Source organism: Chenopodium quinoa, unplaced genomic scaffold (assembly GCF_001683475.1).
Source record: "Chenopodium quinoa cultivar QQ74 unplaced genomic scaffold, ASM168347v1, whole genome shotgun sequence".
In the NCBI taxonomy this organism is placed as follows: domain Eukaryota; kingdom Viridiplantae; phylum Streptophyta; class Magnoliopsida; order Caryophyllales; family Amaranthaceae; genus Chenopodium; species Chenopodium quinoa.
Window position 1 is genome coordinate 214,881 of NW_018743405.1, and position 72,089 is coordinate 286,969.

At 38.5% G+C, this 72,089-nt stretch overlaps 1 protein-coding gene across 1 annotated transcript; it reads right to left on the bottom strand.

Annotated features, from left to right (window-relative positions):
- Positions 1–21,485: 21,485 nt before the first annotated feature.
- Positions 21,486–29,625, bottom strand: LOC110738958 (COP9 signalosome complex subunit 8-like). Its single transcript, XM_021919403.1, has 5 exons — positions 29,419–29,625; positions 29,256–29,335; positions 28,990–29,171; positions 23,878–23,985; positions 21,486–22,058 (listed from the first exon to the last, which is right to left on the bottom strand). The coding sequence occupies exons 1-5, from the start codon at positions 29,521–29,523 to the stop codon at positions 21,919–21,921; spliced, it is 615 nt and encodes a 204-aa protein (XP_021775095.1). The 5' UTR covers positions 29,524–29,625; the 3' UTR covers positions 21,486–21,918.
- Between the last annotated feature and the right edge of the window lie 42,464 nt (positions 29,626–72,089).

Genomic DNA, 72,089 nt, shown 5'->3' on the forward strand with positions numbered 1-72,089 from the left:
GATTGTTGCATAATAGAGGCTCGCAACATGGCCGCCGCAGTCTTGGAAGCGGTGATCTTGCTCATGGCGTCCGCTACAAAGACAAGATACCAAGTTAATAAAAAGATAAACAGTAACTCATGGCAAAGAAGAGTATTCGACAGGCCGGCTACCTCTTGAACACCGACTACAAAGGCCACAGGCGGCCAGAAAGTACTCGTCATAGAGCCATTTGAAGCTCGGGACGCAGTGCAGGGGTACTTGCTCTCGTACCCCTGTAGTAGAGTCGACCCTCGACTCTACTTTAAAGAGTCCTTTATCCAGGATCTCTTTCTTTGCTTTGGGGGGAACAGGCGGCATGCTGCGGCCGCCTGCAAGAAGAGGCGGATCCCTGTTCCACCTGTTTAAGAGCTTGTTCAGCTCTGTGTCTGAACTTTCAATGATAAAGAAGGTGCTTCGCCAATCCTTCCACTTGTTTGCTTTAACTCTTGTCATGAGGTAGCCTCTGTGGCTCGTCAATTGATACCATCCGTTACCGCCTGCCTTAGGGGTCCGGCTGAGGTAGTTCATGTGGGCGAAAGCCTTGAAGTTTGGCTCCACCCCGTGCAGTTCGCACCCTGCCACATAGCCGAGTACGTTGACCCAGGAGTTTGGGGCTAACTGCCATAACCCCAACTCATACCCATCAAAGATCCGCTGAACAACCGGATGTAGTGGGAAGCGCAGCCCAGCCCTGATGGCCGCCTCGTAGCAACCAAAGCAGGCGCTATCATAACTAGTACCAGCCGGCCAGACGACTGTGTCTTCTGGATCCGGCACGAAAACTAAAAAGTCGGGGCCCATTGTGTGGTTCGCATTAAAGCTCCCCACTCTCTCTTGCATGGCCGTGATCCGGCCCCGTGGGACAGTGCAATAGTAAGGGGTATTTTGCTCTCGGTAAGAGGCGGACGGCTCCGCCCAATTGTCCCCCTTCTCAACTGCGTGAGAAAGCCTCGCCTCTTGTAGGCGGTTGTTTTTCTCTTTCGTGTCCAGAGAGGCATGACCAGAAGAACTAGACTCGGATTCGTCCTCTGACGAGTCCGTAGAGGACGACTCCTCCCCTCTCCTAGAGGAGCCCGCCTTCTCTCTTTCAAAAGGAGCAGGAGAGAATGTAGACATGTCAATTGTAAAATGGGAAGGGGTCACCTTGACCCCTCCCTCAGAATTGTCGGCTGTCAAGCCGCCTTGGTTCACTTCCACATTTGGCGCCTGGTTAGATGTTTCACTAATCGGCACCCTCTGGGAGGAGCCGTCTGAGTTCGAGATCCTAGCAGTTCTTTTTGTTCTGGCCATCATGTTCTGCATAGACACAGAGACAATCGGACTTTGTATAAAGGGCAAAGATGGGTCCGGAAAAGGGCAGGCGGCACTCCTAGTCCTAGATTCAGCCGTCCCCGGTGACCGTCTGATCACTAACCTAGGTCGTGTCGTGTGCTTCCGTGGTGCCATTTCAAAAAAGAATAAAATAAAGATAAAATTAAGAGTAAGATAACCCACGGTTACCTGAACGAGTGAAGTTGACAGAGTTCTGAAAATCCTGAGTAGCCGGCTTGTCAGAGCAGGCGGTAGGCAGAAAGAGTCCGGAATGTCTTTCTCAGGCACGGTACCGAGCACTCGATAAGAGACGCAATCTGAGACATGTTCATATTAAAGACATATTCATATCAATGACATTGGAACACTGGCCCTTTTGCACACTTTTATTGTTATTTTATTCTTTTGAATTTTTTATAAAATCACTCAAGCTTTTGTGAAATTGGAACTTCCATAAGTTGCACACCATCCCATCCCAAGGTTAGGTAGATGTGGTTTGAAAAAATGAAGGTCTATCGTTAGATGGGACTCAAAGCGGTTTATCAAGAGAAGGATTATATATTTTAAGGGCGAGAAGAATGATATGGCAACAAGAGGTGCCTCAAATCATAAATATACCTTGTGCTTAGTTCGACATGGATTTTTTTTTTTGGTGCAATGCAATGATCATATGCAAGGAAATAAATTCTCATTTTATTAAAAGCGAAAAAGAAAAAAAAAACCTACAAAGGAATATCTAAGGAAAATAAAAGGTGTCTATGCTAGACTTATTGGGGAAAGGCTGAATAAAAGAAATAGAAAAAAAAAGGTCACGAAATCTTGAAGCTCGCCTCGGTCTTTATTTTATCATCACCCAGTCTTCTTGCCATTTAGAGGTGTGGGAAGCTTTTTATTATCAATTAGATATTGAATGACCTCTTTTAGCTTCCAACAGTTCTTAGTAGTATGACCCCTACTTTAATGGTACTTGCAGTGTACGTTTGGGTCCTAACTAGGTAGTCTCTTCTCAGGTGGAGGATCTTGAATAGGTCCAATGGGAGTGATGAGTCCCTTGGCATGGATTCGATTGAAGGCAGTATCATAGCTAATCCCAATAGGAGCAAAATTCGTTTTTAGCTGCTTTCTAAGTCCTTGGTTATCCATGGCTAAGACTTCATTAAGGTCAAAGGTATCATTGTTACTAGAGTAGGTGTTTTCGGAAGAAGAAGGATGGTCGTTCCTCTTTCCTTTCCAGCCACTGTTGTCATTGCTACTAATCTTGGCCTTCTTGTTGCTCAGAAGAACATGAAGGAGATTTGAATTAATGAGTTTTTGAACGCGATCCTTGAGGGCGAAACATTCATCGACGGTGTGACCATGTGTAGACACCTAAAAATGTTTCCCCAAAACCAAACTCGATGATGAAAAACCTTTCAGCGCCATTATTGGTCGGGTTTAGTATTTAATCTTTAGAGTGCTTAAATCCATGTTCAAATCCATATTTTCATTTCATAAAACAACCCAATTCCTAGCCCATTTCCCCAAACCTTCACTTATTTTCCTCTTTTCGTGCCTTTAAACCTAAAATAATTCATTTTGTATCCTTTAAAATCATTCATTTCGTGTCCTTTTTATAAAACGTTTAATCCATTTTATTTTGGTCCATAATCTGGGTCCAATGATTTAATATTTGGATGGGGCTTTAAAAGAACTTTTCAACGATATAGTATAAGCCCAAATCTGAGTTATAACGAATAAGTTATGGCCAAAATATTAAACTGAGCCCAAACCGAACCTAAGCCCACCTTACCTACGACCCAATGATCATCTGGAGGGTCCAAATTATTTAATCTCATTCCTAAACCAATTAGAATTAATTGGAAGCTTCTATAAGTTTCTAAAAGATCTTAATTATCCGTTTTGAAAAGATAAGATTAAAGAGTTTGAAATTGAATAAAACTTTTCTTTTTGAAAATCCTATTTCTATCCGAATTGAAAAACGTTCAAAGATAGACAGATATTATTTTCGTGCCTCATAGTTTTTATCCAAATTTTATATGGTTGAATAGCCCTTAAAATTATCTTTCCAATGATATATTATAATATCAATTCCGAGCTATAACGGGAAAGATATGAATAAAATGTCAAACTCTATCCAAAATTGATACCGTCTCACTATTTCGGACACATCTTTTATTCTATAGAATATTTTAATCTGATTCCAATTGGGCTAGAAATTATACTTCAAGAGCTTTTCAAAGATAAATTATTTATCTTATTCCGATTTCTGGATCAAAATATATGATAAAAACAAAAACCGCTGTCTATCGCAAGAGTTTTATCCGATTCGAATTCTTATCTTTTCTTGATTCTTCAACCTTCTTTTTCTCAATAAATAGAGGTCATATCTCCCTTTTCCAATAATCAACAACCTTGATCAAAAAATAATTATCTTCTCCCTCTTTAGCCTAAACACTAGCCTCCCTATTCTTTCATTCCTTCCCCTAAGCATTCCAAGGAGTCCATACAACACCCGAAGTTATATACTTAAACCAAGGCGTGAAAGTTATAACTAACTGAGGGTTTGGACCAAGTAAACTCTACATTTATTTAATTTAATTATTTCAATTCGATTTATATTTTTATTGAAGTTACTAACAATTTATTCATGATGTAGCAATTTAAAGGAACGCGCAGAATGTGAGTAATTAATTAATTTAATTACTCTTATTTTATTTTATATTTCTAGTATCATGATTAGGTTATTTTATATTTGATTTGACTAACAAATTATTGTTGAATTGCTTCCAATATCTATGTTTATTCTATTATTATTTATTGATCACCATATTGCATGTTAAAGGGAATATGTAATTGAAAATCACGGCTAATAAGATAATTTGGGCAACCGACTTAGGTTCCTTTTTAATCTTGTTATTAAATCAAGTGATCACGATATTTTAGAATTATATGTTGCATTAATATTCAACCAATTTAGCTTAATAATAGTTTGGAGCAAATTGAATATTTTGTTTGTATTCCTTTGAGATCGCATGTATCACTTTTCATAATAAGAATCGAGTAGAGGCCAATACGGGCGAATGTGCCTCCATGAATCACTTCGTACCATCATCCCCGATCCTCCTTTCGTGGTTCCGAACCATATGGAGTTAGTAATATCATGGATTATGAATGGGGTGTAACCTTCACGGGTCAATCGTTGTTGCCTATCGTTGTCCCTTATCGTGGTTGCCTTTTTATGATCCGTGAACGGTTTACAAGTTCCTTAAAAACTTGTTGGTGGCTCCCTACTTTGCTTTGTCCCTAATCAATGTCCCTAATCGTAATGTCAATTCCCACTTCCTATGAGTGCCAAACATATTCACCACATGCTTTAACGTAGGCGCACTTCGAACGACGCATACACCATGCCTCTATGATATTGGCAATAGGATTTTGGGTCCCAATTGGAAGAACGTCTCTCAGGTACTGGATCTGGAATTGGACCAATAGGGTGAATGAAACCTTAGCCTTGGAGGTAGTTGAAAGCTTCACCATAAGTCATTCCTATTGGTGTGTACTCATCAATGGTTCGTTTTGCCCGCGGCTTAGGAGCATTGAGTTTTTCATTAAATTTTTGACGGGAGAAAGAGGAAAAAATAGTGATTCTCCTTTTTGTCCTTTTGGTCTTGACAATGAGAACCTTGTTGGATAACCATTATCTGGTTTTCTAGTCCCTCTACTGCACCCATAAGCATGTATTACTTAGTTCATGAACTTCCTCTCCCAAACTTGACGAGTTTTCCTCGGTATTACTTAAGAAAATTTCTTCTTCACGTACTAGCCATTATTACAATACTTTTCCTTCTATCAAAGAGTGATATATAAAAATATGTTGTCTTGGTTAAACACTCTTCTATCCTTAATCAAGCGCTGCGGAAAGGGAAGTTAGGGGTAAGTTTTTCATTTTAAACTCGAGCTTTATTCAACATGCAATAGATGGGAAAAGATCATGGAAGAAATGGGAGAATGATAAGTATGGAAAAAGTATGTAGAGAGTGAAAAAATTATATACATGGGAATATATAGAAGAATTTAGGAATAAAGTGGACCCCAACTCAAATGACAGAAAGAGCGACTCATGCATGAACCTAAGACATGGTCATGGCGTGAAAAGAGTATGTAAAAAATGTGTGTGAATATTTGTGAGTGTAAGTGATATGTTCAAGACTCATGTCATGACCATGCGACTAGACTATGTGACTAGAATCAAACAAAGACTAAGTTAAGACTTCATGTATGTGCACTAAACTGGACAGGTTGTAGTATTTTAGTCATAACTCTTTATCTCTGACTCCAAATTGAATGGAACCTACGCCAAATAAAAGATAAAAATAGGGGCTACTGATCCATAGGTTTTACGACTCGTAACTCTTCCTAAAACACCGGCTACGAACAAACCAATTTGATGCTTGTGCAATATACGGGAATAAAAATCTGGGTTGACTCAAAAGGAACTATGATTCGATTTTAGACATATATATTAGTTTAAATTATTTAATTAATAAAGAAAATTCCTTTAGTCATTAATTAATTTATTTAACTCATTCACAAGTCAAACAAACATTTAGGGGAAACACAGATAAGATATGCACAACAAACAATGCACAAGTAGTCACATAGTCACAATATGATACAATGAGTTTGCAACCTAACCATGGCTCTAGTTTTCTAAAGTTCATGATATGGGTTAGTCAAAGAGGGTCCATGGTTATGAGTCCGGATGTAGCGCACGAAAGCCTTACCTTTAGAAGGTTTGACGCGTGTGGATAGGACCCCGCGAGTAAAACTCGCTTTAATGGTTTGGTGAATTCAACAAACTCGGATGTACCCTTCTTTGTCAGGAGCGTTCGATTGGGTAGATGGAGCGTGAATTCCCAAAGGGTTATGGCCATCTATAGAACACATACGGGTTTCAAAAAAAAAGGGAAAAACTCAATCAGGAAGTAAAATCGAGCAAACAGTACTAGAAAACTAGTCAAAACAAGAAGGTAAATTTCTAGCTCGGTAGTGGAAGAATTCGGCGCGAGAAAATAGCGTCGTCGCCAGACGCTGGCATTGTCACCAGACGGAAAGGATGTCGCTAGGCGACAACGCCATCGTTTGGCGCTGACGCTGTTTTCTCAGCGCTAATTCCTACATGCCTTGGCAGCTTTCTATTCTTGAATTTTTCCAGTTTTTTTCGTAGCATTATTTTGATTTTAGTTGTGAAAGATATTTCCCTAGATTTCTACGTGTAAAAATCCTATGTTTTTGACACATTACGGATGGTCTTTCCAATGCAAACATTTTTATGCTTATGCCAATAATGTTAATAAAAAATACGCACATGAAATACTTAGAACTTTTTGAGTCTCGTCCACTCATTTTAAATCATTGCCAAAATAAAGTTTAGGAATTAAATTAGAAATCCTCCCCAGTGGAGTCGCCAAAAAACTGTATGGATTATTTCAAGTCATCCCACACTTGAGCCCCACCGTGATAACACACTTAAGCATGATGGCGTCCAAAGGGAAGGAAGCTAGAGTAAAAGAGTCGCCAACAAGTTTTAGAAACTTGTAAACCATTCAAAAGGTGAAGGTTACACCCCTTAACGATTCTAAAGATCGTTAACTCCAATAGGTCTGGAACCATGACTGGAAGTTCAAGAAAGAAGGTACAAATCCAACCTAAAAGAGATTGAACCTGCCCTAATAATATGCCTCTAGTTTATTCTTCTCATATTCATGTGCGCTTTCTGACTAACATACAATCAATATGTTAATTTTAAACCTGTTTAATCTACGTTGATTGAATATTAATGCACAAACAAAACTATAATTGGCGATCACTTGAATTATAATCATATTAGCATAAACAAGAATATTAATTATCTTGTTAAGCATGATTACAAGTACAAATTTCATATAAACATGCATAAAAGCCGTGATAAAGCAATAACAATAATAATAAATATCAAGCAACATAATAATAATCATATTATATATAAATTATTCGTTAATTCACAAATAACAAGAAATAATTCGTAAATTAACAAATTACGGAAATTTTTTTTGTAAATTAACAAATTACATTAAATAATTCGTAAATTAACAAATTACATTAAATAATTCGCTAATAACAAATTACATGAAACAATTCGCTAATTAACAAATTGCGTTAAATTATATAATTCAATACAACAATAGTCATCATCAGAATAATAATCTCAATAAAGCATAATATTGATAGCGAGATCCTAGACACGATATTAACATGATTAATAATAAACCTTAGCATGTCACTAAATAATAAAGATCAAAGCTTTAGCCCTAACATGATAATAACATGATATTAGAAAGCATAAAAGGCATCCTAAACATGATACTATAAAACAATAATAACATCCGAACATGATACTAGGAATTAATAAAACAATCTAAGCATGCTTTCTACATCAAAATAATAGATAAGTAATTAAATTACTTACTTTGATGCCTCGTACCTCTTTCTAATAACAAAATACACGCATTAATAGCTTCAAGGAAAATATTAAAACAAACAGTTAAATTAAATAATTGAATATAGATTTAGGACCAAACCTATAGAAATTATTAACCTTTCATAAAAAAGAATAGAGAGAGAAAGAATAAGCTTCTAGCTTTTAGAGAGATCAGATAGAGATGATGATTGTGAATGATTAAAAACAGGGAGATACGACCCCCATTTATAGAAAAAATAGCATGGAAACAATAGAAAAGAGTTTGAGTCCTATTCAGAATAAAAGACCTTATGTCACCAACGACAGGAGTCAGTTCCAGATGACAGGAGCAGCGCCAGGCGACAGACTTGTCGTTTGCCGCTGGGATAGCTTATATGCGGATTTTATTTTTATCATTTCTTTTGATTCAGAAATCCAAATAAGTCATATAATAAGTCGTTTGAAAGATCTTGAAGTATACTTTCCAAACCAATTAAAATCATATTAAAATTCTTTGAAGATAAAAATATATGGCCGAAATAGTGGAAGGGTGTTAGTTTTGGATAGAGTTTCGTATTCCATTCATATCTTTTTCGTTATAGCTCAGAATTAATATTATAATATATCATTAGAAAGATAATTTCAAGACACATCCAACCATATAAAATTTGGATAAAGATTATGAGACACAAAAATAATATCTGACTGTCTTTGAACATCTTTAAATTTGAATAGAATTTGGATTTTAAAAAGGAAAGTTTTATTCAATTTCTAACTCTTTGATTTTATCTTTTCAAAAAAGGTTAATTAAGATCTTTTAAAAACTCATAGAAGCTTCTAATAAATCTTAATTTTTTTAGGTATAGGATTAATCCTTTGGATCCTCCACATCATCATTGGGTCGTAGGTAAAATTTGGTTTGAGCCCAGTTTAGTATTTTGGCCATAACTTCCTCATTATTCATCGGAATTGGGCTTATAATATATCGATGGAAAGGTTTTTTCAAGCCCCGTCCAACTACACCATTATTGGACCCTTATCATGGACCAAACTAAATTGAAATGGCTATTTTTCATAAACAGGGTACGAAAAGGAATATTTTCAAAAACAGAAAGAGAGATATTTTTATTAAAAACAACCACATCACTAGACTTTTCACACTTTTGCTTTGTTTGATAATCAATGACGTGAAAGGTATTCATCACTGGGTTTGATTTTGGGGAGACACATTTGGGTGTCTACATTGGAGCAAGGGGGGAGGAGTGCAGACGCTAGTGGAGGTCGTGGCACCAAACAGGCCTAGGCGGAGGCATAGGCAGGTAAGGCAGAGTAGCCCCGACAGCCCCAAAGACACATTTCTCTATGTTGCATACCATGTCCATGATCGCTGGTCTCCAGAGGTTTCTGGCCAAGCATCTGGTGCTTACGGTCACTCAACTTCAACCATTGAAAAACTCAACTGATGGAGATTAATTAATCTAAGCCAACGGAATCATATTTATTAAGAAATGGTTTCATCTTTTTAATTTACTTAGGTTAGATTAGATTGAGTGTAATTCAGTCCCCTTTGTGGTTAGATTGTTTGTTAGTTTAATCATGGTATTATTGAACAGTGTGTTTATTTTTTGCTTCTATTTTGAACAAATGCAATGATATTTTGGACATTCTACTTGTATCATAATTCTCATTCATGCTATCTTTCTAAGTCGTTTTTGAATTAATTGGTACTTTCTACGACAAAAATTGTGCCATTTGCGGCTTTGTGGTACAGTATTGATATGCAAAGGTACCACTGAAAACCCCTTATTCTGGAAATCATTTTTAAACAACATATGGAGGAAAAATACAAATCCAGATTCTGCATATCAGGATAAATACCCAAAAATAATAAATATAAATCAGGGGTACAATCTTGGTACAACATTATGGTGAAAAATACACAGTGCAATCATAATTTAAGCTACATTATAGTAGGGGATGGGAACTTGGAGTACCCATACTGTTGTAAGTTGGAGTTACTCCTAGCAAACTTGCAAACACTACTCCAGAGTTTCTACTACGAGTAGCGAGTTACCCTAAGGAATCGTCAACATCTCTCATTTGAATTCCTCCAACAGATCGAATGTACTCATTACTTGACATTGACACAGTTGTTTGGGAATCCGCAGCAGCTACCGCCTTCTTTGCTCTTGCCCTTGCTGCATTTTTTCCTGTGTGTCAGCCCTTCTTTGCCCTTTTTCTCTGTGCAATAGGGATACCGTACATTTCTAGTTTGATGTGACTTCTTTTTGGGCAAAGGTGGGTCTTTAATCCTCCTAGGGGCTGAACCCTCACAATTGCCTTGGAAAGCACTACTTGGTGTGCAACTGGCTGGCAATCCTAAACCTAGAACAGCATGTGTGTTTGTGTCATCAGCTTTGTTGTTTTGTCTAATTGAGGAGGGTATGCGAACAGTACCAGGTTCGGTCTTAGTGTCAGCAGCGTCAGCACTATCCTTCGCCGCTTATTCACGCTTTTTGGCTACCATTGCTAAAACCTCATCAACTCTCACATCCATCAATTGCAATAGCTTTGTCACAGCCTCAACACCTTCCTTACAAGTGGAAGACTTAGAGCAAATGGGTTCATAAGTACCCATCAGCTTATGATATTGTCTCACTTCATGTGTCTTCCATGGATCATGGTAAGCCACTTTTATTCGTGTGTGCTTCCATTGCACGTCCTTTTGCCAATGACGCAAAACGTACTTCTCAGGAACAATGGAGACCCCACTAAGGTCATACACAAGGATCATGTGCCTACAAATTATCCCATGACACTCAAAGTGTTTACAATCACATACACCTTCATATGTGATCCTATCAAAACACACTCTATATCATCTCCGTGATTTCGTCACGTTCTCTTTCCTTGCATATTAAGGCCTCACCCAAACATGATCCTCAATAAAAAAAACTCAATCACATTACCCCGTATTTCAATTTGATCTAAGCAACGCAAATACAAAATCTTAGTGCACTCCCGTTGCACTTCTTTTAATTTGGCATCTGTATAGCTCTTTTTGAACAATTCCTCCGCTGCGAAATCAGTCACTACTGACCTGACATAATGAAGTGTGTTTGAGTCAGCTATTCTTTCATCTTCCGCTCTAATTGATTGTAATTATTATTGTTATTATTATGTTTCTTGATATTATTATTGTTATTGCTTGATCACGCATTTTATGCATGTTTGAGGGAATTTGTACTTGTAATCACGCTTAATAAGATAATTAATAATCTTGTTTAAGGTTAATTTGATTATAATTCAAGTGATCGCCAATAATAGTTTTGTTTGTGCATTAATATTCAACCAACATATATTAAACAGGTTTAGGGTTAACCTATTGATTGCATGTTAGTCAGAAAGCGCAAATAAATACCAGAAGAATAAAGTAGAGGCCTATTATTAGGGCGAGTTCTTTCTCTTTTAGATTGGATTCGTACCCTCATCCCCGAAAACCAGTCATGGTTCCAAACCTATTGGAGTTAACGATCTCATGGATTGTTAAGGGGTGTAACCTTTACCCTGTAAACGGTTTACAAGTTCCTAAAACTTGTTGGCGACTCTTTTACTCTAGCTTTCTTCCCTTGGACGCCACCATGCTTAAGTGTATAATCACAGTGGGGTTCAAGTTTGGGATAATGCTTGAAATATTCCCTACACTCATCTTGTGCCAAACCTTCCTTTAAAATATCCACTTCACGCTTCCTTGAAAGTTTCCCATAGCACTCACATGTCCACTTTGCATTCTTTTTCTGCTTACAACACCTTCCTTCTCCTAATTCCTTCTTCACCTTCCCCCACCCAGCTACTGCCCTTACAATACCAAACCCCTTCTGTCTACCATATCTCCAAAAATAGGAATCTAATTCTTCCCAACTACCAAATACCATACCCATCGCAGGGGGTGGTATTTCCTCCTCCTCCTCCTCCTCCTCCTCCTCCTCCTCCTCCTCCTCCCCAAAAAACAATCTCCACCATCCACTTATTCCTCTTAGGAGTCATAAAATCTGATCCACTTGCACCTACATCTCCTACAAACCCTTTTGCTTCTTCTAATTCATCATTTTCTAATCCCTGCCTATCTCCCTCGCTTTCAACCTCATCTACAAACTCAAATTCTCCATCACCATTTTCATCACTACTAATCAATTCACGCTCAACTCCTTCTCCGCCAACACATTCTTCTTTATATTCTTCAGAATCAAGTCCAACACTAATACCCTACATATATGATTATACCACAATATACATAAATACACAACCTTAACATATACAGTGACAAATCATATATATTGATCAAATATTAGTGCACATACCACCATCAACAAAAAAAAAATCATTTCTAGTGTCTTTGAATTTTTAACATATTAATCAGACTATAAAACAATAACATACCATCTAAATTCATAATTTCAAGCCCCATTTCATACACAGTGATACAGTAGCTCCTCTAGCCAGCATTAACCAATTTACCGATAACATTCAAATTACCAAAATTATAAATATTGATCTTATTAACACCAATTACTTAAATTACTACAGCTACATTTAATGCCCAAAGAGCAGAATTATACATCCATTACTCTTAACAATAAATCCACCAGCTTAAGTATAGTAGTAAGAAAATTCGACAAACATTTAACAAAAATACCTTCAATTAGTAAATAATTAACAGCATTAACAATTCTACTAAACTGTTTTGGGTGTTTTTGTCCCTTAGAAGAGTTACAGCTCGAGGTTTGATCTAACTGTGCATGTTCCTGCAAAACAACGGAGGCTCCGGGTGGTTGGAGCTCCACCTCTGACGATCAAGTTAGTACTTGAATGTGAACAGGAGAAAGTGCGGAAAAAGAGATGAGAACTTCTCGGATTCCGAGATTAGGTGATTTTCTGATGTAAGATAATGTAGGGTATGCTGTAATAATTGTAGATGTCCCAAAAATGGGGAGAAATCTCCCTATTTATAGGGTCATTGGAAAATGTGCCCCTAATTAGGTCACTCAAACCTAATTATTCTGGGCTGCGCCGGATTATGGCTTTTTCGGGATTTGGGCCATTGAAGGCTTCCTTTTCTCCCAAGTTCTAGGAAAGACACGTGTCGAATAGAGATTGGCCAATTCGGACCAACTAGGGATGACACGTGCCGAGTGCTGATTGGGCCACGTGGCATGGGTAAAATTACCCAAAACATTTTCCCCTCACAGATGCGACGTGGCGTGCCACGTGGCATCCGTGACACATGTCACTCCACGATAGGTGGTAAATAAGGTTTTTTTTACTATGAAAATTTTAACTTTTCACATTCCGGGAAAATTATAAAATTACCCTCAAATTTACCCCTCTATAAATAATAACTTTACCCCCCTAGTTTTGGACGTTTCCAAAATATTCTAGAGAGATAAAGTCGAAAAGATAGAGAGAGAGAGTCTGCCTTCCGTCTCTATGTGTGAACACAAATTTAGCATTTTCCCCCCTACACCAGCCGGTTCTCAACCACTTGTGCCCTAAGCAAGCAAGATCAACTTCAGCAACAACCTTCAGTCGGAGATCGTCGTTTGCCCCATTTCAGAGACAAACGTAACGTACTGCCTCTACCCCTTTCAACTCATTTCATTTGATTCAATTTATTCAATAAATGCACTCACCACCAACACACACGGCACGGCCTAGGTCAGTAGTCAACCGGTCACCTGGGACGGCTGAGTCTAGGATCGAGAGTGCCGGCTCTCGGTGCATGAAGAAATTTTATACTCCTCAACCGACCATCTATGTTTCTGTGCAAGACACGATGGCTAGAACCAAACAGACAGCCACCAGACAACATCAGAGAGACAGTACTTTGGAAGTGTCATCCAATGAGGTAACCCCGGTTGAGGGGTCTGAGGGCAATGAAAGCTCTAGGGAGTATTCCCCATCTGGGATCCCTAGAACCCCCAGCGATACAATCTTATATGCGGTTAGAGACGGTGAGGGGACCGCCTCCCAAATGGAAATTGATCAAGTTAACTCTACACATAGAGATGGGGAAGAGTCCACCTCGGGATCATCCGGTGACGAGGGAGCCGCGAGGACTCCGCCTCAAGGTCTAGCTCTGAGGAAGATAGTGACACCCCCCTCTCCCTGCTTGAGAATAGTGAGGTTGAGGAGAGAAAGAAGTGGGAAGATAAAGACGATCCCTTTAAAATTCATGTCTCCGCTAAAGACAAGGAGATAATGCTAAGCGGTATTGAGGGCTTTATGAAGAAACGACCCCTGGGAAAGAATTATACCATCCGGGTGCCGCCTAAGCTAGGCACAATATCCTGGAAGGATGACTAGGCAAACGCCGATGCTTACTTTGGATGCTACGAGGCGGCATTCCTGGCAGGCCTCCGCTTCCCGCTTCACCATGCCGTGAGGGCCATACGTAGGGCTTATGGCCTAAGAGTCTGGAAGCTCTCCCCAAACTCATGGGCCAACATTCTTAGGTATGTTGCCGCCTGTGAGATGCAAAATTTTAACCCAAGCTGCCCTACTTTTACTCGTATGCATTATAAGAGTCGCAACCCAGGCGGCTGGAAGGCGTGGTACACTCTAACCACCCTTCCTAAATATCAGATGACCTTGGACAAGGTGTCCAAGTATGACGGTTAGAAGACATGTTTTTACTTGTTGTATGCCCCAACCCATCAGGAGAACCGTAAGCTACGCCGATATAATAAAAAACCAGACCTTCTAGGTCGCAAATGCCCCCTTCCCAAGATACCGGGAAATGACTATGATGTAATCATGGAAACCCCGAGCTCCATGCGGAGACTTTCTCAACCAAGGACATAATCAAAGTCCCTAACAATTGGATTCCCATGTGCGCATGGTTCAAGGATGAAGTGTTCTTGTCCACCTGCGGGCTTAGCACCCTAATTCCAAAACGTAAGTCTGGTCTACATCCGATTTAACGCCGCTTGTACTTCTGCTTATCCAATCATGATTTTCTTTTTAATGCATTTATTATTTTTACAGAAGACGTTTTTAATATGGTGGCTGATGAAAAGACCCCCAAACGGTCCTCTGCGCAAATTAGGAGAGACTTGGCGGAGGCTACGACTGCCAAGCTGAGGGCAGAGGTAAATACTTTTTCCTTAGCCTAACTTTTTATCATGCGGGACCGGTTGCTCATCTAGTACTTTTATATTGCAGGGTGGAGAACTTCCCAGGTCCTTCACCAAAAATCTCTTCAAACGGGGCCTGGAGGAGACCGCCTCTACTCCCATCAAACCTGCCAAGTCTGTAAAAGCGACTTCAGGTAAGACGGCCCTTGAGGGGTCTTGTGGGAAGCACCGCCTCCGCATCGGGGGAAGAACACTACCGTGGGAGGTTTCGGAGTGGGTTTTAACTTGGTCCTATCTGGCCTTTATGCGCCTGTGGGTGGAGCAAACCCACAAGCTTCTGAAGGTAAATTCAATCTCTTCGAAGGTAAATTCAATTCTGATAAAATTTAGCCATACAGAGGGGCAAAATCGTATTTTCCTTAAAAACACTCTTTTATTCTGATTAAAACTCTAAAAAGTCAATTTATCAATGCTAATTGAATTAGGAATGAAAAGAACCTTCTAGAAGAATCTAGAAGGCTAAAATCAATTTTAATTGCATTAGGAATGATAAATCCATATCAGGCCCTCCTCTAGATCATTGGGTCGCATATAAGTATCAAACCGGGCCCAGTTTAGTAATTTGGTCATAACTTCCTCATTATTCATCGGAATTGGGCTTATAATATCGTTGGAAAGCGTTTTTCAAGCCCTATCCAACTACACCATTATTGGACCCTTTATATGGACTTAACCAAACTTGATTGGCTGTTTTCTTAAAATAGATTTTCAAAAACAGAGAGAAAAGAAAAGAAATTAAAACTATCCGCAACACTAGCTAGACTTTCCACACTTTCACTTCATTCAATTATGATTCAACGCGAAAGGTACTCATCACCGGGTTTGGTTTTGGGGAGACACAAATGGGTGTCTACAACAGGGCTACATATTCAGCCTCATTATTTGAGGCTTGGAACCGTAGTGCATACTCATATTTGTCCCCTTCCGAAGATTCACAAATTATGCCGGCACCACAGCCGTTCATAGTAGAGCTCCCGTCTACATGTACCTTCCAACCTGATCAAGGTTATCCGGAGCAACCAGCCTTGTCATTTCGACAATGAAGTCGGAAAACGCCTGACCCTTCGTCGCCTTTCTTGGTTCGTAGGTGATTTCAAGACTTTGCATTTCAATAGCCCATTTGAGCATTCTGCCTGATGAGTCTAGGGTTGTCATTTGCCGCTTGAGGGGCTGATCTGCGTAGATCACCACCGGATGTGCCAAAAAGTATTGCTTCAACTTCTTTACAACCACGTAAAGAGGGAGACCAAATTTTTCAACCATGGGGTACCGGAGTTTGGCATTCCTGAGCACATGGCTAATGAAATAGATCAGGAGCTGATTGTCGTCTCTCTCAGCAAGGAGAACAGCACTGAGGGCATGATCTAAGACGGCTAGGTACATGAAGAGCATCTCCTTTGGCAAAGGGCTGACAAGCCTTGGCAAGGAGTGCAAATGTTCTTTCAATTTCTGAAAGGCCACCTCAGCATCATCTCCCCATTCAAATCTACTCTTCTTCCTGATTGCTTGGAAGAAGTGAAGGCATTTGTCACCTAACCGGTTGAGGAATCTCCCAAGCATAGTCAGGTAACCGGTTAGCCTCTGAGCTTCCTTGACAGTGCGAGGTGACCTCATGTCAATCATCGCCTGTATCTTCTAAAGGTTAGCCTCTATCCCCCTTTGATCAATCAGGAATCCGAGAAACTTCCTAGACTAAACACCAAAGACACACTTTTTGGGATTTAACATGACATTATGCCGCCTGAGTGTGGTGAAGGTTTCTCAGAGATCAGCAAGGTGATCTGTCTGTAGCTTGGATTTGACTATCATGTCATCAATATACGCCTCTACATTCCTCCCAATCTGATTAACAAATACTGTATTAATTATTCGTTGGAAAGTAGCCGACACATTCTTCAAGCCACACGGCATCACAGTATAGCAGAATAACCCCTGATCAGTGACGAAGGCCATCTTCTCTTGATCTTTTTTTCATAGGGGTATCTGATGGAAGCCGGAGTAGGCATCCATAAAACTCATCAAGGCATGACCGGCTGTAGAGTCGACCAGACTGTCGATTTTTAGGAGCGGATAATTGTCCTTTGGCATGCCTTGTTGAGATTTGTGTAATCAACACACATACGCCAGGTACCATTCGGCTTCTTTACAAGCAAAACATTCACAACCTAGTCGAGGAAGTTACATGGCCGAATGAACCTAGATTCTAGCAGCTTTTTTTCTTCGGCAGCTGCCGCCTAACTTCTCTCCTCGTCGTGGTTTGTTTTCTTTTTCCGGACGGGCTTCTTTTTTGGATCCACGACTAGTTTGTGGACTGCGAGATTCGGCATGATGCCTGACATCTCCTCCACTTCAAAGGCAAAGATGTCTTTGAATTCTTTCAGCAGATGGTGCAAGTCTGCACCAAGCCTTTCAAAGGAAGTCGTCCCCACCTTAATCGTCCGCTCTGGACGGCTGTCATCCAAAGGGATATCAATGTGCTCACCATCCGGCTGGGGATGGAGATCATCTGACCGCTCCCCAGTCAGTGATTGTTATTTCTTTTCCTTCTTGACCTCCACCAGATTTTCAATTTTTCTTTTCTTTGCGGCTACTGGAGAGGGTGAATCGGGGTCTTTGACATCGTCAAGGTCTATTGGCTCCTTCAGCTGACCGGCTGCAGAAGAAATCGGCTTGACGTCTGAGAGATAGCACTCTCTTGCCGTCTTTTGATCCCCGTTGAGGGAGCCAACACTTCCATCATCCCTTCCATACTTGAGAAGCATGAGAGTTAGGATGATGACGGCCTTGCACTCGTTCAGAGTGGGTCGGCCAAGAATGATGTTGTAGGTTATTAGCTCTTTAACCACCAAGAACCGGACGACCATGTGTCGCCCTTGTCCCTTCTCCCCCAGCCGGATGGAAATGTCAATTTGTCCGACTGGGTGCACGACTCCTCCCCCAAAGCCAACTAATGGGTGGGAGACTCCGCGCAGACCGTCCCGCTAGTGATTAAGTCGGGACAGATACTTATAGCTGATGAGATCAGAAGAGCTACCCGTGTCTATGAGGATACGGCCAACTAGCTGGTTGGCGACCTTGCACTGAATGACGACTGGGTCGTCATGTGGTCGGCGAACTTTTCCCCGATCCTTCTCAGTGATGAGGATGTCTGGGAATGTTCCACTCGAAGACGCCTGTCTATCATTAACTGAGTGAATCATCCTCTTTAGATGATCTTTGGTGCCCCGGATGGTCGGGCCACCGCTTGCGAATCCGCCTGCTATGGTGTAGACCAGATCATTATCAGTATCCAAACTACTAGTAAGTTGGACAGTTTTTAACGACTGCCCCGGATTCATCTTAGAAGTTGCGTTGGACTTCAAGACATAGGACTTCAGCAAGCCCTTGTCGGCCAGACGGTCCAACGTACGCTTGAGGCTGTAGCAGTCGTTGGTGTCATTGCCCACCTCCTGATGGAAGTGGCATAATTTGTTCTTGTTCCGCGACTAAACGGAACTCTTCATAGGATTCGGCTTCTCAATGATCAGCCGGTTCTTTACCACTGTAAAGATAGTGTAGCAATCTTTATTGAATTCATACGCGAGACATACGACTTGAATTCTTTCTTCTTCTTCTTGGACGGCTGATCAGGTTCTTCAACCGCCCAAACTTCTTTTCTCTTTTTTCTCTTTTCAGCTTTCTGAGCCGGCTGAGCGGACCAACTCTCCTTTTACTTATCGGACTTCTTTGAGTCCGACTGATTGTTGGACAAGCAAAGGTCGGTAGCTTGAATAAATCTCTCCGCCTCTATGAACGCCTCTTGAAGGGTGAAAACCCTCTTACGAACAAGGTCGAACTTAAAGGTCGACCCGTCCTTCAGACCCTTGAAGAAGTCTGTATAGGCTACCTCATCAGACAGCCCCTGGATTTGAATTCTCACCAGGTTGAACCGCCTGACATAGGAGCGGAGCTTTTCTCTATCTCCCTGCCGGATGGTGCTCAAGTCGAGACTTGTCTTTTTGGCAGGGATGTTCATCGAGAAGTTGGAGGCAAATAGGAAGGCAAACTTCCTGAAGCTATTGATACACCCGACTGGCAGGTTGCCAAACCATTGTTGGGCAATGCCCTTCAATGTAGCCGGGAAGCACCAGCACCACATAACATCCTCCAGCCCCTGCATGTGCATGAGGTTGGAGTAGGCCATGAGGTGGTCCTCCAGGTCGGTAGTACCATCATAAAACCCACCAACACATTCTTAACCTTGGCCAGCTGTGCGGCTTCAGTTATCTCCTTGAAGAACGCAGAAGTTTGTTCACCAAGTTTGAGCAGTCGGAGTTGCCAGTCCAAAGGTTGGACGTTATATGCTGCCTGATCCCCTAAGAGGGTTGGCTGATGAAATGAGGGGAATACAAACCGTAGACCATATGGGGTACATACGGTGCATTCCCGATCATCTAAGGGCCAAAGTGGACGGTATTATCGCCTGTATGGCTCTCATGCAAGGATTGAGTATTCCCTACTGATGTATTCTTGAAGCTGTCTGGAAAGCTCGAAGTAGAGGCTGACTCAGACAGCTACTGACTTCTCCTGCTGGTGATGATTTCCCGAGCATCAGGAGTAGATTTTTTGTTTCCCGCTGGCTTTTAACGCCGGCGGGGGTTTCTTGTATTCTTCTGAGGCAGAAGAATCTTGGATCAGTCAACGGTCCCGACTGCCTTGTCCTTTGGATGTGGAGTGGGCTGCCTGTCCCTGACTGGCTTTCTCCTCTCTGGAGGAGTATTTCTGGCCGACTGACCCTTGCTTGGGCATGCCCTGCTCTTGGTGATCAGATCCTTGATTTCACCCTTGAAACTAGTCATGAATTTCATGAGTTCTTCCCGGGTGACTAGGGCGGATCCGCCTGCCGTGTGGGTTTCCCCTTCCAGCTGACCAGGGGTTTGCTTGTACCCACTTGGCTTGCACTCCGTTCCAGAGTGTCTCTGGGAAGGATGCACTTAGTAATCAGAGAGCCATCCTTGGCTATGTAGGTTTCGACCTGAGGATCATCATCCTCATGGTCAGTAAAGACCTCCGGCTGATTAACCGGGTGGTCAAGAGGTGGTACAAACTCTTGAACCATCCTTGAGGTACTCTCCCTACAGACGGTGCCAAAGGTTTTGGGTGTTTTTGTCCCTCGGGAGAGTTACAGCTCGAGGTCTGATTCGACTACGCCTGTACTTGCAAAACAACGGAGACTCCGGGTGGTTGGAGCTCCGCCTCCGACGATCAATTTAGTAGTTGAATATGAATGGGAGAAAGTGCGGAAAAAGAGATGAGATCTTCTCGGATTCTGAGAGGTGATTCTCTTATGTAAGAGAATGTAGGGTATGCTATAATAATTGTAGATGCCCCAAAAATGAGGGAAATCTCTCTATTTATAGGGTCATTGGAAAATGTGCCCCTGATTAGGTCACTCTGACCTAATTATTTTGGGTTGCGCCGGGATTACAGCTTTCTCGGGATTTGGGCCATTGAAGGCCGCCTTTTTCTCCTAAATTCTAGGAAGGACACGTGTCGAATAGAGATTACGGCTTTCTCGGGATTTGGACCATTGAAGGCCGCCTTTTTCTCCTAAGTTCTAGGAAGGACACGTGTCGAATAGAGATTGGCCAAATTTTGACCAACCAGGGTATGACACGTGTTGAATGCTGATTGGGTCACGTGGCATGGGTAAAATTACCCAAAACATGAACACTAATTACAAATACTTACAGTTTCACTATCAAACCGTAGCTCCCTTGTGAAGCCGTGACCACCTTCCTCAACATCACGCATGGCTTCAGCTAAATCCACCCACAATATATCCTCTAACCGATTTCGCATCTTATCAATTGGAGTATCAAATTAATAATTCGTCAAATCCACTCCTAATTTATCAACGCCTATCAAATTCAATTTTGATTTCATTTTCATCCCAGTACAGTACCTTCAATCCACCTTCACTCCCTCTATTTCTCTTTCAGAGTTTTTCGAGAATAACTAAAACAAAATAAAAAGAGGAAATGAGAATTAACTTTCTTTATTTCCCGCTCCTCATTTCGTTTTCCGTTATTAGCAAAGTCAGCTACTTGCTCCGTTATACATGTTGGCATACATGTTGGCATCTTTGGCCCACTTCCTTACACCAACTTCAACTTATTAATAGAATTGTCATCCTATATGTTTCTAATCTTATAGGAACTATGCCACAGGGGTTAATCGTAAAAGTTCAAGAACCATCAAAAGATGAGATTTAGAAAAAGTTACAAAAGTTTTAATAATTCCTTTGAAAATTTCCAGTAACTTCTAATCTTTTAGAATAATCAGGTACATAAAACTCTTTATGTGTAACTAATTAATCTCTCTGAAAATCACTATTGAATATCTTTGATGAATTTATTTACTAAGATCAAGTTCAAAGGTATTTGGCCCAAGCAACCAGTAAAAACCTCAAGGTCCCAAACTTCTTGTAATCTTCTTTTTTTTTATTTAATCAAAGCTTGTTAACATAAATGATGGCTTTATTTGGAGCAACTCCAATCATGACAGGGCTTGTACATAAATAATGGAGTAACTCTTGATAGGCCATCAAACATAGAATGATTTCTACAAGGTGATCAAAGCACCTTACAGTAATCAAAAAGGCATTATAATAATGTAACATAACCTATCCTTCTTCAATTTCATTCGATGATTGGCAAGAATTTTCAGATTTACACTAATCAAATGACCGGAAAAATTAGAAGAGGAGCAAGATTCAACACCCTGTTGAAATGAGTTTGATCCTTCAGAATGTGCCTACAGTACAACCCATGCTATGTTTCCTGTCGTAACAAGTTTCACGTTTTTCTGGTAGGTAGGATAGGGGAAGGGAGAAGAGGGGGGGAGCTCCACCAGCTAATGTTCAAGGTGGAAAACATATTCTGTCAGGCGCTGCAATTTACTGGGATCTAATTTCTGTTCTGTGGTTACAGATTGCTTCTTCACAGTGAACATTCTGGCAGCAGAGTCCAAGCACCAACCCTCCACCAAAACATCTATATTTAAACAAACAAAAGAACCATGTCAGAGATAAACAAATGTAAACTACCTTTCCAACAAATGTAAATATGCCAATGTGAACAATTTGACCAATGATATCAATAAGATATAAAAAGTTGATATTTGAAAACTATATTAAGACAATTTTAATAAATACCTGAATGACTGTTTAATCTTAGCTAAAGCACGTAATGGGTCACAGTGGTGTATGTGGATAATGTAAAAGACATGATTCATTTCACAAAGCTGATTTAGCTTATAGACAGAAATTGACATAAAAAATCACCTGTGCTTTACTAATAAAGGAAATCAAGCAAATCAAGGCTGCTTGTGTCATCTATTCATGGACTAGGGAGCAGAATACTAGGAGAAGACATTGGTAGCTTCAGCTACGGGTTTCCTTCCTAATTCAGTAAGTTGGCAAAAAAAGAAAGCTTCAACTTAGAAAAAAAGGCACAGGCAGAGTTAATTACTATCTCCGTTACATATTATTTGCAACGATTAGACATTTTCCCTCTCTACTTTATGTCAAATCGTTGCAAATAACATGTAACGGAGGTAATAGATAAATTGTTTGAATAAAGTCAGCTCCATATTAAATGTATCCGTGTCTATTATACGAAGACCGCAAAATCGGGGCAAAACTCTAGTTTATAAAGAGCAGCAAAGGCAAAAGTGAAAAAGGAAAGCCTTCCATAGTTCCATGCGAGAAATTATCAATACATGGGCCTATCACTAAATTATTAATGAAAAACCCCAAGGGTTTGCAGCTGATCTCTTCTTTAAACAAGAATAATTTGAGTTGACATAGCAGAAATATTCATTATCTATGATTCTTGGAGACCTAGAACAGCTTTATTATTTTATTTATTTATTTTGGTACTTGAGTACTTCGTATGTACATGCTGGAAAAATAGGTTAGCATGGTGTAATTTAGCCTTCTAGTTCTTCAGGTTATCAAATAAAAAGCATCGCGGTCTGGGTAAAAAACCAAAAAATATTTATTTCATATAGTCTATACTTTGTTTAATCAATTAGACAAAATTCCTGTCATTTCTAGGCATAGAATAGATCTTAACTCGAATAAACTTTTGAGTATAATAGACTTCGGAAGACAGCAACCTAAAAGGCTTTAAATATATACATGTACCAACCAAATACATAGCTTATCGTAGCATCAAGGAACAATAGACCTTTGCAGAATTTTTAAGCTATCCTTGGACTAAGAATTTCCAAGACTACAGTTTCAAGTTTTATTGTTAATTTATAACAATCATTGGGAAATCCTTTATTTTTTTTTAAAATAATTTAAAAACTAAAAAATAAAAAAATAAAAAAAAAAAAATAAAAAAAAAAATAAAAAAAAAAAAACCTATCATTATGAAGAGTTAAAGCCTATCTAAAAAATTAAAGTGATCCAAATTATGGTTTGGAGGGACTGATATTCAATAATATATATATATATATATATATATATATTTATATATATATATATATAATAAAAACAAAAAATTAACGGCAGGGTTCTTAACACAAACAAGAAAAAGAATCAAACAGGGGATTAGCCAAATATATTTGGGAATTTTGAACTGATTATATTAAAATCTTAAGAATGAAACACAATACTCTACCAGATTACTGATTAAACAAAAAATACAGTGAGCTTTAGTTGAAGAGACCACTTCAATAAAATCATTAAAGTATATTTTATGTTATTTGTGCTATTGCTACATAATAGAGGAAAGAAAATAATGATTTTCCATGTGTCTGAAGGTCTGATAGATCAGCATGTCATATGAGATCAAATACACTTACATTTTGTCACATCATCTTCAGTCATTCCCAAAAATAGTGCTGTATCTTGAACACTAATGGTTGAGTAGCCAGCAACAAGTAGCTGAAACATCTTCTTGGTATAATTATCTGCAAAAAGAACTAATTAATTTCGAGTAATTGAAAAGGCAAAACAAGTTACATCAATTGTACATTGCAAGATCACATGCACAATCATAGCAAATGGTGCAAAAGCATTAGCTAAAGGAAGTTAGAGTGTTTGGTACAGGGGATTTAGGAAAGGTTAAGAGAATCAACAGAGCAGGTCTTCTTTATTATTGTTTGTTAGGCCATTTTATTCACTCCCTACTCTCTCCTCAACCCCAAACTCCTTTACTTTGATTCAACCTTCCATGTTTCCATTCTCTTTCCCTAAACTACCACCACCTCACAATCATACACCCAGTATACCACCACTGTCAACCTCATTACCACCACCACCCTCACTAGCACCACTCCAGCACCGCCATCATCGCCAAAACCGTCATGTTACACACTTCCTCTATTTCATCTGCAGATAATAATACTTCCTTCGTTTTTCATCTGCAGATAATTACAGTTCCTTCATTTATACCAGTACATACTCCATCCATTTTTTAAGTGTTACTAACCCTAATCAGCCATTTTTCGTAGGTATTGCACTTCCATTTTTTGGCAAACTGCTACATTGTTATTTTTTTTTTCTCTTATCTCATAGTCCCCACTTATTTTTGTTTTTTTCTCTCACAAAGCAAATGCATGCATGCATGCCTTTTATCCGCTTCATTGTTGTCTTGCATCAGCGAGAAGATTTGGAGAAAGGAAATCCAGAAAAGGAAAAAAGAGAGTCAAGAAATAAGGTACAGCAAAATAAATTAAAAAATTACACAAAAGATACCACGTGTCAGTCATTCCCAAATGAAAATTCAAGTGCCATTGGTAACCAATATGTTGGGTGCCTACTGGCTTAGAGCCCTAGAAAACTTTAAGAATGTCATAGATGTGTGCATTTAAAATTATAAATTGAACCTCAAAAACCACAAATGTAAGTTTACTCCTTAAATATTTATAACCATTATTAAAGTATTTTACAAAGATGTGTGCATTTAAAATTTTAAAAATGACCTTAAAAACCGCAAATGTAAGTTTACTCCCTATATATTTATAACCATAATTTAAGTATTGTACAAATAGTATCTGCTATTAGCATTTTCTTTATTCCATAAGATTCAACTTTCGTTTCCTTATTGTGTCACTTTGTACAAGTGTTTTTTTTTTTTTTTCACAAAGAGTTTTCTAATAAGTGGTTTTGCATAAAATGACCATGTAGAAATTTAGAACTTGATTCAAAATGCTACTCTCCATCACATAATAGTTGCAAAATTTTCCTTTTTAGATGTCCTGTGATAGTTGTCAAGTTTCCAATTCTAATAAACCAAAAGAATTTAATATACCAATAAAGTATATTGCTAATGGCCAAAATAATATAAAAGGATACTCCCATAAAATCAATCAATCACTACACAAGAAAATTAATACTTCCTCCGTTTTTTTATTATTGCACCATAGGGGTTGGGTACAAATATTTTGGTAGTGAAAAAAAGTAAGAGAGAGAAAGGTAAAAATACAAAATTGCCCATGTGACATATTTATAAATTAAAAAGTAAGTGTGAAAAGCAAGGGTATGTTGGGTATTTGTAGTGTGAACACAAACAATTTTTTTCCTAAAGAGGAAATGGTGCAATATTTGTGAAACTTCCTAAAAAGGCAAGTGGTGCAATAATAAAAGAACGGAGGAAGTACAAGACAGGGCTATAGAGGGGTAACTATTTGTAACAAACGCAGTTGGTAAACAAGTAGGAAGTAGTCACTTATAGATTGAGTGACTAATTAATCATAATCCTCTATACCGAGAGAACTTCATTCTTTTTAAAATATTTAATCAATTTTTGCCTCCAGTGACATCAATTGCTCATCTGACTCAGAAATATGTTCCCAAAGGTACATCTGACTTCTGTTTACCTTGTTTGGCAAAATACAAACTAAAGAATAGGCATTTTTACAAAGTGGCTCCTACAATTTGCCAAACAAAACTTTTTTTTTCCATTTTCTCATGGACATGCATTTGTTTTCTCCTTAAATATTGGAATGGAATTCAGTTGTTAGTTTGTTCTTGTTTATCAAGGTAAGTGTTAGTCTTAGCACTCAAACAAGGCAAATTAATTCAATAGAAAAACTAACCATGAAGTCAGCCTACACAGATACCTTTTTTTTTTCTTTACAAGATGACTCTATTGTGTCCAATTTTTCTTGTAGAAAAGTCAAAAATGCTAACAAGATAAGGCCATTATCATCACAAGCTTTGCCAACCATGAGAATGTCTCTTGATGATGATGATAATGTACTACAAGTTCCTTGTGTATAGCCTTCATTGAAAAGGATTAAAACTCAAAAAAGCATCACTTGATTGGAGAAAAAATTAAACAAAAATCATTACATCTTTGAAGAGAATGTTTAGGCTTTGTTCTCCTCACCTGAAACAAAGTGTTCAAGCTATGTTACTTCAACACCTTGCTTTACGTCAGGTGTCGCGTGTTGTATCGTCCAACACATATGACACGACACCTAAATACATAGTAGCCTTATATAAAATTTTATAAAATATGGAGTGCCAGATTCCAAATCTAAGTCTCTGCAAAAGTCTAGTCTAATTGAATTTTTAAAAGAAACAACATCATGATAGATCTTGTTAAATTCATCTTTAGTAGGTCAAGATTTTTCCGTTTTGGTTCGATCTAATCTGATTTTAACAAGAATAAGTAATACTTTGTAACAATTAAGTTAAAAGAACAAAGAATCCCATTTTTGAAAAGTATGATTAATTTGCTAACTTTATATGAAAAATTCAATAGAATAGTGTCGGATTATCACTTAATTAGATTTAGATGCACGCAACAGGTGCTTTACATTACAGAATATATTTACAACAACCCATACTATAGTTAGCACTGAAAAAAAATACAATTTAAAAAGAGCTCATATAATGTAAGGGTGTTTTTAGGCATTTTAAGTGAACACCAAATGCCTAAAGTGTTGAAAAATATTATAGATAATATCTTTTTGTTTTCAAAAGCAAAATTAACCAATACTCTAATCCTCCTAATACCACATACTAAAAAAGGAAATCTACACCCTAAAAATGGTAGTTTTGGCCAAATTTACAAAAATACGTAGCAAATTACATATCGTACCGAGATTAACTCACATTAAAGATAACTTTCAAAAGCAACAACTATAGAAAATCTAATAAATTCATCAACTAGCAGACCATAATTACGAACAATTTACAACAATGAACTTCAAGAGTAATAACAAAAAATAAGCATAATGCCATAACCAACATATATATTAAAAATAATATAGAACTCTCGTCATTATTATTTGTATAGTCTTTTTGTTTCTCAATTTACACTATTTTTTCCAGCTTTTATTCAATTAATTATCTTGCTATGCTCTTTTTTATTTTAGGGCAATTCCTTATGACAATTCATGTCAACTGACCCAAATCACTTAAAGACTAAGGTTTTTTGTTTTTGTCGTTGTTGTTTGTTATCACCAACCAACAACTACCATTCTTCACTTTTCTTACTCTCCTAAGAATATTTTGATAGTAAAATAATAAAACATTAAATCTATATATACATTAAAACTCATGGCAAGAATTGTAATCATGCCACGTGCCATTATTCTTGCCACGTGTCGTCATTCTTGCCACATGTCGTTATTCTTGCCACGTGTCGTCATGACTTTATAAATAATGTGGGGTCATGTCATATTAAAAACGATCATCAATGTTTCCTCACAAAAATTTTATGTTCATAAATTCTAAATTATTAATTGAACTTATATATATAGTTTAATATAATCTCATTCTTTCATTTACCCATCCATAATTCATATAGGTTTTATGTATTTAAATTATGTTACACAAAAATACATAGCAATTTCAAAACCACAATATGTGTTTACCTTGAAGAAATTTTTAATGATAGATAAAAATTCCTTGAAGTATAAAAGTTCGGTTACTGCATATTTCTTAATGAATTTTGTTAATGTTTAATAATAATTACCAAAAATAAATAATAAATAAATAAATAAAATAAAAATTATAAAACCATCAATAAATTTCACTTTAATTTATTATAATTTTTTTATATACAAAAAATGACCTGAGACATCGCTCGGGCCTAAAACTAATTGGGAATAAAATGTGTAGAGCTGGACAAAGAGTTTATGAAATTAAGTTAATTTGACAAGCTTAACAACCATGATCCCAAAGACGACTACAAGAGGGAAACATCTTATCCACATAGCCATTCCTACTTTCAGGCACAAAAACAACTATCACTTTGCACATAACCTGTAACAGGGGTAGTATATATTCTTTCAAAACTGATATAGGACCATTAAGTTGCTTCAAGCTATTAGAAGAATTTCTCAAAGGCATAAACTATGCTTGAGATTAGGATAATGTCAATTCAATACAAAATCAAATAACTATAATAAAAAGGAAAAACTCAGCACGCTTGACTAATAGCTATTGTTCGAACGAAACTAAAAAATTTCAAAATACAATGTATGCCAATCTACTAAGCCAGACTTTGTAACAAATCATAAAAAAAAATGACAAAGAAGCAGAACTCCATGTCTCTTATAAGAAGTAGCCTCTTCACCATTCATTCTCATTCATAAATAAAACACTTAGACCCCATAGTTTTTGTGAATTCTAAGGCTAAGACTACCTCCATAGAAAGTCCATTTACTTTCAATACTTTCCAAACATACAATACAACAATAACACCACCACCAACAACAACAACACTCTTCCTCCTTAACTCAATCTGGTGTATTCTATGAGATTAGCCGATAGGTGATAGGTGGTTTTTCAATAAATCACGATTTAAAACCAATTTAATTGATTTACGGCAGCCAATGGCAAAGTTCACATATTACTAAATCATAACATATATAAACAATAATCAATCATCATCCCAAATATACATAATTCAGCAGTACACTATTAAAAGAGGACAAGTAAACAAGTAAAAGATTAACCCGAAAACGCAGCAACAATGGGTTGAATTTGAGGGCTCCAGTCAAAAGAACGAATAGCTTCATAAACACCAGCATAATCCCTAGTCCAAAGCCTCTGACCAATTACACAAACTGCAATCACCTCCGGCTGATTCTCTTTAATCGCCAATGGCATAGATTTCCAAACAAACCTCGCGCTATTACTGTTAACATATAAAATAACCAAAATTAGGGTTTATCGAAAACAAATTCAAACCTTCGAACCCAAATTTGACGAATAAACTAACATGTCCCCAACATAAATGTGCCCTAATAGATGAACTGCGTAAGGCCAGTCGTTCTGGAAATTAACACCTTCTGCTGAAACCTACAACAAAAAAAGCGATGAATTGATGAAATTCGGAGGTTTTTGTTGGGAAATTGTGAGAAGAAAGAGAGGGAGAAGCATACCTGAAGCATCAAATTGTCGCACATATCAGCGATTTTGTCGTAGGATTTGGAAGCAATTGCGTCAGTGAGAAGAGAGAAATCCATTGTTGTTGCTTCTTCTTCCATTGATGAGCTCGTAAGTTTCTGCTAGTCTGCAGGATCGATAGCAGAATGGATTTTAAACTTTGTTGAGCTTCACGCAATTTATATATGGTGGGTTTAGTCTAAACAAAAAATTGTCCATGATCTTAACTCTTAAGTAGGGTTCAGCTAGGTCATATCAAGTTTCGTGTCAAATTCAAGTCGGATTATGTCGGTTTTTTCTGACTTATAAGTCGGGTTCAGGTTGAGTTGGGTAAAATTTGATTCACACTATGACAAGTTTTTATATGGTAATTAATGAGGAACATTGTAACACACTATGCTCAATTGCTTATCAACATTTGGATCAGGGTCGTCTCAAGTATTTAGGGCCCTGTGTTAATTTTTAATCTTAGGCCTTTTAAAATGGGTAAATACAAGTTAATGTCTGAGATACACAAAATATGTTTATCACATGTCAATTGTTTTGTATACGTTTGCTTTGACCCGAGTGGGCGTTCTAATGAAAATTATATTAAGGTATGCCATAGAAAAACGTATTCTAGATTTTGTATTTTACGTCAAGTTAAGAAAACGTTCGGTATTTCCGTTCATTTTTCAAAATCCTTCAATTGGTAGACGCAAGAAATAGGCCAATTCAGTCGCCTTTTGTTCCATTTCTCGTGGAGTCAAATTCTCATCAATACGAGTTAAAGGAATAGCTCCTTGTCCTCTGATTTCCAAATAAAGAACACGGCGAGTATAAATACCCTCTTTAAGTTCTATTCTAATAGACTGAATATCTTTTATAAGATATCGGAAAAAGATGCGATAATTTTTTTTTTTCAGGGAATCCCCGCGCGAAAAATACAGACTATTCCCTTTTTTCTATCAAATCGATCATAACCACTACCCACATTCCACGAAATTGCACACCACAAATATGAGCTAATAAAGAGGCCGGCAATCTCATAGAAAGACATCACGATCCCTTGTGGAAAAAAAAGAATTTGCTACGGAGGAAATAAAGATATCAAATTCTTACCAAGATAGCTGGAAATTCCAACCAACAAGGATCCTAATGAACCGAAAAAAAAGGATAAAGGCCCAGCAGAAATTACTTATTTTTCGAGATCCCGTTATAAGTTCTACCCATATACGTTCTAATCATCAATTCATATTAGATCTGGTTGCATTTAATTTGAATTGAAAGAATACACCAAATGAATTGTACTTTTCTTACTCTGTCTTGTTCCGATGTAACTCTCATCAACTAATCCTATTTTGATGTCATAGGTGTTTCACTTTTATTTCTTTCTATTTTTTCTTATAGTTCGATCAAAATAATAACATCTACCCCTAATATTGTATTGTCATTTTTGCCGTTTACATCACATACATAAGAGTTCGTTCATTTATGTTCAGAACAAATCATGTGTTATACCATTCCGCTAAACATATATCTGTATTATAATTCAAGTCTAAGTTTTTAAAAATGAGATTTTGACAAGACGATCTAAACAATTTTATTTTTTTGAACCTGAAGAAATAAAGAAGCCATTGCAATTGCTGGAAATACTAGGCCTACTAAAGGCACAAAAATTGAGGGAAAGTTCATAGTTGTCATAGACCGGTACCTCGATTTACGATATTGTAATTGTACCTTTTTGTTATATTTTTGTTGTTATTATTTTACTCCCTATGTCCCCAATTGATAGTCACTTTTGAATAAAAATCACGGGAATTAAGGAGAATTAAAGAAAATACATTGAAAAAGTAAATTTACATTAAGAATGCAAAAAAGTAGAGAGAGAAAGTAATTAAAGTACATGGGAAAGTTAAATTTGCACAAATATTTTTGCAAATGTTAGAGAATTTTGGTAAAAAAAAATAATATTTATGGTACTTGAAAAAAGCAAATGTGACTAACATTTTGAGTCATCAAAAATGGTAAAAGTGACTATCAATTGGGGACGGAGGGAGTATTATATTAAAATTAATTCATTAGAGTTCTATAGAATGAATATATTATAGAATAAGTACAAGAAATATAGAACTAAAAAAGCAATTCGATTTCTACATATAATATATGATAATCGTGTTTACTTTCTCATTTTTTTTTCTTTCTTTTGCTTTTACTAATTCAAGAAAATCGAAAACTAGAGGATTTATTACAAATTCAATTTCCAAAGCAGTCGTTAGAGTTCAATCTAAGAGGTATTTTAAATAAAGACTCCCCGACGAAAGATACAAACAAAAAGTTGTTTTTAATGGAATCTAAAGGAAATAAGCATGGAGGTTTTTGGTTCGCGACATCCTAATTTTGTGTCAAAAAAGCTTTTTGACAGAAATATAAAAATTGCCCTTTTATCCTCGCCCTTATTTTTATTCAAAGGAAAAAAAAGCATGCAGCTGAAATAACTCACTTAGAACGCCTTTTAAAAGATAATGTGGTACGATTGGATCGAATGAACAAAACCTTATGGAATAAAAATTCGGCTGCTTGTGACCCTTTAGGTACTTTCTTATTCAATGTTTTCTCAATTATTCATTTACCCGCCGCAAATGCTATGTAGGCGTTCGGTTCAGCAATAATGATATCCCCCAACATACCAAAGCTGGCAGTCACCCCACCAGTAGTAGGAGATGTAAGGGTTGATACATAAAATAACTTTTTATTTGATTGATAATCATATAAAACCGACGAAATTTTCACCATTTGCTTTAAGCTCAAGCTTTCTTCTTACATGCGTGCCCCCCCCCCGAAGCACATACTATTATAAGGGGGATTAATTTATTGGCAGCATACTCAATCAATCAGGTGATCTTTTTCTCTACTACGGATTCCATACTGTCTCCCATAAATTGAAAATCCAAAACACCAATTGCTACAGGAATACCGTTTAGTTGACCTATACATGTTTGAACAGCTTCAATTTAACCTGTCTTTATTTGATAAGAATTAATACGATCTTTATAAGCTTCCTCCTCTGAATGAAATTCGAGAGGATCCATACAGACCATACCTTCATCCATAGGATTCCTAGTACCAGGATCAATCAGAAGTTCGATTCTATCTGAACTACTCATTTTTAAATAATATCCACATTGTTCACAAATACCCATTTTTTTTACTAAAGTAATTTCTTGTAATTTAATGCATAACAATTTTCGCATTGAACCCACAAATGTTTATATTTTTTGAGTTACATCAAGATTAGTAGAATTTTTTATTTTAGGGAAATTACTGTAGTTCGTGATAATTCTTTTACTGAAACTTTCGCCGGTATTTCCACTTTCATTAAAAAGTAACTTAAAATGTAACTATCACTATAATTGTCACTATCACTTAGGATGGAATTGCCACTACGGATTTGAGAATGAAGATAATTGGCAATGCAAATTATTAATGTGACTATTCCAACTATCTTCAATATAATCCATGGAATGATCATTATAAGTATTGCCACTCTTAGATCTAAAGTTCAAATTACTTGAATTCCAATAATTCGAAAAGGAACTTTGTAGTTCATTCAGAAAAGACAAATCTTTTTCAATCTCAAAAATTTGATTTTCAATATCGAAGTATAAGGAATAATCGTTCCCTTTACTATCTATAAGTAAAAAAAGAGTATAAGAGATGAAATTCCGAATGTCCATGACGCGAACTAAATGATCAACATTACAATAAATAGAACTGTCATATTTCTCCAACTATGAATGTTTTTTTCCTGTATCATTTAGACTTGAATCTTCCGTTGTACAGGTATTTTCAGTAGGACCAAGACTGTCCATTGATTTACTTAATCCACACATGTATTTGTGTTCTAACTCTTTTTTAGACAAGATCAAATTCATAGTGTTTTCATAGAGTTTTCTTGCCCCCCATTCGCATGAAAAAAATCGACAAATAGTCATTATTTGATGAAAAAAATTGAACATTTCTTGTCAGAATAAGCATCTAGATACAACTGTCATATTATTAACTAAATATTAATGAAGTATTATATTGAAAGAAAGAATTTTTTTCTCAGAAGAGAAAATTCACGCGTAAGAGAATGTTAAGAACTTCGATTTTAGGATTGGAATCGGGTTGGTATATTTTTTTTTTTAAAAAAATCGAGTTCGAGCAGAGTTGTTTATGTTGATTGTATAAGAAAAAGAAAAAAAAGACTACTTGTTTTACGCTTTGATAGGGAAGGTATATGTATGAAATCGAAAAGTCTCTTTAACAATGTTTCCAATGAAATTTCTTTTCAAATTCAAACCCAGGCTTGGCTCCAAATCAAATTATACTAAACAAATCTAAGTAGGGTGTTCCTAGATCCATTTCTTCCAATCGATTGCGGTTGATTGGTTTTAACTAACAATCAAATATTACTAATTTATTAAACTATATAGTTTTAAAAAATTAGTAATACTCATTACTATATACGTAGTATTTAGTAGGGTATATGGACTCGAACCGTAGACCTTCTCGGTAAAATAGATCAAACTTTGTATTCTCAAAATGATTTGAAATGTTTCAAAAACCTAACATGCATTTTTTTTGCATTGGGCTTTTTTATTAATTGATATAAATATAATCTAGTCTACTATATTTTTCTTTATAGAAAGAAAATGGTTTCGTGTGCTTAGATTCATTATTCATTTGACCTTTGCTTCAAAAGCACTACCAAAGTTTTTCAAAGTAGAGTTATCTTGACATAGGTCTGCCTTTGGCCTAGCTGAACTTAAAAATTAAATGGAGTCTCTATCATTTTGCTTAAAGAATCAAATATGATACTTCATACACCTTAAAGGTCATAGGACGAAAAAGAGATTTTTTTTTTTTTTTTGCCTTTATACTCATTATGCCTAGCATTGAATAGGTTGGGTATTCACCCTATCAATATGTCAAATCAATAATGGGTTCTATTTGGTTACTAAATAGACACTTGAATTGGACCAAACTAGAGTTCATTGTCAGGCTATTATTCTCTTGTTTTGTTTCCTCAAAGCCTAGAGTAAGACATCGATTTTTAAAAAAGATGCATTCTTTTGATTGCATGATGGACTCCCCTGAAAAACATTGGCGCGCGTGTAAATGAGGTGCTCTACCTAGCTGAGCTATAACCCTTGTGTTTATGCTCCATATTTTAGTATGTAGATAATTTCTTGTCAAGAGAAATATTCTCTGATATACCATCATAGCTCTTTGATCCCTTTGATTTCTATTGCTTATAAGAAGTATTCGGTTTATAATCAATATATGGAATGGTTATAGTTAGTCCTCTTTGTAATGATAAAAGGCCTACTTAACTCAGCGGTTAGAGTGTTTCTTTCAACGGTGAGAGTCATTGGTTCAAATCCAATAGTAGGTAAAATTATTAGATACCAAAGTCGAGGGTATTTAATTTCTACTTACCCTTTGGATTATTAAGACTATTAAATAGATTTTCTTTTAGATTCTATACAAAGAAAATGTGTACAAACAAAACTTCTTTTGATATGATTATTTGGACGCAAGTACTGACTGGTTACGAAGAAATCGGATTGCTAGCCTCTACTCGTGTCCTAGCTCGTCTCAAAGATAAATTTGCTTCAATCATTTGTCTTTTTCCTTCCGCTTTCCTCAAGTTAGCTTTTGCTATTTCAAGAGTTTGCTGAGCTTCTTGTGAATCAATGTCACTACCCCTCTCAGCATCATTTACTAAAATTGTAATCTCATTATTTCCTATTCTAGAAAAACCGCCCATCAAAGCCATTGTTAACCATTGGTCGTTAAGACATATTCTTAAAAAACCTATATCTACCGCTGTGGCAGTAAGGGCATGGTTTGGTAATACACCAATTTGGCCACTATTAGTAGATAAAATGATTTCTTTTACTTCTGAATTCCAAACACTTCGATTAGGAGTCAGTTTACAAATATTTAAAGTAATTTCTTTAATTTTCTCTCCGTTTCTAAGTTCATAGCTTTCGCGGTAGCTTTGTTGATGTTACCTACCAAATAAAAATCCTGCTCAAGAAGACCATCTAATTCTCCGCAAAGGAACAATTGAAACCCTCTAATTGTTTCTGTAAGACCAACATATTTTCCTGGAGAGCCCGTAAATACTTCTGCTACGAAAAAAGGTTGTGATAAGGACGCTAAATTTTTCATGCTCTTGCTACAGTTAAACGATCTTCTTCGGATAATTCGTCCAATCCAAGGATATCTATAATGCCCTGAAGTTCTTTGTAATGATGTAAGGTTTCCTTAACTATTTGCGCAATTTCGTAATGTTCCTTGCCAACAATTCTAGGTTGGAGCATAGTTGACATTGAATCTAGGGGATCCATCGCTGGATAAATCTCTTTAGCAGCCAATCCCCTTGGTAAATAAATCAACAACTTTTTTAATAATAGTGAGTCCTACAATGATGATGATTGGAAAAGTTGTTGATTTATTTACCAAAATGTCATGTGATAAACAAATTTTGTTTATCCTAGAGATTAACACAGTGTCGTCTCAAGTATTTAGGTCCCTGTGTTAATTTTTAATATTAGGCCTTTTAAAATATAAGAGACATGTAATTTGATTTGAGGTAAACTTTGTAGATTTGAATCTTAAAATTAAAAGAAAAAATAAAGAAAATTATCAAGGAAAATAAAGGTTGTTGGGAATTGAACTCTGATCTACCAGGCGGACTATTCTTCTTTCTTTTCTTTTTACTTGCTTTTTTTTAATGAATGGCTCTACACTCGGCTTCGTTCGTTTCTCCACATGAGGCATAAAAACTCAAGAAACTAGCTACACTATGCCACTATCAACCATTTGGTATTCTCTTGCAGTGTACAATTTATATACACTATGTAGAAATTTAAATCTGAGGCCCCATTTTGTTGGGGGCCCTGTGCTGTGGGCCAGGATGCAGAGGTTGATAGCCGGGCCCGATTTGGATGCATCTCATCATCATGAGCAATAGGAGAAATAGTTGAAATCATATGTTGTAGGTTCATTAATGGGATCATAAGACAAATCATGGGAAGTCATGCTAATATTAGAAGAATCAAGATATTGGACATCAATATTAGAATCATGGTTACCCCTATTATAGATATCACAAACAAACCAAATAAAAAAAATCTCAAGCATTATAATTGACATTGCTCGAAATTCACCATTATACATGTTTTCGACTATGTCCCTAATTTGCTCAATCAAACCAAAATAACATATCTTACAAGCCTCCCAAAGACTACAATAGTTGTAGTCAACAAATCCCTCAATTCTATCTAAATATTCACAAAAAAAGCTCATTAATTATCATGTTGACGAAACGAGAAACTTGCCATTTTTTATAAAAGAAAAGTATATACAAAGACCTAGACTCAAGAAATCAAAAAACTCTCAAACATATACACTGTTTCCCGAAAGCGGCGCTTTGACGAAGGGAGATATTAAACTAGGTCGTTAACTAATATAATCCTCCCTAAGATTTAATAAATCTATAATTACTTAACTAACCTAAATACAAGTACAAAGGGTCAAACCACAAGGAACGGTTATGCTATCGCGTTTCCAATCTATGCCCAAGCTAGGTCGAAGTCAAAGGCAAAGAATAGAGTGAAATAATACTAATTAACAACTAAAATCAAGAATCAAACAAACTAAGTACTGTTAAGCTAACTAATAGTTGTGAGAACTAATGGTAAAAGCTATTTATTGCAATTAAAGAGTGATCTCCTAATCATCAAAAATAGGTTCTCTCTAGGTGTGATAAACTAAGAAAGTCACAAATCAAACCAATCAATAATTTCAGCTCCAAAGTCGACTGGTCATGTCAAATGAATTCGCAATAATCTAGTTTAGTCATTAATGCCTAATTAAAATAATTACATGCAAACTTTCATTATCAATTTAATCTCAACAATCAATCAACCTAAATCTTCAAACTAATCTTAATAATCAATCACGCATGTTTTACCCAAACACTAGAAATCAAACTACTCGCTACTTCATCATCAAATCAAAGTAAGTAATTGAAATCAAGAATCAATAAAAGAATATAGCAACAAAACTAAATCAACATGAAATAAAAGAAAACAATAAAGAGGAGAGAGAGTTAGAAATTATCATTGATAATTGAGAAAATCTTCAATCCAATTTGTTTGGGGTAAAAAATACCCTAAGTACGTGGACCAATCTTGTGATGACACGTGGCCCACTAAGCGGGTGACACGTATCACCATAGGAATATGCCACGTACCAAGAAGCATTAGAGCACTTGATATTGAAAAGAGAATAAGGCCTTCTTACATTAGGAGGACCAACTACCCTTGAAAGCCAAAAAATGGCGCCCCTGGGGCACGTGTCCTACTCTGATTGCGCAGCTAATCACTGCACGCATTCCTAGGTCACTTACCCTAAAGGGGACAAATTCCTACCCCTATAAATACCCTAATCATTGATGATGGGAGGGGTAGATTGTGACATAACATTCAATAGAGCACTAAATAGATCTAAATTCTCTTTACTTTCTCTCTCTAGTTTACTTCGTTTTTCGGTCACTAAATTGATTGTTGGAGGCGGATCACCGGTCACCGGAGCTTCCGTGTCTTTTGTAGGTGTCCAAGTCTCACTGTCAGCTAGTACGCGACCGGTATCCCGAGGGATTCCAAAATACCCCAAAATATTTGGCGCCGTCTGTGGGGATATTCGTCCATAATGGAAGTAGATGGTCAGACACTAGGAGCCGGCCCTGGCCGACTAGGACGACCATGTTGAAGATATTATTACTATAATCTAGTGATCCCCTCACCTGTACGTTTTAAGAAGTTGATGATCCTCTTGTTACTGCTGGTTTGATCAAGCTTGCTCTCAACAAGCTCCGAAAGGAGATTGAGGGTAAGAGGCCTTCTTCTTCTAGGTAGCCGCCCAAGAGAGAGGGAGAAGGCAACCAGAAGAAAGCTCAGAGCAAAGGAACTAATGCCGAAGATGTTGGGAATACTCTATACTGCCGTCATGAACATTCACCGAGGGTGCTAGGGGTAGATGTGTGCTGGCTCCTTGAGAAAACGCAGTCGGCTGGGGTGGCAGGGAAGACGGTATCAAATGGAGATTATTGAGCCGTCTCACCGATGGAAGGATGCTAGAGACTACATTCGACATAAGCAACGTGAATGGATAGCTTATTTGGACACAACCTCTACTCCATCTATGCCGGATGATTTCTCAAACCATACCTCTTCCAAGCATACCAGCACGGCCAGGACAAACATGAACCAAACTACTCGTAGATTAACTCCCATTCCAATTCAACCAGTTCAACCAATTCAATACCAGATTCCTAAAAATTTTAATGCTTTTCTGCCTCACAACCCTAATGTCGTTAGACAGTATGGTCAGTTCGGCTAGCCGTTTGACCAGGTACCATACCTAGGCGGCCCGATGATGAGTGACATTTATGTTACCCTTAGGGGTAGTGTATTGGTCTCTTTTCTCCTGTTTTTCTTAGGTTTTTCTACCTCTTTTCTCCTCTTATGGCCTCCTTTTCTTTTATGGATGAAAATTATGCTTATTTGCGCTTGTTTTGATAATCTTTATGCATAATTTTATCATCCCCATGCTCTCGTGATCTTTGCTATCTTTTGCAGGTTCCATGACGGTCCTAAGCACGGTAGGAGGCCCCTTGGCCAAGTATGGAGGCATGGACAAAGACAAGAGGAGCAAAAGGGAAGAAGAGGAAGCAAGAAGAGGAAGTTCAAGAGGAGGTGTGGCCGAACCTCTAAGAGGTTCGGTCGAACCAAGGTGTGGTCAAACTTTTGAAAAGTTCGACCGAACCTCCAAGGCAGTTTCAACCAAGTTTTCAGCATGTTTACAGGAGGGGTCGAACCAGGAAAGTTCGACCAAACTAGGACCAGGAAAGTTCGACCAAACAAGGATCAGGGAGGTTCGACCGAACCTACCTTGAGTTCGGCCGAACCTACCCTGAGTCCGACCGAACCTGCCCAGAGTTCGGTCGGACCTTTTCCCGTTTCAGCTGACTTTTTGCGGAGCTTCCTAAGCAATTTTGTAAGGGGTATAAATAGTTTTTTTTGCTCATTAAAGAAGGAGATTTTTCAGTTTAGGAGAGATTTTAGGTTAGTTTTAGGTTTTAGAGAGAGAAAAGTGAGGAGCACAATGGTTTTCATGGATTTTGGATAATCAAATGAGGAATTTGAAGATCTCCACCTTATATCAATGAGCATTTCTTACTTTCTCTTCTCTTATTGCTTTATTTAGTTGCTTTCATTATGCTTGAGTAGTTTCCCTTCTACTAGGTGTTGAGTGAGACTTTGTAATGATTATTTGAGTTATTTGAGATAAATTTGATGATAATTGTGTGATTAAATTGATTGAATTGATGTTAGCATGTTGTTTGTTTTAGATTGGATTGATCTCCCATGATAGCACACTTAATTGCATATTGGTTTTAGTTTGACAAGGGATTGTGAATTAGAATTGATATATTTGATTGCATTTTGGGTAATTTTCTTCTATGCACCTAGTCAATGAGGGATCTAGGCTAGGAATTTGAGAGATTACTTTTGAGTGTAGTTAATTCTCATTATAATTTTTTCTTTGCATGATTGATTATCAAATGGATTCTCATTAGCTTATTAATTGTTCTAAGTGGATATTTTCCCCTAGTAGACTTTATCATACCTTGTTCTTTATATGTGTTTTAGTGTAGCTGTAGTGTCCACTATCCATAAACCGACTTTGGCGTAGCTTAAGCATTAGATCGAGAACAATCCAACATTACCGTTCCTTGTGGTTCGACTCCGAACTTACCACTAGACTTGTTTAGGGGTTAGTTTAGGATTATAATAAATTTTGTTTGGCCGTGAGGAGGTTAGTCAACGACATAATTTCCCCGCGCTCAAAATGGCGCCGTTGCCGGGGAACGGTGTCAATGCTTGATTGTTTTTGATTGCTTGAGTCTAGGTCTTTGTGTATACTTTTCTTTTTATTTTATTTTTTTTAATTTTTGCTTGTTTTTGTAAAAAAAAAATGGCAAGTAACTCGTTTCCTCAATATGACAATGAGCCTTTTTGTGAATATTTCAATAGACTTGTGGGATATTTGGATTTTGATTGTTGTAGTCTTTGGGAGGCTTGTGAGATTTGTTATTTTTGTTAGAATGAGCAAACTAGGGATGAAGTTGAATGCATGCATAATGGTGAATTTAGAGCATTATCAATTGATGATGCTTGGGATTTTTATGTTTGGTTTGCTTGGGATGTCTATAATAAGGGTAATCATGATTCTATTATTGATATGCAATGTGTTGATACTTCTAATATTAGCATGAATTCCCATGATTTGTTACATGATCCTTTAAGTGAACCTAAAACACATGATTTCAACTCTATTTCCTCTTTTGTTCATGATGATGAGGTACATGCTCAAGTTGATGCTAATGGTGTGTTTCAATATTCTTCATTATTTACCATGCCTTCTTGTGATGTGCTTCGTTCCCTTAATGATGAATCTCATGTGTTTGATTGTGCCCCCACTCCCCAATGTGATGTATATGCTCATGATCTTAATGTTGATTTTTCCAATCTTGGTTGTACTTCTTCTTCTCTTGTTGAGCCTCAACCTTCAACACCTTTTAAATCCCTTATTGCTACTTTTGAATCTCAAATTAGGTGCATTGAGCTTGATACTGAGCTTGGGCCTAGTAAGGAAATGATTCTTAATTCTATGAGAGGTCAATTAGAGATAAAGAAAAAGAATGAGGAGCGTCTTGAGGAGGGAAGGAGAAGAAAAGAAGAGTTAGAAAGCCAATTGTCACCCTTGATGCTTGTTTGTGAAAAATCCCAATTTAATGTGTGTGTTGAGGATGATGATGATGATTTTGAGCAACCAAGAGAGTGTGAGGATCCCATTGGTGAGCATATGAGTGATGGTGAAGGAGTTGAGAATGAAGAGAGTGTTGATTTTGAAAATCCTAACCCTTTTTCCCATCTTGATGAGTCTCAAGTGCATGATTGTGATCCTTTTATCCATGAGTATTTGGATTCATTTAAGGTTATGTCTAATGTGTTTATTGAATGTCAAATGAAAACCCATAGCCTTTTGAGTGAGTTCATTAAGAATTCTTCATGGGAGAGAGACCATTTTGAAATGAATTTGCATCCATTCATGCATGGCTTTGAGATTTTAGGCTTTAAGGAAGTTAAGGGAGTTGTTGTTCATGATTGTAGTGAAGGGGATTATGTAGTTCCTCTTGGAAGTTGGATGTTTGAGGGAGATCATGATCATGAGTGTTCTTCTTTTGAGGATTCTATGATTGATTTTCATGCTCAAATTGGTGATTTGAGGAATGGTGGTGAAGAAGAGACCATTTGTAAGACCTTTGCTCCTATCCCCTTCTCTCATGTCCCTTTTTAAAGGAATTTCAACCATATCCCCTACACTCCTATATCCCTTCCTTCCTTTGTTAATGAGCCTATTGGGGACCCCCTTGCCTATGAAGATTTTTATGTCCCTCATTCGTCTTCAATTGAGGAAAAGGGTGATTTTTCCACTCAAAAAGATTTTTGTGAAGAGAGTTTGCCTTTCTATTCTTCTTCTTATTTTCTTGAATTTTCTTTTGATTCTTCTTCTTCTTGGAAACTCCCTCTTCACCTTCTTTTGCGTGCACTAATCTTGGTGCATGCCCTTCTTATATCATTTGCTTACTTGTTATCTTATGAGATGTGTAGTCGTGCATTTGACAAGCTCTTGCGATCGTTGCTCTATTATTTACTAGAGCGGTCAAGCTTGGACCTTAAGCAAGCCTTTCTCGGGAAGTAACCCGTGTTTTATTGCTTTCATTTTCTTTTCTTTTTAGAATAGATTTTCTCTCATGGAAATGTTTGTGTGCCTTTTTCTAGGTACATAACTTGATATACTTTGGTGCATTGATTTGGATCAAGAATCAAGGAAGTTTGGCACCACAATTGCTATCATATGGAAAACAAGATTCAATTCTTGAGAAGAGTGGCTTTGAAAATTTTAATTGGGTCATTTGCGGGTATATACACCCACCTAAAATCCGGTAATATCTTTCCTTGTTCTTTCTCCATTGGTTGATACCTAAAGTGGCTTTGAAACAGGAGATATGTTGGGTTGTTGGATTGATCTCCTTGTTTTCCCCTCCCATGGATTATTTGATTTATATTTGAGCATGTTGTCTCATTCAAGCTTGGGGGAGGGTATTCTATCATATTTGTTAGATTTTGATTCATATATACATGCACATTTGTATATTCTTTTCCATTTTCTATGTCTTGAAAATCACAAAAAGATTTTTGTTTCTATCAAGGCAAATTTGCAATGTATTTTCTTTTGTTCTTGCTTTGGACATAATACTTTTGGACTTGTATTCTTGAATGTCTTTCTTCCTAAATTTTAGAGGTGTGCACGGTTTGAGAATGTGTTAGGTTGACTCTAGGATATGGTATGCTAAGGTAGTTGGCTAAGAACTTTGGGACCATGAAGCTCTAGTTCACTTGTTTGTGGTAAGATGGAGTTGCTCTCTATAGTGGATATGAAATCAAGAGTTAGTTATTGCTTTCCCTAGTGATGTATAATTGTTCTAGCCTTCATCATACTTTGTTGAGCGGCATATTTGGATCCTTGGCTATTGCATTCTCATATCTAGAACTTGACTTTTAGCTCCCAAGATCGCGACTGAGCCACTTTAGGGGATGACAAAGACATTTCTCTTTTTATAGGATTAATTTTCAATTTTGGATTTGGTTTGCAATTGCCCCTATTACTAGCCCATTTGAGCCATATACATTCTTTTCTCTAACCTTAATACAAGCCTTCCAGCCTTAGTTTCACTTTAAATCCTACCTTTAGTTTGTGAAGCAATTTTGTTTTGGAGCTTGTTTTATTGTTTATGGTGCAAGTTTAGAATTATAAGTTCATTTGCAAAGCAAGTATGTGTTGTATATAATTTTTTGCATAAAACCAAATACATTTTGAGAAAATGCCGTCCAAAGTTAAAAGAGGCAAGGACATTTAAAAAAAAAAAAAAAAAAAAAAGCTTGGAAAAAGGAATTATTGAAAAAAAAAGTAAAGAAGAATGTAAAGCACAAAAAAAAGGGTTTTGTTATTGTTGTTCTCCCTGTTTTTGTTATTTTGTGTTAAATAAGCTTGGGGGAAAGTTATTTAATAAGCATACTTGGCACTTTTGTTTTGGAATCGTTTGGATCTTGTGGAAGAAGTTCCACCCGTGCTTCACATAGGTTTACCACCAATTTCAAGAGTTCTCCACACCTTTACTCTCCTAGCTTATATGTTAATACCTTGAAAGTCCTTTTGATCCTAGAGGGTTAAGTCATTCAATGATGGCGGGAAATAGGAATCAAGCCTATAGAGCGAGTTTGCATAGCCAAGATGTCGGGTAACCTTCTCAATGTTTTTAATTTCTTATTTATTTTCCGGTTTCTTCGTGGAATCATGAGAAGCTAACTTGAAAGTGGATTTGAAACTAGTAGAGAGAACGTGGTTTGATTGGTTGAAACAAAAGGTGGAATGTGTTTCCTTTAGTTCTCTATGCTTAGCATATGTTATGTTTCAATCAACCTTGGACATCTTAGAACGTGCATACCTTTATTATTTTAGAAAGATTGACATTCATTAGTGTTTGTTCCATCATAAAAGTCCACTCTAGAACGCTTGTAACTTTTCTCTTACTTCGATTTATTTTATTTTATTTATTTATTGCCTTGCCTTGATTTTTGTCAAGAGTTATGGGTTAAACTCTTAGGATACCCTTACGAGAGCATACTCGTCCTCTAGAGCGATCTATGGGGTTTAAAGTGCTTGATGCATGCGCTAAATGCATTCGTGATTCCTAAGAAAGTGAGTTAGTGTATATTCTTTCTCTTCTAGTTTTATTTTATTTTATTGTTTTTTTAAAAAAAAAAAAATTACATCGTTTTCCGTTGTGTTTGTTTTGTTTTGCTCGAGGATGAGCAAAAGTTAAGCTTGGGGGTGTTTGATGAGTGACATTTATGTTACCCTTAGGGGTAGTGTATTGGTCTCTTTTCTCCTGTTTTTCTTAGGTTTTTCTACCTCTTTTCTCCTCTTATGGCTTCCTTTTCTTTTATGGATGAAAAGTATGCTTATTTGCGCTTGTTTTGATAATCTTTATGCATAATTTTATCATCCCCATGCTCTCGTGATCTTTGCTATCTTTTGCAGGTTCCATGACGGTCCTAAGCACGGTAGGAGGCCCCTTGGCCAAGTATGGAGGCATGGACAAAGACAAGAGGAGCAAAAGGGAAGAAGAGGAAGCAAGAAGAGGAAGTTCAAGAGGAGGTGTGGCCGAACCTCTAAGAGGTTCGGTCGAACCAAGTTGTGGTCAAACTTTTGAAAAGTTCGACCGAACCTCCAAGGCAGTTTCAACCAAGTTTTCAGCATGTTTACAGGAGGGGTCGAACCAGGAAAGTTCGACCAAACAAGGACCAGGAAAGTTCGACCAAACAAGGATCAGGGAGGTTCGACCGAACCTACCTTGAGTTCGGCCGAACCTACCCTGAGTCCGACCGAACCTGCCCAGAGTTCGGTCGGACCTTTTCCCGTTTCAGCTGACTTTTTGCGGAGCTTCCTAAGCAATTTTGTAAGGGGTATAAATAGTTTTTTTTGCTCATTAAAGAAGGAGATTTTTCAGTTTAGGAGAGATTTTAGGTTAGTTTTAGGTTTTAGAGAGAGAAAAGTGAGGAGCACAATGGTTTTCATGGATTTTGGATAATCAAATGAGGAATTTGAAGATCTCCACCTTATATCAATGAGCATTTCTTACTTTCTCTTCTCTTATTGCTTTATTTAGTTGCTTTCATTATGCTTGAGTAGTTTCCCTTCTACTAGGTGTTGAGTGAGACTTTGTAATGATTATTTGAGTTATTTGAGATAAATTTGATGATAATTGTGTGATTAAATTGATTGAATTGATGTTGGCATGTTGTTTGTTTTAGATTGGATTGATCTCCCATGATAGCACACTTAATTGCATATTGGTTTTAGTTTGACAAGGGATTGTGAATTAGAATTGATATATTTGATTGCATTTTGGGTAATTTTCTTCTATGCACCTAGTCAATGAGGGATCTAGGCTAGGAATTTGAGAGATTACTTTTGAGTGTAGTTAATTCTCATTATAGTTCTTTCTTTGCATGATTGATAATCAAATGGATTCTCATTAGCTTATTAATTGTTCTAAGTGGATCTTTTCCCCTAGTAGACTTTATCATACCTTGTTCTTTATATGTGTTTTAGTGTAGTTGTAGTGTCCACTATCCATAAACCGACTTTGGCGTAGCTTAAGCATTAGATCGAGAACAATCCAACATTACCGTTCCTTGTGGTTCGACTCCGAACTTACCACTAGACTTGTTTAGGGGTTAGTTTAGGATTATAATAAATTTTGTTTAGCCGTGAGGAGGTTAGTCAACGACATAATTTCCCCGCGCTCACCCGACCGTCCAACCTCAACCCATTGATTGGAAATGCGCCTGCTTAATCTTGGAGATAAGCCGCCTCCATTCTATCAAGAGATTCTTAATCCTCCATAACTTGCAAAGGTGAAGAGCGTACTCTTGGGTGCCCATGATGGCTTGGGCAACCCTGAGGAGCATGTCACTGCGTACAAGAACTTGATGTATTTGCAATGCGTTGATGACGCAACTTGGTGTAGATGTTTCCTGACCACCTATAAAGGCGTGGCCCAGGGATGGCTTAATAGTCTGCCAGCCAGGTGCATCAACTGTTTTACTACTCTAAGTATGCTGTTTGTTTGAAATTTTTCTTACAACATCTTCCCCAAGGAAGACCATCCTTAATTTGGCTGCCATTGTTCAGGGAAAAAGTGAAGGGTTACGTTCGTACGTTAAGTGATTTAACTAGGATAAGGCCCAAATTTCTTATCCGGATGAAATGTCCTATTCAAAATTTCTTCAGGGACTAAGGCATAATGGTTTCAAATTTGACCTGGTTAGGAAGAAGGTTCGGACATTTGCAGGTGTTCTGCGAGAAGCCGAAGACTACATTGAGGTAGCTGATTTCTGTTCCCTCACAAAATCCGAAGTACCGGCCAAAGGAGCTGAGAAGAAGCAATCTTCTTAGCAAGACTTGGCTGGGAAAAAGAAAGAAGGAAAGAACAAGAAAAAGGAAGTGTGGGTGGCGGATGATCAACAGCCAAATTCAAAGAAGGTCAAGATGTACGAACCCTATTATAAATTCAACAAGGATTGTTATTTGATTTTGATGGAGATTAAAGACAAATTTAAGTTTGAGAAACCTACACCGCTTAGAGGCCCGGCCTAGTATGATTGTAACAAGAACAAGTATTGTCACTACCACAAGGATGTAGGTCACGATACGAATGAATGCAACAATTTGAAGAGACTGTTGGATAAGCTGGCCGAGAAGGGCATGCTTAATTCATATGTCATGAAGCCGAAGTTCACTCCCACCGGACAGACAACAAGTCCGAGAAGAAAAAGCAAAGTGAGAAAGAAAAAGATGGAAATCGTACTAATTCTGGTTGTGTGGCTGCCATATCAGGCGACTTTGCCGAGGTGGCCCAACCATGAAGGGATTTAAGTAGGATGCGAGAAATTATGCAAAAGTAATGCATGCCGTGGGTGTCAAGGTGGAACCTTTCCCAGAGGTGACGGTCAGCGAGGCCGACAAAGGGGAGGTTAAGGCTCTCCACAATGACTCAATGATTTTTGTTCTTAATATTGCCAATTTGAAGGTCAAGTGGGTACTGATAGATACGGGTAGCTCGTCTGACATTATTAGTTTGTCTTGTTTGAAAATTTGAAGTTTTCGGAAGATGCCCTAAAAGAGATCTCCCACCCGTTGGTTGGGTTTGGAGAAAATGTTTTACATCCAGCTGGCCAAATAGATCTTCCCGTTCGAATCGGGTTAAAGGGGGAAGGCAGGGACATGGCCGTCCGCTTTCTTGTGGTCAAAGAGCTCACAGGCTATAACATGATACTCGGCCACCCCACTTTAACTACAGCCAAGTCAATGATTGTTCCCCATCTAATGCTCTTGAAGTTTGAGAGGTAAGACGGTAAATTGGTTCGATTCAAGGAAACCAAAAAATGGAAAAAGAGTGTAACCAGCTGGCTGTTAAGCGGACCATTCGTGGATGAGGGAAGTCGTTGACAAGCTCACATTAGGGCGCGCTTTAAGGCATATAAATGGGTGATTTTGGATGTATTTAGGCCCGTTTTGGTCGTTTATTGCCTTGTTACACTCGTTTCCTTCATATTACGTGCTTCACGGGTTTCGGTCTGTTTTTGGTGTGTTAACAGGTATAGTTGACCAAGTTATGTCAAGTCCCGAACCATTGGTGCGTAATCAGGCTATTATTGATCCTAGTCCACCAAGCTAAGGCTTTGCTGCGGTTCTCAAGGCCTTGAAAGGCAAGTTAAGTAGCAGGCAAGGCAGAACAGTTCACAAATATGACACCTGTTCACTATTTTGCTCACAACTTTCGGTATACAAATGATAATGGAGTGATTACAATTGCATTGGAAAGTAGACTTGAAGAGCTTTCCAACGATATATTGCACGCCTCAAACGGTTCTCTGGATAAGAAGTTGTGACTGTTTTAAGAAGACCAAAGTGCCTGCAACCTTCCTGCCTATGCTGCACGGCCGTGCCACTTTTAGCACGGCCGTGCCAAGCCAATTTCCATGCCCGTGCCAGTGCCAGATTCGGCACGGCCGTGCCAGATTCAGCACGGCCGTGCCAGATTCAGCACGGCCGTGCCAGGCATTAGCACGACCGTGCCAAATTCAGCACGGCCATGCCATAATTGAAGATATTGCGGATCAGCTACTGCCATGCTTGCACGGCCGTGCCACTTCCAGCACGGCCGTGCCGATTCACGAAGGGCAGCCTGCGATTTACTTTCCGATTTAAAACATATATATATAGCCCGATTGTAAGGGTTAACAGACAGTTTTTTAGAGATAGTTTTTGAGAGCCTTTGTAGAGAGTTATTGGAGAACGTTCTTAGTTTTAGATATTTATTAGTTTTCTTAGAGATTATTCTAGCGATTTTAGTTTTCTTGGATTGATTTGAAGCAAGATTTGTGAAGATTCTTTGTATTATTCATTGACGACGGATATCAAAGTTCTGAACTTTTCCATTGATTCGCATCAATACAATTGGTATTATTCATTCTTGTTTATTAATCAAGCTTTATTATTCCTTAATCAGAATTCATGTTTATATCTATTATGCTTTTGGAATTCATTATTGCTTTGATTATGAATATGTGTGAGTAGTCTCCTAGCTAGGGTTTCGGGATGAAACCCGGCCTAGGTAATCTATGTAATTGAGGATTGATTTTGATAAACGGATTGTGATTAAATTAATTATATGCGATTGCATGTTAATTCATTATAATAGGAGTAGCTAACCTAGAATCTTGAATTTGATTGCATGATATCCTTGATTTGAACAAGAGATTGTGAATTGAGTATTTCATTATTGAATGTGGTTTGATTATGTATCGAGTAATGTTAAGTGCATGAGAAATCCAAGCTTAGTATTGCCCGTTGTCTTCCTATCACATGATATTGATCAGACATATAGTCTTTGCATATCCCGTTTGTCTCTGTGATTCCTTGTTGCGTAGTTACCGATGGTTTGGTGAATTCCCGTTCTCCCTAGTGTCTTAGTTTATTGATTTATTCCATCTTATTAGTAGTATTTTAGAACACCATTTTCCATTGATTTCGAACTAGCTTAGGTTTAAGATTGATTTGCAATTACTCTCGTTCCTCGTGGACCGAACCTTTATTTGCCATTGTACTTGGTTATAGGATGTTCGTATAAGTATTGTTTGATTGAGAGTTAGATTGTAGCGACCGATTTAACCCCTGTCAAAATGGCGCCGTTGCCGGGGAGCGGTGTTTGTTAATTGCTTTTTGATTTCTTGAGTCTAGTTCATCATAAAAAAAAAAGCACAAAAAGATTTTTCCCTTTTGGCTAGACTTGTAGCCCTGCTATTTAATTGGTTTGGTTAGTATGTATGCGCAGGTCTAAACAGAGAGAATTAATACCCTTCGATCCAGAAATCGAAATAACTTTGAAGAGCAATCGTAAATCTCGATTGACGTCATCAAACTCTCAAGGAAAGGAACACAACACACAACAGGTTCCAATGGAAGACATACCGCGCCAACCTAATCGGCCAGCACCACGACCCCTTAAGGAGTTGGGAACTCCTGGGGCGTATAGAGCTTCAAGCGGGATTGCTCCACCCACTACTGAGGCCAATGATTTCGAGATCTGGCCAGCTATGATCACCCTCATCGAGAGAAGGCAGTTTAGTGGCGCCAAGCATGAGAGCCCTTTGGCTCATTTGAACGAATTTGAGAAGTACTGCAATACCATCAAGGTTAATGGGGTGAATCAAGAGTTCGTGAGATTGAAGCTTTTCCCCTTTTCACTTATTGGGAGAGCTCTCGAATGGTTAGAGAAGGAGGTGAAGCCGAACTCTCTACGCACTTGGGATGATGTCACGACAGCATTTTTGGGAAGATTCTATTCTCAAAAGAAGACGGCCGATGCTAGAGCCTTGATTCAAGGGTTTCGGCAAAGGAGTGGGGAGTCGATCTATGAAGCATGGGAAAGGTACAAGGAGTACCAAAGAGAGTGCCCACACCACGGAATCCCAAGATATCAAGTTTTACAGATTTTCTATGGAGGATTGAGTCCTCAAGGGAAGACCAGTTTGGATGCGGGAGCAGGTGGCCCAATAATGAACAAAACTGAAGAGAAAGTCATAGATATTATCGAAGATGTGGTACGACACCACATGGATTGGCAAGACGGCGAGCGAGATGCTGTGAACAAGAGTGGAGGAGCGGTCTATTCAGTGGACCACCTCAATGCCATTAGCAACCTGACATCACAAATTACGAACCTCGGGAAGGAGATGTCAGTGATTAAAGCCAAGCTCGATTCCGTGCCATTGCAAGATCTTCCCTCCCAATCTAAGGGGAGAGGTATGAATCTTAATCCTTCCGTTTCTAATATGCTTGTAGGATGTATTTTCTGTGAAAACTGTGGGTCTTATGATCATTATACTAATGCTTGTAATTTTGATCCCTCATATGATCCTAATAATAATGATGGTAATAGATATAATAATGAACAGGTCAATGCTATGTCTTATGATAACGGACCTAGGAATGACAATAATAGATATCTGCCACCTAATCAAAGAGGGAACAATTATAATCAGGGAGGTAATGATTTTGATTATCAAAACCAGTGGGGAAATAGGGGCCAAAGGGACCAAAATTCCCAAGGACCCTATAATCAACATGGTGGTTTTGGAAATCAAAACCAATACCAACAGGGTAATCAAATGAATCATAATTCCCAAGGGCAATTCAATCAAGGGGGAAACGACATTAATAACAGGGGAAACTGGAATAATAATAAGGGGTACTCTAATCAAAATCCCCAACAATCTAATGTGCGTGGTTCCAGGCCAAAATGATAATTATTATGCTCAAGGACCACCACAGAGATCTAGCTTGGAGGAAATGATGGAGTCCCAGGCCAAAATGTTCAACACTTTTATGTCCACCACTGATAAAAAGTTTAGTGAAGTGATGACACATAATAAGATGCTTGAAACCCAGATTTCTCAGTTGGCTAGTGCTATAAAAGATGGGGTTGGAGTTTCAAAACTACCGCCTCAAGGTATTGACCCTAAAAATTCTGTGAATGCTATCACCACTAGGAGTGGAAAGACTTTGATAGGGAGCGATAATGTAATACCACCAAAGAGTCAACCTGTGACTCCACTTATCACTGATAATGTTGTAGAAAGTGAGGATGAGAGGACCAGAGAAAAAGATAAAATTATTGAGGTCCCAAAGGAACAGGTGGGAGCACAGACCAATGAACCCGACCTATTACATAGACTCCCCTACCCCCAAAAACATGTGAGACATAAGCTAGATGCCCAATTCGGGAAGTTTTTGGAGACTTTGAGAGAAGTCCACCTTTCTATACCATTCACTGATGCTATTAAGCAAATGCCTAACTATGCTAGGTTTTTAAAAGATATATTGAGTGGTAGAAGAAACTGTGAAGGGGTAGAAACTGTTAACCTCACTGAACACTGTAGTGCTATAATAATGAACAAAATGCCTCCTAAGTTAGGAGATCCGGGTAGCTTTTCAATCCCTTGTGCTATAAACAAAATGAATATTGATAATGCTTTGTGTGATCTTGGAGCCAGTGTTAGTCTCATGCCATATTCTGTTTATCAACGATTAAATATAGGAGAACTTCTTCCCACTAACATATCCCTTCAATTAGCCGATCGATCGATCAAATTTCCAAAGGGTAAGGTGGAAGATGTTACCCTAAGGGTGGGGAAGTTTGTCATACCTGTTGACTTTGTGGTCCTAGATATGGATGAGGATGTTCATATACCTATAATTCTAGGACGTCCTTTCCTAGCTACTTCGGGTGCCCTTATTGATGTAAAGGGTGCCAAGATTTCATTGAAAGTAGGAAAGGAGGTTTTAGATTTTGATTTAAATAAAACTATGAAATATCCTTGTTCTAATTCTGATAATTTCATGATGGTTGACACTGTTAATTCCATTGTCTCTGATATGCGTAAAGAATTATTCTATACTAATCATGATTTTGAGTTGAATGAGAACAAGGAAAACAGGGACATGGAGGAGCAATTTCTAGATGCATTAGATGTGGCCATTGCAAAGGAGGATAATGAAGCACCAAAGGTAAAGCTTAAACCCCTTCCAACACATCAAGGAAGGGTTTCCCCTGTGTTTGTAGTACCTAAGAAAGGGGCGGTGACTATTGTCAAGAATAAGAATGGTGAGCTTATCTCCACTGCAATGGCAAGTATTGATTATGGGTAACCTGTAATCCATGTGTTGCGTCAAGCTAATGACGTTAAAGAAGCGCTTCCGGGAGGCAACCCGAGACCCAGTCAATGAGGTACTTTTCTCTTCCCCTTTTTGCCTTCTAGGTAGTCTCTCGATGCCTGACATTGAGGACAATGTCTATACTAGCTTGGGGGGGTGAATGGTTTCCTTGTTGATTTTCCCTTGTTTTTCTTCATATTCCTATAAAAAAAAAACGAGTTTCTTTTTGTTTCGTTTTGGTTTGTTCCTATCTAACCTGTGCAGATATGAAGACTCATGGAGGTAGCATTAGGAGCTTCGCCGCATCTCATGTTGTCTTAGTGTGTTTTCAAGAAGCATCTGGTGAAATCTTTCCCTTTTTCCTTTAGTTTTTTTGTTTTTGTGTGCAATATAGGAAAAGCTTCTGTTATGAGAATGTGTAGTCTAGTTTATATGATTTGCCTCATAGTCTTTTCCTATATTTTTGGATCGTGATAAACTTGTCTAATTGCATAAACTTTTGGAATAATGCTCATATTTGGATTCAAAACGTGAATGAATGTGTGTGGAATATGTATTTCTACTTAAGCCAGTGATGAATACACAGTTTGAGTCTATTGTTGATCAATGTAGACGAGTCTAGGCGAAGGTAGTTGGTTAGAACACTTTTGTCATGTGAAACTCTATGCCTTTGGGCTGTGGTAAGATGGAGTCGCTTCCCATTTGTGGATTTGATCCCCTTAATTGGTAGTTGCTTTGTTTTTGAATCCCGTGAGGTTTTATTGTTCTAGCCTTCATCATTCTTCTTGAGTGACATATTTGGATCCTTGATTACGCATGTTTCGATCTTTGTGTTGACTTGTAGCTCCCAAGACCGACTTGACACTTTTAAGGGAGGAAGAGGGCACCTTTTTCATTTTTCTTATTCTTGTTCCTTTTGTTTTGTTACAAATTAATTTTCTTTTTACATCATCTTACTTGCTAACCATGTTGAGCCTTTAATTCCATTCTTGGTTACCCATGTTACAAACCCGATGGCCAATGTTTTACCAACCCTTAGTTGTGAAGCGTTTACCTCGCAAGGTTTGTTTGAGCTTATTGTGTATAAATCAAGAATAATGATCGATAGTTGGTTTGAGCAAGTTTGAAAGTGAGCTTAATTGTAAAGATGTAATATGAAAATTTGTTTTTGAAAAAAAAGAAGAAAAAAAAAAGAAAAGAAAATCAAAATAAAAAAAAAGGAGAAAAGCCGTCCGAATTGTGAAAAAGGCGAGGACATATGAATAAAAGCTTTGAAGTTTGAAAAAGGTGATTTGAGTGTGTATAACATAGAGAGTTTGGGATGTGTAAAAGTGTGATCAATGTTTATTGTGGAATGTGAATTGCATCTTTTGAACTATTGTTTTTGAGAATTGTGATTCTTGCGCTTCATTTAGGAATTAACCCCATTTTTTAAATTGTTTTCACCTACCTTACCCATTTCCAATACATTACAACCCTTTAAGACCCTTAGACTTTAGAGGTGTTCGGTTCTCAAACGGTGGAGGGAGATACCTTTCAACCCTATGGAAAGATTATGCGTAATCGAGATGTCGGGATACCTTTGTTATTTCCTCAAAATATCACTTTTTCCGGTTCCTTCGAGGAATCACGAGGGGCCAATTAGGGTGGTGATTTGAAGCAAAAGGGGGAGGACGTGGCCGGTTTGGTTGGGTTTAGAGGGAAGCATGACTTCTTTGTTCTCTATGCTTGGTTTAGGTTTTGTTTGCATTTTGATCAACAATACCTTGGATTGTGTGTCTCATTGCTTGTTTGAGTGAGTTTTCATTCCGTGCATGGTTGTTCTAAGTAGGATCCATTGACTTCATTCTGTGCTAAATTGGATTTATATGTAATGGCAATAGTTTATTTGATCCTGTGTGTGTGTGTATCCCTTAGTTTTGCTCGAGGACTAGCAAAAGTGTAGCTTGGGGGATTTTTACAAGCTCACATTAGGGCGCGCTTTAAGGCATATAAATGGGTGATTTTGGATGTATTTAGGCCCGTTTTGGTCGTTTATTGCCTTGTTACACTCGTTTCCTTCATATTACGTGCTTCACGGGTTTCGGTCTGTTTTTGGTGTGTTAACAGGTATAATTGACCAAGTTATGTCGAGTCCCAAACCAATGGTGCGTAATCAGGCTATTATCGATCCTAGTCCACCAAGCTAAGGCTTTGCTGCGGTTCTCAAGGCCTTGAAAGGCAAGTTAAGTAGCAGGCAAGGCAGAACAGTTCACAAATATGACACCTGTTCACTATTTTGCTCACAACTTTCGGTATACAAATGATAATGGAGTTATTCCAATTGCATTGGAAAGTAGACTTGAAGAGCTTTCCAACGATATATTGCACGCCTCAAACGGAGCTCTGGATAAGAAGTTGTGACTGTTTTAAGAAGACCAAAGTGCCTGCAACCTTCTTGCCTATGCTGCACGGCCGTGCCACTTTTAGCACGGCCGTGCCAAGCCAATTTCCATGCCCGTGCCAGTGCCAGATTCAGCACGGCCGTGCCAGATTCAGGACGGCCGTGCCAGATTCAGCACGGCCGTGCCAGGCATTAGCACGGCCGTGCCAAATTCAGCACGGTCGTGCCATAATTGAAGATATTGCGGATCAGCTACTGCCATGCTTGCACGGCCGTGCCACTTCCAGCACGGCCGTGCCGATTCACGAAGGGCAGCCTGCGATTTACTTTCCGATTTAAAACATATATATATAGCCCGATTGTAAGGGTTAACAGACAGTTTTTTAGAGATAGTTTTTGAGAGCCTTTGTAGAGAGTTATTGGAGAACGTTCTTAGTTTTAGATATTCATTAGTTTTCTTAGAGATTATTCTAGCGATTTTAGTTTTCTTGGATTGATTTGAAGCAAGATTTGTGAAGATTCTTTGTATTATTCATTGACGACGGATATCAAAGTTCTGAACTTTTCCATTGATTCACATCAATACAATTGGTATTATTCATTCTTGTTTATTAATCAAGCTTTATTATTCCTTAATCAGAATTCATGTTTATATCTGTTATGCTTTTGGAATTCATTATTGCTTTGATTATGAATATGTGTGAGTAGTCTCCTAGCTAGGGTTTCGGGATGAAACCCGGCCTAGGTAATCTATGTAATTGAGGATTGATTTTGATAAACGGATTGTGATTAAATTAATTATATGCGATTGCATGTTAATTCATTATAATAGGAGTAGTTAACCTAGAATCTTGAATTTGATTGCATGATATCCTTGATTTGAACAAGAGATTGTGAATTGAGTATTTCATTATTGAATGTGGTTTGATTATGTATCGAGTAATGTTAAGTGCATGAGAAATCCAAGCTTAGTATTGCCCGTTGTCTTCCTATCACATGATATTGATCAGATATATAGTCTTTGCGTATCCCGTTTGTCTCTGTGATTCCTTGTTGCGTAGTTACCGATGGTTTGGTGAATTCCCGTTCTCCCTAGTGTCTTAGTTTATTGATTTATTCCATCTTATTAGTAGTATTTTAGAACACCATTTTCCATTGATTTCGAACTAGCTTAGGTTTAAGATTGATTTGCAATTACTCTCGTTCCTCGTGGACCGAACCTTTATTTGCCATTGTACTTGGTTATAGGGTGTTCGTATAAGTATTGTTTGATTGAGAGTTAGATTGTAGCGACCGATTTAACCCCTGTCAGTCGTCTGAGCCAATCTCAGATGATGGTTCACTCCAAGCATACCAGGTCGGCCAGAAGAGGAAGTCAATTAAAAAAGAGAAAGCATAACAATTAATGATTGTCGGTCGGCCAGAAGAGTTAAGACCCCAGCCGGCCGACGATCACCAGGATATAGTGCTGGACCCTAAACAGCCTAATCGAATAGTTAAGGTCGGTACTATAGCCATGGGTTTGCTTGGGGACGACCTAATCAAGTTGCTGAGAGAATTTAAAGATGTAGTCGCGTTTGAAGTAAGCGAAATGCCGGGTATTATCCTTGGCCAAGCTGTGCATAAGTTACATGCGAACCAGCTCGTTAGCCCGCTCGGCAAAAGAAACGAAATCATGGGGAAGAGACGAATAAGGCGGTCGCAGCCGAAGTCAAGAAGTTGCTGGACGCAGGTTTCATTCGGCAGTGTTATTACCTAGATTGGGTGGCTAATGTTGTGTTGGTCAAGAAGCCGAATAGAACCTTAAGGATGTGCGTGGACTATACAGATCTTAATAAGGCATGCTCGAAGGATAGCTTTCCCTTGCCTAAGATTGACCGACTGGTCAACTATACGGCTGGGCATGCACTTATGAGTTTTATGGACGCATAATGGATTTCATCATATCTCATTATGGAAGGAAGATCAAGAAAAAACTGCATTTGTGACCGAGCAGGGTTTGTACTGTTATAAAGTTATGCCGTTCGGCCTCAAGAATGCCCTGCTACCTTTCAGAGACTTGTGAATACTATTTTTGGAGATTAGATTGGCTGAAATATGGAAGCATACATTGATGACATGATTTTCAAGTCATATGATCCGGCTGACCATCTAAAGGATATGCGAGAGACATTTATCGAACTCAGGCGGCATAGGATGATGTTAAATCCGAAGAAATGCGTCTTTGGTGTTGATTTCCGGAAATTTCTTGGGTTTCTGATTGATCAACGAGGAATTGAGGCCAACCTTGAAAAAATTTAAGCTGTCTTAGATATGAAGTCGCCGAGTACAGTTAGGGAGGTGCAGAGACTAACGGGCTGTTTAGCCACACTCGGACGATTCTTGTCAAAATTAGGGGATGAGTGCCGATATTTTTTTTTACAGACTATCAAGAAAAAAGCGATGTTCGAGTGTATAGAGGAAGCCGAAGAGGCCTTCGTCCAGCTAAAAAGCCATTTGCATACATTGCCTCGCTTGTTAGTCCATTCAATGATGAAAATTTGTAAAGGTATCTTGCAATCTCAAACCATTCAGTAAGTGATGTCCTCCTTGTAGAAAGGGACGGCCAGCAGACCCAGTCTATTTCATTAGTCATGTGATGCGAAACTTCGAGCTTAGGTATCCACACATAGAAAAGTTCGGCCTTGCCCTGTTTATGGCATATAAGAAGCTCCGGCCATATTTTCTTGCCCACTCTATTTTGGTTTACATAGATCAGCCGCTGAAGGAGTCGTTTACAACTTTGGAAGCCAGTGGTCGGATGCTAAAGTGGACCCTAGAGCTCAAGGGTTTTGATTTAACCTTTGATCCCAAAAAGGTGATCAAGGGGCAGGCCTTTGCAAATTTTTTGGCTGAAATGACTAGGCCGGACCTGCAGCCGGCAAGGGATCAAATATGGAAAATTTATGTTGATGGAAGTGCAACATCGTCTGGATGTGGCGTAGAAATCATTTGTCAATCTCCCGAAGGGAACAAATTTGAGTATGCAATGAGATTTCAGCTCCAAGCCTCCAATAACAAGGCCGAGTACGAAGCCCTGCTGACCGGCCTTATAATGTGTAAGGCGGCAAGGGCAGTTAAGATTGATGTTAGCTCGGACTCCCAGCTGATAGTCAGCCAAGTGAATGGTGACTTTGAGGCCAGGAAGCCGACCATGATGAAATATCTGCAAATGGTTAAAGAAGATGGCGAGGGCCTAGAATATTTTGCTGTGTAGCACGTCCCCCGTTCAGAAAATCATAAAGAAGACGCCCTCTCTAAGTTAGCATCCTCGGCATCATGTGATAATCCCAGATCATTATTTTTGGTAGTAAAGGAAAAGAAGAGTATTGATGCCGAGCCAGTGTAGATAATCGACAGAAGATCAACTTGGATGGACAGAATCATTTCCTATCTAAAGGATGGATTACTTCCGGCCGATTCGAAATAGTGTTGGCTGATGAAGAAGAGAGCGGCCTGGTTCAAGATAAAGAACGGGGAACTATTCAAAAAAGCTTTTGTGAAGCCATATTTGAAGTGTATAACCCCAGAAAGAGGGTATGATGTGCTATTAGATGATCTCAATCAGGGCCACTGTGGTTTGCATATTGGAGGACGAGCCTTGGCCGAAAAGCTAAGGCTACCTACTTAGGGTATTATTGGCCGAGCATGAATGCATACGCCATGCAAATGGTGAGGAAATGTGATAAATTCCAGAGTTTTACAACCTTAATTTCACCAACCGGCCAACAGTCTATCAACCATAAGCAGTCCACTTCCCTTTGCAAAATGGGGCATGGATATCTTAGGGCCGTATACCCTAGAATCTGGCTAGAGGCGGTAGGTGCTTGTAACTATTGACTACTTCATAAAGTGGGTAGAAGCCGAGGCCGTCCGAGGGATCTAGTGGACGGATGTGTTAGCCTTCATTTGGAAGAATATAATCACTTGTTATGGGGTGCCGCAGTCTATGGTGTTCGATAATGGACCACAATTTGAGACGCGTCAGCTCAAAGAATGGTTGAGTGACCAGGGCATAACACACTGTTTTGCCTCAGACGGTCGTCCACAAGCCAACGGCAAGGTAGAAGCCTACAACAAGTTAATTTCTAATAGTATTAAGCGTAAGCTTGAGAAAGCAGGCGGCCTGTGGTCAGATAAGCTGGTTAATGTATTATGGCCCATACGAACTACAACAAAAAGTTCCACAGGAGAGACCCCATTCTTTTTGTTCTATGGTGCAGAAGCCGCGCTCCTAGTTGAGATGTTTGAGCCCACCCTTCGAGTAATGCTATATGATGAATCGGCCAACTAGGAGGCCATGAAGACTTTCCTGGACTTTCTTCCAGAAGCCAGGGGCAATGTGGCGCTTAGACGTGAGATTTATCGACTAAAGATGACCTGGGAATATAACCGCCAAGTATCTAAGCGTCCATTGAAGATGGGAGATTTGGTTCTAAAAAAGATGGAAGCGGTAGTGTAAACACCCAAATGTGTCTCCCCAAAAACCAAACCAAGTGATGAATATCTTTCACTTCATTTGATTATCAAACAAAGTGAAAGTGTGAAAAGTCTTGTGATGCGGTTGTTTTAATAAAAAAAATAATTCTTTATGTTTTCGAAAATATTCCTTTTCTTACTCTTCCTTCGAATTGAGGAAGTCTACTGGTGAATCTCTCATAATAATAAGCGAGCTCATCCAGATCAACCATCATGGTAAAGGCATCTTTAAAGCGGTTCTTGAGGCGAGTAAGGGCCGATTGTTCGATGCGGATGATGTCAGCTGGAGGAATTAGCCTTGGGGCACTTAGTTGAAGTTTCGGCTCTTCTACCTCCTTTCTTAGCCGCTCAGCCTCACGGTTGCTCTCGTCCGCAGCCTAGAGAGCTGTTTTCAAAGCCTCCCTGTTGGTCTCCAGCTCGAACCTCAGATGCTCGGAGGAACCGGTCGCTTCCTGCGGGCTGGCTACCAAGCTAACCACGTCGTCTCTTTCCTTAGTGAGAGCTTCATTGGCCAGCCTCTCCAGTTTGAGAGCATTGCCCATTTTAACGATGTCCTCAGTCTGCCAAGCTGCCTTCTCAGACAAGGCATTCATGGCTATCTCATGTTTACGCCTCTCCAAGGCCAATAGGCTAGTGTTATCATCTTAGAGAAGTTTGAGACTGTCCCACTCAGCCTGGATCTCACGCCGCAGCCGAGGACGCCAATATTAGAAGGCAAAGAGCCTAAGGAGAAGCTGCGGATGAATGAAAAAGACAATTATGAAATGAGTGAAGAAAGAAATTGGCTAAGTATTTGCTAAAGTCTGAAGTTATACCTCAACACAACTGTTGATCATTGGACCGAGGTACCCATCATGGATCCCTCAAAACTTGTCCTGCGTCTCGGCCGGGACAACCTTCTAAATGGCGTCTCGGATGATCTTTTGTTTGGCCCCAGTCAGAGAAGACCCAGGGAGCCGAACGTCCATATCCTCAGAAGTTTTTACAAAGCAAACTAAAGTGAGAATTCTGAAAAGAAAAACTCAGAAGGGAAAAAGCGAAGTGAATGAATACCTTCTGAGAAATGGAGGGGTTGCGGACGCCTCTCAAGAAGAGGAGTCGGTGGAGGCTGCACGCCTATCTTCGGCAGGGAAGACATCTCTCCTTTTGGTTGGGAACCAGAAGGCTTGGTTCCCAAATACTCAACATACGGAGTTGAGTCTCGACCGACCGTGTTGTCCAGGGTAGGCACCTCCCCCCCCCCCCCCCCCCCGTCCTTTTGGACGGGCTCATTTTGGGCCATCTCAGACGATGGTGGATCCGAGGGCTTGGAGTCCCCACTAAGTACCAGTTGGGATTACTCTCCTTTAGGTTACACAGATGCAACCCCCGACCTTGCCCTGGTTGCTTCCTCACATATTTAAGGATAGCTGACTGAAAAGACAAGAAAAATTATGTTAGCAACCTCCGTTCGGGTAGCATTAAAGGATAGAAACTTAAAAAGAAATTCACTTGGCAGATGTATATGTAGGACCTGTCCGAGTAAAATTGTAGTAAGGAACCTACAATTCAAATTCACTCGGCCAGGGGTGAAGCATTAGCTAATTTACGAGCTGTTTGAGTAGAATTGTAGTAAGAGACCTACAATCTAAATTCACTCGACCAAGAGTGAAATGCATGCAGCGACTGACTCAAAACAAAATAATTATCCTTTGAAGCATAGCAGATCGGACGCAATATAAAAAAAAGGAAAGATAAAAGTTCAAGGCAACGAGAATGGTCGTACCCCCTTTGCCGCATCATACTGAACCCTCATGAGCTTGTAGCGCTCCATGTTGAACTCGTTCATGTCCATCTCACCCTTCTGAGCTAGATCAAGCTGAGACATGGATTTCTCTGTTACAAACAAAAGAAAAAGAGTTAGAAGAATTTTGTAAGTAAAAACATAGTCAATGATGTATGATGCAAAAGTCAACCTTGAGGATAGTTTCGGAGCAAACCAAATGAGGACATGAATAGGGGATCCCTTAGCTAATTCACCAAGGGGATCCACCTTGGAATAATAGGTACCCGGTGCCCCCCCTCTAGACTCTCGCTTGACCTTGAAATAGTCAAGATGATCAACATGGTCCGGGTGAATTTGGGGGCGAGTCGGCTGCTGATCCCTCGTCTAAGTTGAACAAGAGAGGAGTTGAAAATTTTCATCTCTTTGTTGAACTCCTTGTCTCCCGTCTTTATGAGGTATAACCTCTACTTATAGTCACGCCACTTAGATGGCTTATGCATGCACACCATGTACTATGACCGGGTGCTTAAAACAAACCACCTGTCCGAGTCGGCATCTAGCTTTACCATGTTGTGCATGGTGCATACGACTGAGAAGTTGGGGGTGAAGCCATTTTTAGACAAGTCACCAAATATTAAAAAATATTAGCCCAGCTATTCGCACAACTGAACCATGGCAATTTGATATTCGTCCAGCAGCTCCCGAACGAAGGGGTGAAGGGGGAAGTGGAGGCCAACCTCTATGGGCGCCCGGTATACATTAAAACCCCGGCAGACAACCCTAGGGTCTTCAAAGGCAACAATAGACCCAGAGGTCCAAGGAGGACTTATCCAAAAGCCCTCCCCTAGCATGAGGAACTCCCTCCGTTCCTCAAACCGTTCGTTGAGGTACCCAAGGGCTACGTCCCCAATCAATCAGCCGTAGGGGATGTTAAAATCATTTTCTTCTTCCTCTCCCTCAGCGGCGGTATTTTCAGCTTGTTGATTGGTTGGTTGAGGTTCAGGGGCCCTTGCCGAACCAAATTCTTGGGACAAGACCCTATCCAGCTTGTACGCCTCAGCAGAACTCCCTCTAACCAAGTCTTGCCTTAGCTCGACCGATCCTGGTTCCTCGGGCGCTAAAGGGGCCTTACTCTTTTCCTATACTCCAACCCCAGAATTGTGATTTCCAAATGAAGCGTTATAGGGGGGAGTCGGTCAGTTCAGCAATTATTATGCCAGTTTTAGGTCTGGCCGACCAGATATGTTGAGAGAAGGGGGGAGGAGGATTTAGCCCGGTCGCGCTAGAGGAGCCTAACTGATTTTGGTATTGTGCCCGAGTAGTCGCCAAGGACTGTGGCCGACTTTGGCCAGATTGAATACAGTGGTGGTGCAATGATTGCTCCGGCCAATTTTGATTAGATGAACCTGCGACCGTTCGAGGTGGAGAGCGGGGTAAAGAAGTCGATATCTCGTCCTCTCCAAGGATCGAGTTAGCAAACAAAGCGCAGGATACGTTCGGACTCCTCCCAGAAGTGGAGGTGCCTAATTAATTATGGCGTTCTTCAAAATAGGTGGTCACTTCGACCACCGAGCACGCACTACCATCAATAGTAGTGGTGGTGTTTGTGTTTGTGTTTGAGGTTGTGGTCTCCAAGTCTGTGTTGTTCAGATCATAGCAGGCCAAAGGTTGAACAAGAGTGCCATCAGGATTTCTAGCTGCATGAAGGTCGTGTGTTTGCCTCGTACGCACCATGTTCGGCTATAGGGACACAGAAGAATAGGTGGGGGTGAGTTGGTACGCATTAGAAATGGACTCACTCCATAAAGACAAGGACTCGTCCCCGTCCACTCTAGATTCCCCAGTCCCAAACGAACAGACGTCCTCATGAAAAGAAACAGACGAGCGGGGTCGAGTGTTAATCCAGGATGTTTGAAAAAAATAAGCAAAAAATGAAAAGAAAATTAAAGAAGAAAGGAAGAGCATTCGGTTACCTTCGTTTGAGTAGAAGGTTGAAAAACTTGAAAGTTTCTTGGAAGAAAAGTTGACCGGGAAACTCAATTGATCGCTAGAAAACTCAACTACTCGCCGGAAAATTCAAAGTATACGGTGGAACTCTTGAAGATTCAACGCCAAAAACACTTTCTCTCTCTAGAAGCTCTGAATCTCTCTAGAATGTAAGAAAATCCAAAGTAAAAAAATGAAGGTCAAGGCCTTGCTATTTATAGGCAAAATTTGGAGGGGTAAAATGGTAAAAAGCCATTCCCTCCTAAAGGATGTCAAAAGGTTAAACGCTTACTTTTGACGAAATCCGTGTAAATGTCATGACATTTATGACGGAATTGGGACGAGCATCATAAACACCCGTAAGCCTCTTCATGTACCTCGGAAGTTGAACCACTTCCTTGGAAAGTGGAACATAGTTGGATGACAGCGAAAAAACCCTTCGGCCTCTACTGTCCGACTCACCATATGGCAAAGTTTTTTGAAAATGACAAGACAAATTAATCAAGGCATTTAGCCCAATTCAAGGCCATTCGACCCACTTTGTCCTATCAAACTGAATCGGTCAAGCTACTAAAGGGCGCCAGGTTATTTGAATAAGGCATTACGCCCAAAAAGGTTGATAGACGATCCTGTTTGACCCCTACTAGCAACTCAAGAATGCTGAAGATGCGCCTGAGGTACTCGAACGAGTAAGATTAGAGGCGGCCTAGTTGGGACGAGCCACCCCCTCTGAGGGGCAAATGTTTAGGGTAAAAAAATATCCTAAGTACGTGGACTAATCCTGTGATGACACGTGGCCCATTGAGCTGGTAACACATGTCACCATAGGAAGATGTCACGTACCAAGAAGCATAAGAACACCTGAAATGGAAAAGAGAGTAAGGCCTCCTTACATAAGGAGGCCCAACTGCCCTTGAAAGAAGCAAAAATGGCGCCCCTGGGGGGCACGTGTCCTACTTTGATTGTGCAGCTAATCAGAGCACGTATTCCTAGGTCACTTACCCTAAAGGGCACTGTAAGGAGGGTGTTCCTATCGTAGGGGATCCTTCTCCTTAGATGCCCATGGCCCTTTAAAAGCTTAAGACTTTACACTTGTTAGGGTGTATTAGGATTTGAATTCCCGAATGTTTAGGAGACCTAGGATTAGAAATGATACTCTCATCACGCTTTTTTGTAAGAAACAAGTAGGAGTTGCCAATGATGTTTAGGAAAACTCATAAACCTCGTTCATTCTCCCGAATAGAGTTCAAGGCATAATTAGCACGAATCGTAAGTTTGCCCATGCCCAAATTGGTCTACATAGACCAGAAATGAGTTCGGGAGTGAAGATACTAAAATAACGTTCCTTTTAGGGAGGAATCGCTATTCTAGCCCTAGTTACGACTTCTACTAGCTCTTCCTTTTTCACAAATTCATTACCAAACAATATATGCAACGTCATACCTAAAGCTAAGTTAATTGATTTTATTTACACACATTAATCACGTAGGAATTACATTACAAAGTCGTTATTCTTTATTTAATTTAGGTTCGTGATAGGAACAAAATAAACAAGATTTGCCTTAGCTTAAGTGATTACTCAACATTTATTTATTCAATTCTATTCTTTTTAACGCAAGATACTATGTGGAATTGATTAATTAGAAATCCGTTTAAAGTGATCAAGCAACACTAATTAATTAATTAAAGTCCTTTTAAACAAAAAGAAAAAGGTGATTGATCTTAGTGCTCAGCAATTTACCACTTCTCTTTGCTAGATCTTCGTTTAGAACACTTATAAACTCCTTCTTGTTCGGGAACCTCCACCATAATAACAAAGATTAAGAGGGGTGAGTGTTTAGGGCAAGAGGGTTTGGTTGCACACAAGTTCAAAAGTTTTCTGCCAACAATTTAGGTTAATTTCTCTGTGTTTGAGCCTTGTATTAAGCCCCAATTTATAGGGAAGGGATACGATTAGGGTTTTGAGCATTCTGCCGCAGATGGTGTCACGCGCATCTAAATAAGTTGCGCTCAACTGATCAACACAAGTGATTTAGTTGCGCTGCTATAGGCAGCGCAATAGATTGTCTTGCGCGCAGTATAATCGTAAGATTCTATTTCATATTTTTATAAAATTCTAAATCTTCCGCAAGCGCATCACTAGAGGTTGCGCTGAGTGTTGCGCGCAACCTTGCGAGTTGCGCACGCCAGACCAGTGCGACTCGTTGAGATGCGCGTGGATTTTTGACGAGGGGAAAAGTAGGTTGTTATCTAATCCTCCCTCGGTCAAACTAAATTTATAAACACTTAACAAACCTAAATACGAGTATAGTGGCAAGTGAAGGGTCGAACCCAAAGGAACGGTTATGTTCAAGGGCTCTCAATTATCGCCTAAGCTAGGTCAAAATCCAATGTAAGAGGTAACACTAACAACTAACAAAACAAGCAACCAAACAAATAAAACACTAGGAATGGGGATCAACAGGTAATCATGTCAATTGCAACAACTTGGGAAGATCATGCCAATCAAAGGTTATGAAGACTAATGATAAGAGCTATCAATTGGAATCAAAGAGCTATCTCTTAACTGTTAAGTTAGGGTTCACTATGAATAACAAACTAAGAGAATCACAATCGAAACCAATCAATAATTGCAATTCCTAAATTAATTCGTCGTGTCATTAGAAATTACAATGCAATCTAGCATAATTATCAAGGCCTAATCGAATTACACACATGCAAACCTTCATTAATCACTTTAATCTCAACAATTAATCAACACAATTCCCAAATTAATCTCAAATAATTAATCATACAAGTTTCACCCATTTCCTAGCCAAACAATTACTCAAGAATCATCATCTATCAACAATCAACTAAAGAAATCGAGAATCAACAAAATATCAAGAACAATTACACTATCAAGAATCAAACGTCAAAATTAAACCAAACAAACATGAAATTGAACAAAGAAATAAAGATGAGATAGAGTGAGAAATTCTCATTGATTGATTAAGAAGATCTTCAATATAATTGTCACAATTGAATCTTCAATCTCTCAAACCACCATTAAAATCCCTGACTTTCTCTCTCTAAAACTACTCCTAAACTATCTCTAAAAACTAGAGAGAGAAGCTCTCAACCTAACCTAAGATATGAGAGAGAAAGTCTCCAAGCTAATCTAAAAATCGTTTCTAAAATAGAAATGACAAGGCTAATTTATAATAAAACGAGCGAGGGGAAATAGGGAAATCCATGCGCACGCACCACCTCTCTGTGCGCACACACCACCTCTCTGTACGCACACACCACCTCTCTGTACGCACGCATAACAGGCCATAGAAAATTTGTGCGCACGCATCACCAAGGCTGTGCGAGCGCACAGCTAGGTTTGCGCGCACGCACCACCTATGCTGCGCGCGCACCCCTGTTTGGTGCTCGTGGCCTTGCTTCCTTCGCTTGCTCGATCGATCTCCGCGCTCCCAAGCATCCCTATCATTGGTGCACTCGAGGCGATGCTCTTTAGAAGGACATCTCCTTTATCTTCCAAGCACTTGAACATTCCAAGCTAAAGCATTGCTTCCAAGGTCCTTGTGCTTGCGGAGCTAGCTTGAATTACATGTTTGGAATCCTGAACTTAGCTCCATCAACCTCCTTGAGTGCGCTCGAGCTTCCTCCTTGATAATTAAATCCTGATAAACTCGACACACCTACAAAACAAGTCAAAGAAACGAAGAAGCGAGAGAAATAGCTGAGAAATGAATAAAATAATAAGAAAACCATTAAAAGCATGCATTTCTCTAAAATAACACAAAAACACACAAATCAAGAATATTTTCTAAAAACACGACATAAAAGACTAAAAGAGATCATAAAAATAAGAAGAAAACCCAGCCTAAGAGTTCCATAAATGGCACGCATCAAATTCCCTCAAGCTAAAATTTTACTCGTCCTCGAGCAAAACAAAATCCAACCCAAAGGAAAAAATGATGAAATTATTCAAGCGAAGAAGGAAACAAGAAAACTAGAGAGGATAAGGATATACACTAACTCACTTTCGTAGGAATCACGGTCAATTTTAGCAACTAAAGACAAACCATTTAAACCCCTAGATTGCCCTAGAGGACGAGTGATGCTCTTGTAAAGGTTTCCCAAGAGATTATCCTATAACTCTTGTAATAATACAAACAAGGCAAAGCATGAAAAAGAAACCAAAATACAAGAAAAGCAAACAAATGTTCATGAACGGACTTTTCCAAATGTACAAGCACAAATGAATGAAAATCTTTCTAAACAAGTAAGGGAGTGCACGTTCTAAGATATATAAGGTTGATTGAAATATAGGACATGCTAAGCATAGAGAACTAAAGAAACGCGATTCACTTTCATCTCAAAACATTTTAGCACATTCTCCCAATCAGCTTCAAATCTACTTTTTAGTGAACGTCTCTATAGTTCCTCAAAGGAACTGGAAAAAACAAATAGATTTGAGGTTTCTCGAAATCTTGACTTTGCATCCCCGTTCCTTAGGCTTTAATTCATAATTCCCTCCCCCGATATGTGACTCAACCTCTAGGTCAAAAGGGCTTTCCCAAAGGTTGGTAACGTAAGGGAAAAAGGTTTAGGTGGTATTCCTAATTAGTGAAACAAAAAGGGTGATCAAACATTCTCCTCATAACCAAATAATCACCAAACAAAAACGAACTAATACCCCCAAGCTTATTTAAAGCTATAACCACAATCATATATACAAAAAGCGTAAGAACGCTTCCCCCTAAGCTTGAACAAATCATTGTCCTCAATACGAAAAATAGGGAGAAAACATTTACATCAAAATATTTTGGAAAATTTGATTTTTACCACCTTAAAATAACCACTTAATTGAATTTACCACCTCCAAAAAAAAATATTTACTTTACCACCACCAAAATTTCCAAAACTTCGATTTTACCACCAACTACCGGATTCCGTCCATGAATTCGTTAGTATGGCCCACATTTTTGACGTTTCTTCTTCATCTTCCCCGATCTTCCATGTTAACCAACCAGCAATGACATCAAATACCTCGGTTGGTCGGAATTTCGTGTGGGTTTCGCGTCTAGGTGGTGGTGGTTTCGGGTCACGACGGTTTCGCGTCTGGGTGGCGTGGTTTCTAGTCAGGGGTTAGGTTGGCTGGGGTGGGTTGCGGTGGTTTTACGTCTGGGTGGTGGTGGTATCGGGTCGCGGTGGTTTTGCGTCTGGGTGGCGGTGGTTTCTTGTCTGGGTTTGGATGGTGGTAGGGTTGGTCGTAGTTGTTAGGTGGTGGCTATGGTTTTGAGGTCGAAAATTGGTGGAAAGAGGTAGAAATCGGTGCGGTTGTGGTGTGCGGTGCAGTGGTAGCGGTCAGGTGGTGGGGTTGGTTATAGCTATTAGGTGGTGGCTAGGGTTTTGAGGTCGAAAATTGGTGGAAAGGGGGGTCGAAATAATCGGCGCGGCTGTGGTGTGCGGTGCGGTGGTAGCGGTTTGGTGGTGGGGTTAGTCGTACCTGTTAGGTGGTGGCTAGGGTTTTAAGGTCGAAATTGGTACGGTGGCTGGGGTTTCGACGGTGGCTGGTAGCGGTTAGGTGGTGGGGGCTGGTCGTAACGGTTAGGTGGTGGGGCTGGTCGTAGCCGGTCCGGCGGTGGGGGTCCCGACGGTGGCAGCAACCACCGGTTGCTTGATGGGGATTTTTTAATTTTTTAATTTTTATTTAAAACTTACCCAATAATATGGCGACACGTGTGCAGGGTAGGCCCCACTAACGGATTTTTGGAAGGAATCCGTTAGTTGGAGGTGATTGGTTGTAAAACTGATGTTTAATTTTTTTATGAGGTGGTAAAGTAAATGTTTTTTTTTAGGTGGTAAATTCGACAAAGTCGTTATTTGAAGGTGGTAAAAATCAAAATTTCCAAAAGTTTTTGTACTTTTCATTTTTTATCGTTTTTTTTTTCAATTTTTGCCAAAGCTTTAAGAGATTAGCTTTGCTTTTTCTCAACTTTTCAAGTTTTCACTTTATTCAATGTCGTTGCCTCTTTTAACCATGGACGACTTTTTTACAACTTTGCAATTAAATGTCCTTGTCTTTTATAACTATGGACGACTTTTACTTTTATTCACTTGTCATTATTCACAAAATATACAAAGCACAAGCTTTCTTACAAAGAAGAACCAATATCCAAACTCATGTATCACAATCTCTAAGAACATGACCATTTGCATCACAAAAACCAAAAATGGAACAAAAAGAAACAAAAGGCTCAAAGTTTTAAAGTTGTGGCTTGCAAAGAAGGGAAAATACTCAAATGGTTAGCAAGTAGGAAAATGGAAACCCTAGGACTAAAATGAAAGAAGATTATCCTAGAAAAGAAACATTACCACCCCGAAAAGATGCTTTTGTCCTCCCTAGATGGCTTGGTCTCGTGCTTAAGAATTATGAGTCAAGTTTCAAGATTAGGTCCGCAATAGTCAAGGATCCATGCCGCTCTTACAAGATATGGAGAAGGCTAGAAAACCATGAAACCTCACAAGGTTGTGGCAAAAACTCACTAAAAGCTTCAAATTCACCAAAGGGGAACAATTGCGAGTTTTTAAAAACAATAGAATCCGGATTCAAGGTCCCAATAGTTCTATACGACTAGCTTAACAAGTACTATCCTAGAGTCAACCAAAGATACTCTCAAACCATGCACATCTTTACCATTTAAGAAGAATAGCATTCAACTATACAAGTCCAAAAGTATGATGTCCAATGCAAGAACAAAATAAAACACATTGCAAATTTTCCTTGAAAGAAACAAAAATATTTTTGGAGTTTTTCAAAATAAAGAACATGGACATGCATATACAATTGTGCATGGCATATATGAATCAACATCCCACCAAACATGATAGAATACCCTCCCCAAAGCTTGAATGAGAAATCATGCTCAAACACAAATTAAATAATCCACGAGAGGGGAAAAGAAAGAAATCAAACCAACAATACCAACACATGTCCAACAAGTTATCAACCATTAGAGATAGAGCAAGGAAAGATATTACCGAATGTTAGGTGGGTGTAAATACCCGCAAATGACCTAATTGAACCTTTTAAAACCACTTTCCTTTAGAATTGAATCTTGCTTTCCATATGCTAGCAAATATGGAGTTATAGGCGTCGTTCAAAGTGCACCTACGTCAAAGCATGTTGTGAATATGCTTGGCACTCATATGAAGTGAGAATTGACATATACGATTAGGGACAAAGAAAAGTAGGGAGCCGCTAACAAGTTTTTAAGGAACTTGTAAATCGTTCACGGATCATTTAAGGCAACCACGAATAAGGGACAACGATAGGCAACAACGATTGACCCGTGAAGGTTACACCCCATTCATAATCCATGAGATTACTAACTCCATATGGTTCGGAACCACAAAAGGAGGATCAAGGATGATGGTACGAAGTGAGTCATGGAGTCACATTCGCCCGTATTGGCCTCTACTCGATTCTTATAGTGAAAAATGATTCCTGCGATCTCAAAGGCATACAGACAAAAATATTCAATTCGCTCTAAACTATTATTAAGCTAAATTGGTTGAATATTAATGCAATATATAATTCTAAAATATCGTGATCACTTGAATTAATAACAAGACTAAAAATGATCCTAAACCGGTTGTCCAAATTATCTTATTAGGCGTGATTTTCAATTACATATTCCCTTTAACATGCAATATGGTGATCAATAAATAAAATAAAATAAACATTAATATTGGAAGCAATTTAACAATAACAGCATTAGTCAAATCAAATATAAAATAACCTAATCATGATACTAGAAATATAAAAATAAAATAAGTAATTAAATTAATTAATTACTCACATTCCGCGCATTCCTTTAAATTGCTACATCATGAATAAATTTTTAGTAACTTCAATAAAATATATAAATCAAATAAAAATTAAATTAAATAATAAGTAGAGTTGATTTTGTCCAAATACTCAGTAAATTATACCTTTCACGCCTTGGTTTTAGGACGGAACCTAGGGTTAAGTATGGACTCCTTGGAGTGCTTAGGGGAAGTATTATGAGAGAATAGGAAGCCTAGTGTTTAAGCTAAAGAGGGAGAAGAGAATTATTTTGTGATCAAGCTTGTTGATGATTGGAAAAAGGGTGATATGACCTCTATTTATAGAGAAAAAAGAAGGGTCGAAGAATTAAGATAAGATCCGAATTAAATCGGAATAAAACTCGATAGATTGTAGTTTTTGCGGTTTTTGTTTTTATCATATCTTTTGATCCAGAAATCGGAATAAGATAAATAAGATATCGTTGGAAAGCTCTTGAAGTATAATTTCTAAAAAAATTAGAATAAGATTAAAATATTATGTAGAATAAAATATATTTCCGAAATAGTAAGACGGTGTCAGTTTTGGATAGAGTTTGATATTTAATTCATATCTTTTCCGTTATAGCTCGGAATTGATATTATAATATATCATTGGAAAGATCATTTCAAGGGCTATCCAACCATATAAAATTTGGATAAAAATATGAGGCACGAAAATAATATATGTCTATCTTTGAAAGTCTTTCAATTCGGATAGAAATAGGACTTTAAAAAAGAGGAGTTTTATTCAATTTAAAACTCTTTAATCTTATCTTTTCAAAAAGGATAATTAAGATATTTTAGAAGCTTATAGAATCTTCTAATTAATACTAATTGGTTTAGGAATGAGATTAAATAATTTGGACCCTCCACATGATCATTGGGTCGTAGGTAAGGTGGGCTTAGGTTCGGTTTGGGCTCAGTTTAATATTTTGGTCATAACTTATTCGTTATAACTCGGACTTGGGCTTATAATATATTGTTGGAAAGCTCTTTTAAATCCCCATCCAAATATTCAATCATTGAACCCTGGTAATTGACCAAAAAAAACTGGACTAAATGTTTTTATAAAAAGGACACAAAATGAATGATTTTAAAGGACACGAAATGAATTATTTTGGGTTTAAAGGCACAAA

Bases quoted from the DNA above. Each gene is read 5' to 3' on its own strand.
- LOC110738958 (XM_021919403.1), bottom strand. From the start codon at position 29,523: ATGGAAGAAGAAGCAACAACAATGGATTTCTCTCTTCTCACTGACGCA. The intron at 29,172-29,255 runs GTTAGTTTATTC...ATATGTTAACAG, and splicing joins CACATTTATGTTGGGGACAT to TAATAGCGCGAGGTTTGTTT. The intron at 23,986-28,989 runs GTTAATCTTTTA...TTCTTTTTGCAG, and splicing joins CATTGTTGCTGCGTTTTCGG to ATAATTATACCAAGAAGATG.